The 60,948-nt window shown below is 36.2% G+C and overlaps 3 protein-coding genes across 5 annotated transcripts in view; 2 read left to right on the top strand and 1 right to left on the bottom strand.

Annotated features, from left to right (window-relative positions):
- Positions 1-4,979, top strand: part of LOC147558692 (Spc97 / Spc98 family of spindle pole body (SBP) component) — an 11,830-nt gene extending 6,851 nt beyond the window's left edge. The window contains exons 11-14 of the mRNA XM_086660423.1: positions 776-875; positions 1,968-2,029; positions 2,835-2,994; positions 3,884-4,979. Of these exons, the coding sequence (XP_086516549.1) occupies positions 776-875; positions 1,968-2,029; positions 2,835-2,994; positions 3,884-4,054 (493 nt within the window). The 3' untranslated portion in view covers positions 4,055-4,979. The remainder of the gene's footprint in view (positions 1-775; positions 876-1,967; positions 2,030-2,834; positions 2,995-3,883) is intronic.
- A 1,595-nt stretch (positions 4,980-6,574) lies between these two features.
- LOC147558693 (ankyrin repeat family protein / regulator of chromosome condensation (RCC1) family protein) lies at positions 6,575-14,460 on the top strand. 3 transcript variants are annotated; one of them, XM_086660425.1, is made up of 11 exons: positions 6,575-6,869; positions 7,866-8,483; positions 9,126-9,303; positions 9,395-9,623; positions 10,280-10,419; positions 10,542-10,831; positions 11,043-11,255; positions 11,349-11,834; positions 12,312-12,980; positions 13,350-13,892; positions 13,998-14,460. In XM_086660425.1, exons 2-11 carry the CDS (start codon positions 8,208-8,210, stop codon positions 14,226-14,228), a joined length of 3,255 nt encoding a protein of 1,084 aa, XP_086516551.1. In that variant the 5' UTR covers positions 6,575-6,869; positions 7,866-8,207; the 3' UTR covers positions 14,229-14,460. The 3 variants fall into 3 exon arrangements, with proteins under 3 accessions (XP_086516551.1, XP_086516552.1, XP_086516550.1); XM_086660426.1 differs by having other exon boundaries at positions 6,782-6,856; XM_086660424.1 differs by having other exon boundaries at positions 6,829-7,032.
- A 16,649-nt stretch (positions 14,461-31,109) lies between these two features.
- On the bottom strand, positions 31,110-60,293 carry LOC147558694 (receptor-like protein EIX1). The gene is made up of 2 exons (XM_086659066.1): positions 58,193-60,293; positions 31,110-32,087 (listed from the first exon to the last, which is right to left on the bottom strand). Exons 1-2 carry the CDS (start codon positions 60,291-60,293, stop codon positions 31,990-31,992), a joined length of 2,199 nt encoding a protein of 732 aa, XP_086515192.1. The 3' UTR covers positions 31,110-31,989.
- Positions 60,294-60,948: the final 655 nt, after the last annotated feature.

The raw sequence follows: 60,948 nt of genomic DNA on the forward strand, positions 1-60,948 counted from the left end.
TAAACCTTGGTGTAGAATTTGTCCGTGGTACTACTTAGACTACTCATATGTGCAATTCTAGTAACACTAAATTTTCACTTTCATAAGCTGGTAATGCTGAAAATTTCTAAAATCACAAGAACAAAGTATATTAAACTCCAAACTCTGTGTGCCACTTACATAAACAAGTCATGCTCTGAAAGCAGCTGAAACACACAGAAATGCATCACTACGACCGGTGACAACCAAAATACTCCTGTCTTGTGCAATATGTTTTGAACTCTCAAAGTCAGAGCTCCCCAGAAAGAAATCTTATCGCATGAAGATGAATAAGCACAAGCAAACAAACTTAAGTTCACAAGCACTAGCAAACAAACTTAAGTTCGCGAGCACACCAAACACTGGACAAGAATCACACACTATTGGGTCCATCAACATGGGACATGAAAGTGGTATACAATTTCCCCCAAAGTTTAGAAGCAAGAGATCTCGAGATCACTCCATGGATGCCATAAAAGATAGACCGTTACTCTTGAAAAGTCTCCGAACTACTGATAGTGGAGCAATGTTAAACTAGTTCACTGATGATCAAGAACCACTGGCATATCTCGTTCATTTTTAGCTTATTTTATACTCAATGTGATAGCATGTAATTATGTGTAAATTATTTGGTTAATCTAATATTTGCTGTCTCCGGGTTGCAACTTTGTCATTGCCTCACCACTGACGTCTGAATGTATTTCACTTGTTACTTTAAGTTTAAAATGACTTATTATTCTGTTACTGTTCCTTCCAGATTTCAGGTCAATCACTTTGTGTCTACATTGCAACAGTATGTTCTATCGCAGTTGTCACATGCATCGTGGTCCAGGTTTCTGAACTCCCTTAGACACGAGGTTGCCTTTTTAAACCCACGCTTTGATCAGTTTGCATAATTCGTTCAATGTTAAAAAACATGCTTGATGCTTTCCTTTTTACGAAGGGAAGAATTATATGTTGGACTTTATAAACATTGCCTCCCAATTGAGCATAAAATCTCTATGTGAAACCAAGTATGTCCAATTCTTCTTGCCCAATAAAATACTGATGACAATATTGATGTTTTAATCCCATCAACAGAAATCCTATCACCTTAAAAATGGCCTTACTTTTGCGTTCCAAATACCCCACATCACAGTGTGTGGAATTTGATTCCAAAGTTGTTTCATCTCCTTAGCTATTGGAATTGTCCGCCACGCCTCAAGAAGACCTTTGCCATCTTTTTGAGTTGGGTCACCCATGACACCCCTGCGAATCTGCGATAAAAAACATGTTCAGTATACTTTGCATATAGGAGACATATGGCATCTCATTTGTTTACTAGGATTTGATGATACCTGTTTTGAAGAATAAATTAGACAGTACGAAGAAACTTGTGTATTTATATGGTGGTAACTGAACGGTTCAAACTTCTCTACTGTGCGGACACCGGTATGCAAATTGCAAACAAAGGGGCTTAGTCCCGATCCACATGACTGTTTCAGGTTGAGATTGTGTGTACCCTTTACCAATCATAGGATTACAAATTTGGTAAGAATTTAGATATAGCTTACAACTATGTCAGTTAGATAGCCCAAGGAAGACAGCTTATATTGACTCTCGTGCAACCTACAGAATGCAAGCAGAAAATTAAGCTCTATGAAGGGCGAAATATACCAGTATGACAATAACTTGTAAGGACACTACGTTTACTGAAGGCATTACGGATTGTTTTTTTTATATATCATATTTTAAAGCGATATGTTATTAATTATAAACAGTATTAAACATCAAGCATCGTCCGAGATTATTTGTTCAAAACAGTTTTGGTGATTTGCTCATGTTTCACCCTAGTTTTGTCAATAACTTTGAAAGATAGACTTTACGCACTTGTAATTACTTTAAAAACTAGATTTTCTTTTTAACTTCTTGAAGGTTTCTGCTATTAATAGTGCATTTGCTTTGCACAGGTCAAAGACATGCTTGATATTGAGTCTGCTCATATGGCATACCTTGCTGATTCATTGCATATGTGAGTTCAATTAAAAAGTCTTTGAGATTATATGTATCTGTCTGCTGGGTGTGGGGGGATGGGTGGGTGGACTGAGTCATAAGAATTGTTAAGCTAATGGAGCGTCTGGGCTGTCGTACGTTTTTTTAACGTCAAGTGAGCAAAATATAGTACTACCAGTTCCAAGTGGGAAATGAATCTGTACAGTGGATGTTGCTCGTTAATGCTGCTCATGAAAATGTGTATCCCTGTAACTAGACATTCTCTGGAGTGGTTCTCCAGTTAGAACTGCAGAAAATAAGATGCTTTGCGTCCTACTTTGTAGGTTCACATTTAAAATAAATCACAGAGAAAGAGCTAATGATGTCTATAGCAACCAATGAACTTGTTTAGGGTGGGGCCCTGTAACCCGCTGACAGATTCAAATAAAAAAAAAAGCAACCAATGAACCTATCTGGAGACACTGCCCAGAATGGGAACTCATTAATCTATGTTTTATTAAAAAATTCAGATAACTTCTAAAATTGGATAATGTTTGTCGTCAAGGCAGAAATTATTATTATTACTTCTATGTATTGTCGATATTCCTTGGTTTTAGCATATAAGGTAAATAATAATACTTTCATGTCTGTTTTGATGAAGAAGCACTACTATTAGCTGGTTTTGTCTAAAAACCCTAGAAGCTCATAATTTAGCTGACTTTGGCAGCATTATCGAGGATTATCAGAAAAGAAAATGTTTGAGCGGAGGATTATCAGAATGTTTATTAGAAACTGAATGTTTAGGCTGTGTGATTCTAATTATCTTCTTATGATAACCTTTTCAGATGCTTCCTGTCTGATGGAACACAAGCCGTAGCTAGTGTTATTGAGAACATTCTACAAAGTGCACTAGACTTCCGTTCATGCTTCACCTTGGGTGGTTGTGACGATCGATCAGATCAGAGGGACTCGTCCAGGCTACTTGATCGACTCAACTTTTCCCAGGTAATATATCATGTTTGGGTCCAGCAATTTAGCCGTTTTCATCTTGCCATCATAATCGTTAGATCACTATATATGAAACTTTTTTGAGTCTATCTGTCTTTGTAGTTTAAAAGTTTCAGAAAGACGGACGTGTTTTGGTCGAAGATCCGTCTTCGTAGATCTCGATCTACATCCACGGAAAGCCATGAATGGCTACATCTTTATTTATTTTCCTCACTGTGAGTTTGTGGGATGATTCTTTTCATCCACCACTATGCTATTGAATGAATAAAGCCTAGAACCCAACTCACATTTATAGAGTGAATTAGGCTCTCCTGGTTTCCTAATATTTCTAATCTAGGAAAGTAGACAATTACAAGACATCCTAAAGATAAATGGAAGTAAACTAAGCATGTGGAACATATCTTGTAGATCTTCGTATATCTTGTCTCTTTTCTTGATCGTTGGATCTCGTCTTCTCGATCCGTCACATTAATTACTCACGTAATCTGAATGATGGGATTACAGTCACCAATCCCAAGGCCAAAGTGGTGTACTCTTCTATGCCTGATGCGATGCTTCAATTTTTTTCTGCATCTCTTCATGTTAATGTTTTTTTTTATCTTAAACAGTTGTACCTTCTCAGATTTATTATATCAGTCTTCCCCATTGATTAATGTTTTTGTACTAAATCTCCTAACCGATTGGGTTACTTTTATTTTTAACGTCACTATCATTACCTTAATCCATCCTATATCTGGTCTTTCACTGCTTCATTCCTTTCGTAGTACATCAATGAGACTTTGTAGTTGACTTGATATCTTATTGCAAATATATACGTTTATGATGTGTTAGTGATAATCTTTATGTACTATTACAAAGTAATGTCTTTTGTGTCTCTGATTTGCAGGTTCTCACAATAAAAGATACCTTCGAGAAGAACTTGAAAGAACTCAATCTTTGTTATTTAAAGTCCCCGAAGCACAGGAGATATGGTCTTTGCCATTTTTGGGAGTATCTCAACTACAACGAGTACTACACAAATGTTTTTGGTGATGCAATAAACGTCTATGCTTTCTGAGAGCAAAGTTACTTCAAACGTCCCAAGACTGACTAGAATTTTAGTCTTGAATGAGTAGAACAAGAACAAAGGGAAAAAAGTAGTGGTTGTGTTATTCCATCTTAGTCGAAGATGACATCAGAGGTTTGGAGAATATTAGAGCATTAAGATTTTCGGTATGAGGATCCGGTGGAAAAGGGCGTACACACTACAATAGTGATATATATATATATATATATATAGTTATTTATTGGGGTTATTCGTAGTGGTCGCCAGGTATTGTTTGGGGCGATCCTTATCAGCTCATCTTGGACTCGTTCTTGAAGCTGATCACGAATTCTGCTACCAGCCCAGTCAAGATCCACATAGGAAAAACCCATCTGTTTCTGCTGTAAAAGACACCCCAACACGATTACATTTTTCAAGATTCTCTTCACGAGGGTTGGAATATGCGACAGATCAAGCAGTCTTCCCTCAATAGTAGAAGTTGTGACATATTCTTCGGACTCTAACAGGAAGTTCTAAAGAAGACGGCTTTCTTATGTCAAAACCATTGAACCAAGTTAACCATCAGGTCCATTTCCGATCATCATCCTGATTTGTTAATCTTTGTATTGACATTTGGTAAATTATAACATTCTCCGAGCCGATGTTTCGAAGATGTGGTTTTCGTGGCCTTTCTCCATCCTTCGTCCTAAGTTAAGATAGTCTGAAACAGGTATTCCTCAAATTTTATTAAAATGTTAGTATTGGCAATGACTAGTCAGAAGCACATGTATGATATGTCAACTATGCTTGAATTAGTTATTAGCATAAATATTGGTTTTCTTTCAACAAAACAAAAGCATAAATATTGGTTTTCCTAATTCAGACGTTTTCTACCTGTATAGTTGTATTTGAATGTGAACACCAAGTAGTTGAAAGTTGGAAAATTACTTCATCTTTTTTTTTTTGTTGCAAGACTTCAGCTTTTATATCTAGTTTTGCATATTACTAAATAATTTTAGGTTAAAGGACAAAATCACCCTCACTATTTGTAACTTTGTATTATACGAATAGTTTGCCTTCATTCTTTTTTCTTCGAAAATTTCAATTCGCAATTTGTTTTTGTTGAGAGCTTCGATTCTATCACAGGTGATCCGCTTTGGCTCGAACAAACACTAAAATATAACACATAAGAATAAGGTACTGTTTATTTTATCATTTTAAGTCAGATAAGTGATGTGAATTAGATTTCAAGTTGTTTCTCTTGTCTTTTCAACAAAATAAAAGTTGATTCTTTATCTAGCTTGTTTGGATGACTGGATATGGTTGATTTAGCTCTGTTTGATTCAGAAAATTCAGTTTCAGATGAGCTAGATGAATCAGATTTAGACAACGAAAAAACCCACCAAAGAGAGGTGAAGTAAGTGGAGAAATTGAGATATGAGGAATTTAGGGTTTCTTTATCTGAAAATTACATTATCTAAGTCATCACTACAATATTTCAACAACAAAAAAATCCTCACCACAATAAGTTTACGAGGATATTCGCGTCAAAAAGTATTTCAAATGCGTGACCTCATCATAAACAAGCTTAGTCGATGTTGAGGTGTCTTCATCATCCATAATCTCTACGGTCCATTCAACCGAACCACATTTCAATGAAGAAGACAATCCTATTCTTTCTCCAATTTTTAATTCAGCCACATCTTTATATAGTTAACTACATATATAAAAAATAGTCACAAATTGAAAGTTGTCTATCTGGAAGACTTGGAAACTTTGCCCTTGCCACATATTATTCAGATAGGATAATCGTACATTCCATCAGATTGTCTATATTTTGTGCTTTCTAGCCATTGGTCTTTCAAAGCATTATCGGACTAGGAAAAAATCCAACTACTACAAATCAATTTGAATACAATCTTTTGGTAATTTTATATTTAGTGTAAAATATTTGTCAATTTCTAGCACCCTGTAATGAAGGTTGAAAAAAAAAGTATTATGTGTGTAGTTTTAACAAAAAAGATATATTATATGTCTAACCTGATCATATACAACAAGATGAATCGAAATTATAAAAAGATTTGAGATTGAATTGATTGGTCCATTGTAAGACGACTGCCATTGTAAACCGTTTAAATAGAGATAGATTAGAGGAACTCTTGAAATACAAATAAAAGTATTATGCCCTATGAGTTTTGTTCACTTTGGTTGTTTAGACTTCAACAAGTTGAATCTAACAAACAAAATTTAGTACATTTAGGGCGAATATTGATTAAAACTTAGCTTTTCTTTCCACATAAGCTGGAACTTTTATTTATTATCTAATATTTCTTTAAAATCGAACTGGATATCTTCAGGATTTTGAAGTTTACGTCAACACTATCAATCACTTGGACAACCAACTCCAATTTAATATGATGATTTAATCATTTAATATCCGAACCAAATACGAAAAAGTGTGGATGTACCGTTTTATCGGGCGGATATGCCGTTTTATCATGGGGATATACCTTTTTTTTCTTTTTTCTTTCCAAGATCCGTAAAAACTACTTCACTACAAAAACACTTCCCGAAACCTACTCCGTTTGCAACGTGTGTGCAAGAAAAAAGAAACAACACTAGAAAATTATGACAAGCAATCAAAAGACGTGGCTGACAAGTGAATCAAAGTTTCTGTCATTACTACAAGATTTATGGGTATTTTCGTCATTTTTTAGTACTAGAAAACCAGAATAAGTAGAAAATCTCTTAAATGCCCTTGAGAATTGAATGAATGAATGAATAGTAGTTTTGTTTTGCTTCTTCTTGTGCTCATTGAGGAAGAAATCAAGAAAGGTGTATATAAAGGGTATATTCCAATAACTTGATTCTATTCTCCTTTAACTGAAAATGAAAATCAACAACATAGATCTCTAATAAATAACTCAACCCTAGTTCTCAATTGCCTTTCTTCATAGTTCACCAGAATATTTCAATTGAGTTTGAGTTCTCTCTTTGATTGGGAAAATTAGGTAAGATTTTCTTTCATCATTTTTGGTTTAATGGGTAATCTTCATTTTGGGTTTTTTTATTTCTCAATCTAGGTTTCTAATGTTAGTTGGAATTTTCAATTTAGGGTTGTTGTTTGGTTGTTTTTTGTGAAAAGTTTAATGAAGATTTGTTATTTCTGGTTCCAATCTGTTCTTCAGTTTTGTCATTCTCTTATTTGGATCTGTTTCATGGATCTCTTGTTGTTTCTGATTTAATTTTTTGTTAGAGATTTTGCTCTGTTTAGTTCTAAAATCTAATATTTCATCACCCCAAGCTTAAAGATTGTATTTTTAATAAATTAGGGCACAATTAGGTTTGTACAAATGCAGCTTAGTAGCTTACTACTTGAATTATGGTCTTTTATATGTTCTTGTTATTTGATGTGATTCATGATGGTCTTCTGTATGTTCATTAGGTTTTCAGTTGCTTTAGGTTTAGTTATTAAGTAAAGTTTGGATTCCAATATCTAATTTCATTTATATATAGATAAAAATTAAGAGTCTAGCTTGAGTTCACACAAGCTACTCAAACTACCCTCAGCATTTTTAGTAAATACCAACTTCAATGGGTTTTATGAAATATGATTATTCACACATTTCATGATTGTCTCTATATTTGGGCATTTATGAAGCTCCTATGACCTGACCTAAGTTGCTCTTGTTTGGTGGACACAAGTGTGATGCCCAACATTCGAGTTTCTGGTCCCTTATATACCTAGTCCATTAGATATCCAAGAGATTCCCATTATATTCTTTCGATCTTAATCCGTTTAATGTTTAGTATACTAATGATTTGCAACAAATGTCATTTTCAGATACCTCTTGGGAGAATAGTTTAAAGGAACTATATGGATGTTGCATCTGTTGGATATTGGCTATCTATTTATTCTTCATGAGCTGTAATGCTGGTTGGGAGTCATTTCTAAAGCTCGTTCTTGTTTACAACAATGATTTAGATGATGACTGGGGTCTAGCATTCTAACAATTGCCGTGTTTGATATTTAAAATTATGGCTTCTACATAAGCTTGATAACGAGCATTTACCTTGAAGCTATTAGTTTGCTTTCAAGGAATTCATTGGAGGTCTATCCTTATTAATTTAATTTAAAGCTAACCGGAGTAACTAATTATAGAGTTTGTGCAAATTCAAGGTACTTATGGAGGGTTTAGTGTTGCCTTCCAGCCAGAAGCAAAACCATCAGATGTCAGGGCGTAGAGTTTCTTCAGGAGGGTCACAGAAAGATCTGTGGTTTGTTATTAGGCAAGGTTCCTTGTTAGAAGTAGATTATGCTTTGGCACTTTTGAAAAAGAATGGTGGGAATATTGATTCAAGGAACACTTGTGGTCTTACTCCACTTCACATTGCAACTTGGAGGAATCACATTCCTATCGTGAGAAGGTTACTTGCAGCTGGTGCGGATCCGGATGCAAGGGTATGATGCTCAAATACCTTTAGGTTTCCTTTGATTTATTTTTCCCTCAGGATGTTTGTTTTGCTGATATTTTGTATTAAGGAGACCATTGAGTCCTTTCACTTAAGTTGTTTACTTAGCCATTTAACTTTTTTCTAGTTTCAGAGCCTACTGTAGTTAATGTTAACATATCTTATTAGAACGATCTCCATCTGAATGTTATGGGAAAGAGCATATTACTGTTAAAAAATTAGTATTAAGAAAATTGTAACAGTTTCTCTCGAAAATGAATTAATCGTGAGGTCGGATACAATGCAGGTAATCTAGATAGTTTTACTTTTTCAAGAAGTATTATGATTCTATCGACTTGGTAATAAAATTTGGGTTTCTGAGGCTCCAAACAGATCTCCGTAATAACCTTAATTTTAGGTGGGATATTTGTAAGAAATGTGTCTGATAATCATAATCCAGGGAAGCAGTTTGGGTTCTGAAGAAGAAAATACAACATCGGGGCTGCATTTGGTGAGACTTTTGTGGTGTTGGAAACACTGCCCGTTCTTCGAAAGTTCGAAGCTCCATTAATGTCTTGGAAAATGGCATATGCAACTTTATATTATTGAACTTACATAATCCTTGAATGAGCATACCGCTTTTGTCTTGTAGGATGGGGAATCAGGATGGAGTAGTCTACATAGGGCTCTTCACTTTGGTCATCTTGCTGTGGCGAGTATTCTTCTTCAATTTGGTGCTTCTCTTACACTGGAGGACTCCAAAAGTCGCACACCTGTTGATCTTATCTCTGGTCCTGTTTCCCAGGTTGTTGGAAGTGAGCATAATTCAGGTATACTAAAGGTCTTTAGGTTCATGTGATAATTGAGGCTTCCACGATTTAGTTTTAGGCATCTCCTGAGTGATTGCTTATATTGTTTTAGTTGTTACCGAGGTCTTCAGTTGGGGAAGTGGTGTAAATTACCAACTTGGAACTGGGAATGCACATATACAAAAATTGCCATGCAAGATTGATGCACTCCAGGGATCATATATTAAGATGGTTTCTGCTGCAAAGTTTCATAGTGTAGCAATCAGTGCACGGGGTGAAGTATACACTTGGGGTTTTGGAAGGGGTGGCCGACTTGGACACCCGGACTTTGATATCCACAGGTAAAGTCGCTCAGAGGATATTTTACGCTACAGAGTATAGTTCTTCTAGTGCATACAAATTATGCACGCTGTTTCTTATGTTACTTTTTTGGTAGCTCATAATTTCACAGTGCTAAAAGTTTCTTGATATGCCGAACAAAGTGATTTTGCTTGTTAACATCCTCTTTTAAGCAATCAACAGTTTCACAGGTAATATTGCACGAGAACAGAGTAAACACCCTACAAATATATCTTTTCTCATTTCTGCAAAAAATTGACGATCTTATTGGATATAAGTTCCCTGATAACTGATAATGGTGTCCATCAATTAGGATTTAGATGCATTACATCAAACATGGGTTTCCTTTCTTCTAGCAATCTCTGTTGCCTTCTTGTCGTGCAGGCCTATGGCTGGCAACTAAACACTTCGGGTGGAATGTCAAAATTGTATGTCTCCCATAGAAAATTCTTGACGATCAAGATTGTTTCATCGCTGTTTTGTCGTTTCCTGATCAGTTTTACTACCCTCTAGTTGCAGTTGAAAATGGTCTTCCTTTCTTTAATATGTGTAGTTGTTTCTCGGAAATGGTGTTTCCTTTCTTTAATTCATGTCCACCCTTGAAAGGGGTGAGACCAGTTCAAATAGTAGGGTTTTTAATGTTTTGATTTTATTTCAGTGGTCAAGCTGCAGTTATTACACCTCGCCAAGTTACTTCTGGTTTAGGATCCCGCCGGGTCAAGGCAATTGCAGCAGCAAAGCATCACACCGTAATTGCAACAGAGGCAGGCGAAGTGTTCACTTGGGGTTCCAATAGAGGTATTTCATCTTGGAGTTTGTCTATATACAAACAGAGAGAAACTACTAGAGCTTCTGTTTGGATTTGCTACAATATGTTTATTGATAATTCCTGAACTGAGGCCTGTTGACTATGACCACAGAGGGTCAGCTTGGTTATACTTCTGTTGATACCCAACCAACACCACGTCGTGTAAGTTCTCTAAGGGCGAAAATAGTAGCCATTGCAGCAGCAAACAAACACACTGCGGCGATTTCTGACTCCGGAGAAGTTTTCACGTGGGGTTGTAACAAGGAAGGTCAGCTTGGTTATGGAACATCTAACTCAGCTTCAAATTATACTCCAAGGTTGGTTGAGTATTTGAAAGGGAAGTCTTTTGTTGGAATTACGGCAGCAAAGTATCACACAATTGTATTGGGAGCAGATGGTGAGGTAAATATGTGCAAGGCTTATTGATTTGGTTCTTTATTTTACGTTCGGCTATGTTCTCTCTTGGCTAACGAGGGCCAAATATAGGTTGATCTTGAAGCTCATTTTGCTATACAGTTGAAACTTTCCGTGCACTGGTTTATGGCTTTACATAACTATGTCTGTAGTTATTGTGTGTTTTGTAACTTTGTGCTTTCAATTTTACAATTTCCAGGTTTTCACTTGGGGTCACAGACTCGTTACCCCAAGGCGTGTTGTCATTGCCAGAAATATCAAGAAAAGTGAGACTGCACAGTTAAAGTTTCACCGCATGCAACGACTTCACGTGGTTGCCGTGGCAGCAGGGATGGTACATAGCATGGCACTCACCGAAGACGGAGCACTATTTTATTGGGTTTCATCTGATCCTGATCTTAGATGTCAACAGGTTGCAAATGATAAAGTCTAGCTTATAGTTAATTTCTTTTGCCCTTCATTTCATCTATTGACTCATTTCATTCTGCCTGCTTGCTGAATGTAGCTCTATTCTATGGGTTCAAGAAATATCGTAAGCATTTCAGCAGGAAAGTACTGGACTGCTGCAGTTACAAATACAGGTGATATTTATATGTGGGATGGGAAGAAAGGTAAAGGTGAAACTCCTCTTCCTACCCGGTTGAATGGAGTGAAGCGGGCTACCTCAGTTTCAGTTGGCGAAACACATTTAATGATGGTTTCTGCTCTTTATCAACCAAGTTATTTCCCTGAACCGGTTGAGAACCCTCAAAAGCTAAAAATGGAAAACGTTGATGACTCTGAAGAGTTTGATGAAGATTGTATATTCAACAGTATGGTCAATAATGATGTATATCTGACTGATAATTCTACTAGTAATAGGCCTGTTCCGAGCTTGAAAAGCCTTTGTGAAAAAGTGGTGGCAGAGAAAATGGTGGATGCGAAGAATTCCATCTCACTACTTGAAATTGCAGATTCTCTGGGAGCTGAAGATCTAAGAAAGCATTGTGAGGTAATACTGATATTTGTATCTTTTTTTTCCAACCTTCATCATCTCAATTATTTGCTTAGTTCTCTCGGTTGTGGGAGTAAGACTTAAGATCTCCTTAAATCTAGGTATTACTAAAATCTCCTGAAACATAAATATGACTTCGAGATTTGGTCAATTTGGGGTTGACACACATGGTCTGCTGATACACTGCATAACAAGGAAGTCTCAATTTATTCCACTTCCACAATTGTATTTAACATTTGTTCTTTTTGTTCCTTCAAATATTTTGTTCCTAAATCCTATATATAGTTAAATTTTCTTGTTTGACTGATGGGTCCATCCCTGTGTGAACAAGGAGATATTTCCTAAATCAACATTGAATTTGGTTCCACTTCCTTGAATTGTATTCATTTTGATGTTTGTTCTGCCAGACAAATGAATTTTTTCATGTGACAAATCAAATCCTTAACTTGAAGTCAATGTGCATCATCCATGCAGGACATGGCTATTCGCAACCTGGACTATATATTTACTGTTGCAGCTCAGTCTGTTGCGGGTGCTTCACCAGATATCCTAGCTAATCTGGAGAAAGTATTGGATATGAAGTCCTCTGAGCCGTGGAGTTACCGTCGACTCCCAACTCCAACTGCCACTTTTCCAGCGGTTATTAATAGCGAAGAAGAGGACAATGATAGTGAATATCTTAGGGTTCGCGAAAATAAAACAAAATCTATTTTGAAGAAATATGGAGACAAGAGATTGGACTGCTTTCTTCAACCCAATGACGCAGGTGATGAAGCAATCATCAAACAGATCCGAGCTCTACGAAAGAAGTTGCAGCAGATTGACATGCTGGAAGCCAAGCAGGCAAGTGGTCATCATCTCGATGATCAGCAAGTTGCTAAGCTAGAAACTAGGTCAGCTCTTGAGAATGCACTTGCTGATCTTGGTGCTCCAGTTGAGGGCCAGGGAAAACCTTCTTCTCCATCAGTAGAAGGGAAAACCTCTAGGAAGGTAGAAGGATCAAAAAAGCTGCGGAGAAAGAACAAACAGAAGGCGACTCAGGTGGAAATAACTTCCTCTATGAACTATGATGGTGGTGTGGAAGAACCACGCCCAATAAAGGGGTTCGTGGACATCGAGATCCCACTAGTTTCCGAAGGAAAGGTCAGTTCGTTTTATAACATTTCAATGCTTGATTCTTTTTTTCATTAGCACTACATCAATTCTATACTTTGACGCATTCATTTCATGGAGGCGCGTGTAGTCAATCTCGAAAATTTTGTGATCAACGGTGGCTTGTGGCATTCCTATGGGGGGTCTAGTAGGGAGATAATGTAGCTTTCCCTTTTCCATCTTCATCTTTCAGTAGTGGTAAAAAATTGAATATTATGACTAGAAATAAAACCTGCAACAAATGCAAGGGGTTGCAATCCACTTTTTGGCCCTTTGACTTGGGAGTTACTTATATAAATTTGCCTAAAAACATATTATTAATAATCTTGAATTTGTGAATATGCACATATTATTTTGTAGGAGGTGAGCGAGGATCTCGAAGACACGTCTGCCAACCAGGTCTTTGAGGAGTCGAGCTTCCATAGTCCAAAAAAAACGGCTCCTACTCCCCAGAAGAAGACTCCACCATCAGCTGCTGCATCCAAGAAGAAGAACAAGAAAGGTGGTCTGTCCATGTTTTTGAGTGGTGCCCTTGATGATGCTCCTAAAGAAGTTGCTCCTCCGCCAACACCTAAAAGTGAAGGTCCAGCATGGGGTGGAGCTAAAATTCCTACCGGGGCTACCTCTTCTCTTCGTGAAATTCAAAGCGAGCAGATCAAAAGAATGGAGGGGCAGCTAAGTGGGAAGACAAAGGTCTCGACAGCAGACCGCACCGAGGGGAAAAGTGGACAGATCCGTTTGAGTTCATTTTTGCCAATTGGAGGAGTTTCCAGCCCAACTTCCATTGGTTCAGTCCGAGCCTCTACAGTTTCTGAGGGAGAGAAGGGAACACCTCCTTGGGCTGCTGCAGGGACTTCTCCTATCTTTTGCCGCCCATCTCTTCGGGACATTCAGATGCAGCAGGTATATCTCTAAGAGACATTCAGCCCAACTTTATATGTAGTATATGAGACTATAAATATCCTTCACTCTAACCCTTTTATCTTTCATTTTCTGTTTTGTGAATAGGAAAAGCGGCTTCAACAGAATAGTTCTCACAGCCCAAAGACGAGCACAACTGGGTTCTCGATCTCATCTAGCCAAGGCTCTCCATCTGATTCAAGTGGTGGTGTGAACCGCTGGTTTAAACCGGAGATTAGTTCTCCTTCGCCAATCCGTTCAATCCAGATAGAGGAGAAAGCAATGAAGGACCTTAAACGCTTCTATAGCAGTGTCAAGCTGGTCAAAAACCAAAATTAAGTGGTCGATCTGATCTGATTCGATCATCAGCCAACTCTTGCTAAAGTGTTAGAAGTTATTAGTCAGTTCATTTTAACTCAAAACTCTTCACAGTAAATTTACCTGCACAAATGATATTGCTGTACATTCAGTCAAGTTACTTTCATAGGTTAGACCTCACTTAATTTGTCTCCATTACATTCAATAAACTTGTTCCTTTCATTAAAAAAGTAGAAAAAAAGGTTAAATTTCATTTTCTTGTACTTCATCATTCTTGTGTATCTTGTGAAATCACTTGCCTGAGAGATGTGTAGTTTAGTTGTGTTCCAATATGGCTAGTTAAAACGCCCTAGAGCAATTTCGGGCTGCAATGATCTATTGTCGAGGTGTATGTTGGAAGTGCTTTGAATATGGGTCGATCTATGGATCTTGGGAAACTGTTCTGCTGAATTTTTTTATCCCCTTTTGTTTATGTTTGCTTAAGTGATGGTCACCAATATAAAAGGGATATCCTATGTTTTCTCCATAATTTTGTTCTTATATAGTGAAAATTATGTGTCGTTCGATGTAGAGTAGGTCTTGTTCGATGTAGAGTAGGTCTTGCCAACTGAGACAGTTAAGCTCTTGTCTTCTATGTGATTGTTTTACTAGTCTAGTTTAATGCTAGTTCATCGTCATAACAAACACAAAAGTTCGAGAGACGGATATTTGAATGGAAATACGTACCTGCTGCTAGAGTTAGTTATGCCAACAAGAAAGGAAAGAAGAAAATGATTGTTCAAAATCAATGTGAATTATGAGATACTCCATTTCTTCCTTAGCTTTTCTTTCATTGAATCGAGGTAGGGTTTAATTATTGGTCTCTGGGTCATGAGTGAAAAACTTTTTGAAATGAAAAAAAAAGAAACCAAGAAAAGCAAAAGGTGAAAGCTCCTCTTTGATGTGAGAACTTCATATTCACAATGAAATTAACAGTAGTAGTTAAAGTCTCTCTCTATAGGATGAATTGAGTCATTGAGGTGAGTCAAAAAGTAACCTACTCCTTTTTCTATGTTTTCTTTATTTAAGCCTAAGTTGGGGATTATTTACTTTACCTGCCCACATTATTAGATCTTGTCTCAACTAACTTCACTAATTGTATCTTGGCTCAGTACCCCTCTTATTGTTTGTAGGCTTGTGAAGATTTAAATGCAATATTTAGTCCCATGAAAGATTATTATCATGATGACAGACTAATGATTTCAAAAAAGTATTTCACTAACGAATACAAATCAATCATGACTCTATCAAGTCGATTGTATCCGAGCATAAACCACTACACGCGTCTATAGATTAGGATAAAAATATCACAAAATGCAAGAAACGAATTGGGACGAATATAAATTGAGAAACCCATGGAAGCTTGGTTTGAGTGGTATGTTGTGTTACTTCATGTTGAAGAGGGGGATATGATCTCTTGTAGGTCATATGTAGAAACCATGTTGAGCCTTAAAAAAAGAACAAGTTACACAAGTCAACCAACAACATCCATTAGTAGATGATCTGAATGGACTTGTGCCGTAAGATTAAAAAAAAAACACTACAAAAATGAAGAGTATTTTTGACGGCACGAAATCGCCAAATAAAGTACAAAACTGTAGTCAAACAACAACAAGAAGAAGAGATTACTCGTCTCGGGCCAAGGTTAATGGAGGAGAAGAATCTAGCACAAATTCCTTGAACATGTTGCAGGTGAAAGAGAATTTGAGAGAGAGAGAGAGAACTAGATAGTAATAGAGCGCTTCCGGTCAGAGCAAGAATAGGGAAATATATTGATAATAATACGATTTGCCCCAACTGCACCGACAACGAAACTATTGAACACGCCCTCTTACATTGTGCCATTTTGAAGAACATATGGTTCCACTATAATATAATATCTGAAAACATAAACTCTATCGAGGAATGGATATTCGCTTGGGAAGAAAAACCAGAACTTTGTTATACCGTTGATAATATTCACTTCTCTACCATCCTATGGATCTTATGGAAAATGCGTTGCAATCACTGCTTTCAGCATGAAATCAACGATCTTCCGAAAATAATCAAAATGATAGAAAATTTCCCGAAAATAAACAAAAAACCAGTGACAAAAAAACCAAAAACTGAAGATAAATGGCAACCGCCGGCCAGTGAATTTATTAAGATTAATGTTGATGCGTCCTTTGTTAATTTAACATCCAATGTGGGAATCAGTATGATAGCTCATGGCGTTGAGGCAAAATTCATTGAAGCACAGGTCAAGTCTACTAGAGCCAGAAACAACGAAGAGAGTGAAGCAATGGCAATCCTCCTCGGATTGGAATGGGCAAAGGTCAAGAATATCAGATCAATAATCATAGAAAGCGACAATATCAACCTTATCAAACACCTCCGGAACAATCAACATTCTATTCACTGGCAATCCTTGATGCACATCAGTAAAATCAGAGAAAGATGTAAAGACTTTGAAGCGGTTCAATTTCAATACACTAAGAGAGAAGTAAACTTGCAAGCAGACAAATTAGCTAGATGGGCAAGGAAGCGCAATATAAGCAAAATGTGGCATAGTATTCCTTGTATTTTAGTTGGTATGTATTGTAATAACGCTTTGATCCATTAATCTTATTATCTTTCAACAAAAAAAAAGGGAGAACTAGATAGAGATTGGGTCAATTAGGGCAAGACTATTTTCGATGGTATGGAATCCCGCTTTAAGAATATTTCCCCAATTCCGCTGGAAACTAGTTTCTCGCTATGGGAGAAGAGTATTCTCGACGGTAGAAGAAACTTAAGCCGTCAAAAATAATAATTTTTTTGAAGGGAAGTGCTAAAATCACAAAAGACTTTGACAAAAGAAGTTACACAGCTGATGTGGCGGTTGTGATATTCATCTTTCAACTGATGTGATTTAGTCAACCTTTCAAACCACAACCGCCACATCAGCTGGGTAACTTCTTTTGTCAAAATCTTTTGTAATTTTAGCATTTTCCTTTTCCGAAAGTGTTATTGCAACTATTCCTGCCAACACTTAGTTAGCCGCACATGTATGTTTTCTCGATGCTTCAAGAGGAAATCCATCATTAGTGCATACTATTTTCGACAGAACTTTACTATTCCATCATTAGTGGATATTATTCCGTTGAAAATAATGCTTTTTTTTCGACGACATTTATGTATGTTGTTGAAAAATAGTCCGTCACAAAAAGCCCAAAATTTTGTAGTGAGAAAGATCATTTTTGTAGATTTAATTTTGAGTTTAAAAACAAAAATTTCCTTCAAGGGAACTGGTTTTAAGTGATACATTCTAGGCTTATGGCAAGAACAAATAATAATTTAGGGTTAATTACGATTTTGGTCCCTTGTCTCTGAAAATTTGCTACCATATTTGTCTAACATTCTTATTTAGCTCCCCAAATTATGATCCCGTCAGTCAAATTTAACAGTCCAGATTTTGCTTTTGTCATTATTTTAATTGTTTTTCTCCTTGTTCTTTCCATGTTTACTCTCACCGTAAAAAGTCTCTAGCAGACGACCAACTGATCATCTCCAACAATCAGTCTCTTATTAAAAAGCATATGTTTTGTCTCTGTCGTCTTCCTCCGTTTTCACGAATCACCATTTATCTCTTCTCTCTTTCTCTAGAACCCCATAAAGCTTTAGGAGAAATCCCATTCTGGGATTTCAGAAAAAAAAATCCTAGGTTTAGTTGATTGATTTATGGTCGTAACCATTTTCAACTGAAACTGTGGGGTTTCACTTGGAATTCATTCTTCTAAAACCCTAAGAGAGAGAGAAAGGCGAGAGAGAGAGAGAAGGAGAGAGAGAGAGAGAGAGGAGAGGGGTGGTGAAGGAGAAGGGAAGAAGATAATCTTTTTAGGTTAGAGGTCGCTAGAGGTCTGGTCAGTTGGTCTCTGTTGGCGATTTCTCACTTATTTGGCTAAGGTGTCGTTCGGCAACACTAAAATAAACTACTTCAAATTTAAGCAACTTTACTTCAATATATGCACGAATTTTACTTTCCCAAAAAAAATTTGCTTGTTTATTTCCGTTCCACCACACCTTTGTACCACCACCACCAACCACCCACTATACAGCTCCACCACCACCACACCTCAAACATCCACCACCGTTGTGTCTCCACCACCACCAACCACCACTATACAGCTCCACCACCACCACACCTCAAACCTCCACCACCATTGTATCTCCACCACCACCACCACACCTCCACCACACCTCAACCACCATTGTATCTCCACTTCCACCACCACACTTCCAAAGTTCCACCACCATTGTATCTCCACCACCACCACACCTCCACCACCATTGTATCTCCACCACCACCACACCTTCACCACTATCGTACCTCTACCACCATACCTTCACTTTCACAGGTAACAAACAGACCTAAGTTATGGTCATGGGAGAAAATTTAGAAGGTGGCCAAATTGAAATTAACCCATAATTTTACAGCAAGAATTGGCATATGCTTTCTTGATTAGCGTGTTTATACAGACTATATATTTCTCCAATAAAAAAACATCAAAACCTGATTGGTTAATGACTCCCTCTCTGTTGCAGCTTTTACTTTCTCAGTGTTACCACTTACCATGTTATGTGAGTCTGAAATGGGTCATATCTCTATCCACATAAAATGTGTTTCTTTTCTCTCTCTAGAAGAAATGGGTCACACACACACACTCTCTCTCTCTCCCCATGAAATGAGTCTATATTTAGATGAATGAGTGGAAGTGAGATCATGCTTTGATTTGGGCGGTGAACCTCTTTCTTTTTTTTCACCTTGATAGAGAAATCCTCATAGACAGTAGTTTTTAGCTTTTACTTTTTAATGGGTTTTTTTTTTTTGTAGTGTTTGATAAGCCTCATTACTACTTTAACATATAAAAATGTACCCCATGAGGGGTCTTATGTCCTTTGTCCCCTATGATCCCATGCTTATTCTTGGCTTCTTCTCTTTGGCTCATTGTTATTTTCAGTGCCTACCTCTTCATCCTCCTTTCTTTTCTTTTATTTTCATAGAGGGAGAGCCTGTAAAAGCCTTAATCACTTGTCTCCTCTCACCACCCACAAAAAGAAAAGATAGTCTTAAGAAGAAGACAACTTCCTTTTCACATTTTCTCATCAGCTTTCCATTATTTTATGCACCAATATGACCTGTCCCTCATGTGTGTCTGTGCCTCTCTCTCTCTCTCTCTCTCTCTCTCTCTCTCTCTCTCTCTCTCTCTCTCTCTCTCTCTCTCTTTATTACTAAATAATAGTGCTAGCTCATCCACCCATCATCATTCACCTACTCTCTACCATATAACCTTATTTGAAGAGAGACAATTGACACATATCATCAGTACCCATAGACCTCTTGCAGCCTTGTGAGCTTTGATTGTTGAATCATGAACATAGGGAAGAGAGAGAGAGAGAGAGAGAGAGAGAGAGAGAGAGAGAGAGAGAGAGAGAGAGAGAGAGAGAGAGAGAGAGAGAGAGAGAGAGAGAGAGAGAGAGGTGATTATGATGTTGATGTTGTAGATCAATTAAGAAGGAAAGCAGAGTGTCTAGAATGAAGTTTGAGCCAAGATCCTTCCATATATTCATCCATCTTTTTATCTTTTATGCTTACACACTCATATCTTTCTACTCCATAAATATGAAACATGGGTAGTGTTTTATATGTAATTTTCATGTATGGATCTCGGACCAGGCTTCATTCTTTACACCATGTTTTCTACCAGAAGAAGAAGAAGATCATCCACAACAACCAGGCAAGCTTAGCTACCTATACATATACATATACTTTTCACTACATCCATAGAGTTTATGAAATTAACCTTATAATTGCTAGTACTAGATCCATTTATCCATCTTTCTTATATATATATTGTCTTGTTTAGTTTAGTCATATCTTCCTTCTTCTTATTTGTCTTTACTATGAGAGCTAGCTTTTAGCTCCCCGAAATGAACTATATCTTCATCCCCCAAAAAAGTAGTAGATGCTCACAACCATGCAAAACCCTAATCTAGTTTTGATATCCAAAAGAAAAGTGAGTTGTAAAGTTTTAGGATAAAGAAAAAATTGTCATTAGGTCTTAGATATTAGTCGATAATGATAGGCTTAATCGAGTAATCGTTGTTTTAAGTCAACCGATCATCCAAAGAAATTTGAACCTTTATTTGATCTTATAAATTTAGTTACTTATTTGTTTTATAGATCTGTTGTAGTTTAATTAATTACAGATAAATTTAGCTTCATCAACATATAATTGGTTAATTAATATAGTTTGATTATATGGTTAATTAACATGCATATAAGTTCTTTTTAGCTAGTCAAGATGCTTGAGTTAAGTAGTTAGGAGTGCATATTAGATGAGTTATTAGGGTTTCCATTATTTCTGATTAATGAAATGAGAAAGCTATTGTCGGTGTATTGGATGGTTAGCCTTCTAGGCTTCTGCCATTGCATTGTATTTTCATTAATGATACTATTTTATCTTCTCCGAAAAAAAAATGAGAAAGCGAGGTTACTAGGTTTTCTAGTGTGGTTATATGGTTAATTACCAATGCATTCTATTACTTCTAACGGGTTAGACATACCAAGTTGGTTATACACTCTAGATCCACGGTTTGAGACACGAATAAATATATTACCTTTCAAAATATATATATATATATATATGTAGTTTGGAGAAAAATTTCCACAAATAATGGAGGAATCACAAGCTGACAAGTTAGAGCTTTTCGATCACAATGGGGGAAGTCTTTGGATTCCAAGTGTTCAGACACTCAATATTATAGTTGAAGATAATGAGCTTAAACATATTGTTGATAGGGTACTAATTTTTATAAGCATTAATTTCTGCCTTCATTTCATTAAGCAGCTGATTTATGACATGTTATATGACATATTACTAACATACAATTTTACGAGAGAATATTTTCAAATTGGTAAATGATAGAGTGACTTACAATTTGGTACTTAGAGGATGACATGTTTCCTCTGAGTAACTTTAGCATCTCCCTTTCAAATTTTCATCCTCGATTTGGTTAGTGTTCGTTATTGTTATCAACATTATCTGAATTACTTAGACCTAAGTATACCCATCATTTGACTCATTCATGATTTTTTTTCTCTGTTTAATTTCTTTTGTAGATAAAAGTGGGCTTTTGCCTTGGATTTTCTTTTTTCATCTTGTGTTAAATTCACGATTATGTGATAATCGGAGATATGATAAAAGTAAAGACACAATGTTTAACGTGGTTCGGTCGAATACTTAAGGCCTACATCCACGGAGAAATACTTTCATTATTATAATCACCACATACAATTGTATGTAGGGTTGATCGGTTACAGAACTCAATAACTCGAAACTCTGTAACCCAACTCATATTTATAGAGTGATTAGGGTTATCTAGTTCCCTAAGTTTCCTAACTAAACTTAGGAAAGAATACAATATAAGAGATATCTTGAATATATGAATATTTCTTCTGATCTTCATATATCTTGGTCTCTTCTTTTATCGTCAGATCTCTTCATCTCGATCCGTCTCATATATTTTGTATCTTCCGATATCTTCCATATCTTGTATATTAGTAGTCACCATATCCAGTATATCTTTCATATCTCAATATCTTGATTATTGTACTTTTTCTATTTAAAGTAAACTTCATTAGACAAATGTTGTTGGTGAAGATGAATACTCTTTATTACATGTATTTAATTTCGCAAATGACGACAAGTTAGTGGCATTTGATAAATCTACACAATATTGAAATTAAAAATCTCAAGATGCAATTCAATAGTATTATGATGGGACTCAAACTAGTGATTCTGAAGAGTAAACCATGTTTCATGTTCTAGTTGATAAACAATTCATTGCTTGGAACTTTGATTTACAAACAAATCGAAGTTCTTATAGTCTTCTTTACTGGATCAATTTTACATTTTTCCCAATGAACTTCCATGATCTTGATCCTTTTGAGTTGATCACATGTTGAAACTATTTGTACAGGTCATGTATTAATTTGTTCATTAAACTTTTAATACTATAGATGTCTTAGATCTTAATTTCACTAACTATCAAGTAATCCAAGAAAGAGTTTAAAAGCACAAATTTTTTTTTTTGTGTATAGCATATAGTGTATGATATTTTGTTCACGGTGCCCCCAAATACAATGTTTTTTTCTTGTTGAAAGTTTTTTTTTTGTTGAAAGCCCCCAAATACAATGTAGTTTTATCTTTTTGTAAATTTTATTTTTTCCATCTCCGAATATACCCCAAGCGTTGGGAGAGCAATGTGTGAAAATAATACTAATAATAATAATAATAGCTCCAGCACAAACAAATTGAATCAAAGGTAATTATTGGTTGATTGTTCATGTAGTTATAGCTTTACGAAGGAGGAAATTAGCATAATGGAATAAACAACAATTAGGAAATCTAATCACAAATAAAGGAAACTAATATATTTATTTACAAAGAGGGGTTGATGAATTTGGAAGGAGATATTCCTTGTGCTGGATACGGTTGTTGATGATGGGAGGTGCCATTTGCTATGCGCACCTCCAATATTACTTCATTACCCCCCCGCAAGTTGGAGTTGGGGAAGAAATCTGAGTCAAGCCTAACTTGGAAATTAACCGGTGAAATTGGTCAGAACCAAGGGGCCTCGTAAAAACATCCGCGACCTGATTTGTGGAGCGGACATGAGACAGCTGGATAAGACCACTTTCAAGTTTCTCACAGACAAAGTGGAAATCGAGTTCAATGTGCTTTGTTCGTTCGTGAAAAACTGGATTAGCAGCGATATGCATAGCCGCCTTATTGTCACAGAAAACCTGAAAAGGTTCTGGAATTGAAATCCGAAGGTCCTGAAAAAGGTATTTTAACCATTGGAGCTCGGCTGTAAGGAAGGCAAGAGCACGATATTCTGCCTCAGCAGATGATCGGAAAACAGTCGGTTGTTTCTTGGATTTCCAAGACAACGGACTCGCACCAAGCATTGTGAAGTAGCCGGTGGTGGAACGACGTGTAATGGGGCAGCTGGCCCAATCAGAGTCAGCAAAACCCGAAAGTGTCAAAGAGCTAGAAGATGAAAGGAGGATCCTATGATTTAGAGTCCCCTTCAAATATCTGAGCACTCGAGTCGCAACATCCATATGTGCAGAACGGGGATGCTGCATAAATTGACTTAAATAATTCACCGAAAAAACGATATCGGGTCTTGTTACAGTGACGTAGAGAAGTCGACCATTGAGACGTCGAAATGAAGTGGGATCGTCTAAAGGTGTACCATCTGTAGGTAACAGTTTCAAATGTTGTTCCATAGGAAATAAACTCGGTTTAGCTCCGAGAAGTCCAGAATCACTTATAATGTCTAAAGTGTATTTCCGTTGACAGAGGAAAATACCCTTAGGGGCCCTAGATACTTCTAGGCCTAAAAAGTATTGAAGTCGTCCGAGATTTTTAAGAGAAAATCGTTTCTCGAGACGTTGTCGAAGGGAGTCAATTTTCTTGTTGTCATTGCCTGTAATGATGATGTCATCTACGTAGACAAGAATATAGATAGCAGTCAGACCATTAAAATAACTGAAAAGAGAATGGTCTGACGAAGATTGAGAAAAACCTTCCGCTTTTAAACCGGATGAAAATTTAGCAAACCATTGCCTAGAAGCTTGTTTCAAGTCATATAATGATTTGTTCAAGCGACAAACTCTAGTGTCACCTTTGCTGCTAAAACCTGGAGGAATGGTCATATAGACTTCTTTTTCCAAGTCTCCTTGGAGGAAAGCATTATTGACATATAATTGATGCAATGACCATCCTTGAATAGATGCAAGGGATAAGAGGACTCGAACAGTTACCAATTTGGCAACTGGAGCAAAAGTATCATGATAGTCGACACCTTCAACCTGGGTATACCCTTTGGCGACGAGGCGTGCCTTATAACGTTCGATAGATCCATCCGAACGATATTTAATTTAGTAAACCCACTTACAACCAATGGGTTTCTTTCCAGGTGGCAAGGAAGTTAGAGACCAAGTATTATTAGTCTCGAGGGCTGAAATCTCTTTAGTCATCGCCTCACGCCATTCTGGAGAAGCAGAGGCGATTTTGTAAGATTTGGGTTCTTCCGTGGTGATGACGGAAGTAAGAAAAGCCTTATGAGAAGGACTAAAACGATCGAAACTGATATAGTCGACCAGTGGATAAGGAGTGCGAGAAGATGTCGTTTCGGAACTAAAAAGAATATAGTCAGTCAAATAAGCAGGTGGATTCCTAGCACGAATGGATCGTGTAGGATTATCAGAGTCTTCGGCGAGAGAGTCAAGTGGTGAAGTGTCACTTGTAGTAGAAGGCAGAGAAGAAGCGGAAGCAGGAAAGTCCGGAGAAGATGCAATATCAGAAGCAGTTATATGCACCTCTACAAGAGATGGAGATAATTCCTCGCTGGAACCTGAGTGAGTTAAAGGCTCAACCAAAGTAGGAGGTGATGACTCTATAAAAGGCAAACAATGAGAATCAACCGAAGGCGAGGTCGAGGACTCGACCAAAGGTGGAGGTGGAAAATGTTGGGTCGCGGCGGAGACCGGGAAGTGTGAGGAAAAAACACAGGGTCATCCATAATATTCAAAGGAGTAAAGGTTTGCGAGTCAGAAGAAATGTCAATAATCGACTCAAAAGGAAATTTATTTTAAAAAAAAGTGACATTTCGAGAGTCATAGAGGGTTTTAGTCTCTAGGTCGTAAATAGTGTAACCCTTCTTTCCATAAGGGCAACCCAACAAAGATTCCTGGTTTAGCTCGCATATCAAATTTAGTAGTAGCTTTGACATTATCAGCAAAGCACAAACACCCGAAAACACGGAGGGTCGAGTAGTCTGGTGGAGTGTGGTAGGCCTAAAATAGGTCTATTCCCGCAAGTATACGGGGTCAAGTTATAGTATTTCTAATAAGATCGAGTATCGTCCCAAGGACAAGCTATTTTATCTAAATCTCAAATTAAACCCCCCTTTCATTAATTTTGATTTGTTTTTTTAAGAAACTATTTTAAAAAGAAAGCAATACTAAAAGACTAATAAGAATGAAATCAAGATGAGAAGAAGAATCTAGGGTTTTCGATTTCACCACATAAATGGACTACTTAAAACATGCATTAATTAACAAATCCCTTTTCTCATGTATAACTCAAAATCTAACATAATAAACTATTTAGATTTCGGAATATATTCTTTAATAACACAATTCAAAATCAAGAAAATGTATGATTGACTACCATATAAAACTAATTTCCTACACTATCATTCAAGATCTAAAAGGCATATCTCATCTAATAAATCAATAAAAGCATGAAATATCTAATTATAATACATGAATGATAATAAGGTTATAGAATCAACATGAAATGACAATCAATAGGCATTGAAGCTCAAAATAAGGATTCATTGATTTGTAACATATCTCAAAATAAGCCCAAATATGGGTTTCCTCTACACCCTAGATACAAAATTTAGCTATTCATGGAATCTAAAATAATATTCATTGAATTCATAAAATAAATGGAATTACAAAAGATTAATGGAAAGAAATCACCAAGAATGTTCCCAATCCATATTCCCATGTATTTCCATTTTGATGTCCAATTTAAGCTCCAAGTATCTCAAGAATATTGCTCAAAACTCCAAATAATAGCTTATTAGAAGATAAAAGAAGAGGAATTTAGAAGAGAGATAGAAGAAGAAGAGGTTTTAGAGAAGAAGGTACGAAGAAATTAGAAGCTTAGAAGAAGGTATTAGAAGGAGAAAGAAATTAGAAAGAAAAGATGAAGGTGGTAGAGAAAAGAATGGTGGCTAGGGTTTTTAGTTGAGAAGAGGAGGCTAAGAGAGGATAAGAAGTGGCTTAGAAATTAGGTAAGGAAGCCTTTGAGAGGGTTTGCAAGTCTAAGTTCTAATGGAGGAGAAAGGGATTTATTTATAGGGTTAGGGTTTGAGTTGGGGTTAAAATTGGTAAAAAAATGGAAAGCTGAGGGTCAAAATTGGAATTCTAGGGGTTAAAAGAACAATCTGGTCGGCGGCTAGGGTTTATAATGGGGTTCGGATGCTTTAGTGTAGCCGGGTGCAAGATAATAAGTTGAATCGGCCACAGAAACCGTCGGATTTGGAAGCGCGCGGATCTGGGCTGTTAAGAGCGTGACACGCGTCCAGGAGCACGGAGCTTAAACTGCTTCGGGTGCACGGGATAGTCAATAAAACACGGGACGCACAGGAGCCGTCCGATCTTGATGACGCGGGAGGTTGCGGCCAAGATTATAACGTGGGAGCGGGACTACTGGAGCAAGCTACGACGCGCTACACTGAATCAAGCTTATAAGGGTCACTTCGCTGCTGAGCGCTAGCACGGGATTTAGATGCACCAGCCTTCGTAGCGCGCCACGTGTCCGGTTGTACCTTAATAAAATGCGCCGGAAACACTAGATCGTCCACTTAGGTTGCATTTGGATGCTCAGCGCGAATACGGTAATTGGATGCACCAACCTTCATACCGAGACACGTGTCCCGCAGAATCCCGCGTGCCCGAATTTGCACCGTTTGTATCCCACCTGGTCAACAGAATTTGACCCATCTTTGACTTTGAATATTTCACTCATCCGGACTCCGATTTGACTTCCGTTTTCTCCTACGGACTCGTCTCGACCTCTACTTTTCAACCACGCACTGACCTTGGCCAAATTTCCAGAATGTCCTTGCCTCCAAATGACCAAAATACCCTTCATGCATCTTTTCCTCGTTTTTAACCGTTTTTCGCTCCTAACTCTCCAAAAGACACCTAATCAAGAAAACCAACCATTTTATTATAATAAAGACTCGAAATGAACTAACTCGACTAAATTAAACGACTCTGATGGGACATTTTCATGACCCATCAGAGTGTCATACAAAACCTCATAAGGTGACTTTAGAGATAAAATCAGAGTAGGCATCTGATTAATTAAGTAAGTTGCCATTTTTAAACACTCGCCCCAAAAACTAATGGGTAGGTTAGCTTGAAATCGCAAGGCACGAGCAACATCCAGCAAGTGCCTATGTTTGCGTTCAACGACCCCATTTTGTTGTGGAGTATGAACGCAACTGCGTTGATGGATAATACCATTTGACTGAAACCAAAACTGTAAGTCCTTAGTGAGAAATTCAGCTCCATTATCGGAACGAAAAGTCTAATTGGGCAGGTGGAACTGGTTGTCGAATCAGAAGAAATTGACTTAATAGTCTTTTGATATTGTTTAATTGTGAAATTAAAAAAATATTCTACATATTTCTTAGTCTCAGACTTGGACTGCATAAGGAATGTCCAAGTGTATCTGGAATGGTCATCAACTAAGGTGAGAAAGTATCGCTTATTTGTGAGCGAAAGAACGGGAAAAGGTCCCCAAATGTCATCATGAACTAATTGGAAAGGAAAAGTACTAACGGTGGTACTTTTATGAAAAGACAATTTAGTTTGCTTTGCTATAGGGCAAATTGTACAGTCATGCGTTGAGTCAAAGCGAATGAAATCAAAGCGTTGAGATAAGTGTTTGAGACGATCCAAACTAGGATGTCCCAGTCGTCTATGCCAAGGTCAATCGACTTATGGAAAGTAAGTGCTGAAGATTTATGCCGTAAAATGCATAGATCGCCAACTTCATCAGCCTGACCAATCAGGCGAGTAGTCACGGTGTCCGTAAAAACACATTGAGAAGGTGAGAAAGTCGCAAGACAATGTAGAGATTTACATATCTGTCGTACAAAAATCAAATTAAATTTGAAGTTTGGAATATGATAAACATTGCCGATATGTAGAGATTCGGAAAATACCACTGTACCGATATGTGTAACCAATAATGTGCTTCCATCAGGGAATCTGAACATAAACTGATGGAGGAGCAGGTTCATAAGAACTGAAATGTTGTAAAGAAAAACAGACGTGGTTTGAAGCACGACTGTCGATAATCCACGAAGTAGAGTGGATGGAGAGAATAGTTCCCGAGAAAAGTGTCGTAGTCGTAGGGCTAGGATTACCAATATTTGTGCCAGGGAAAAGAATCGTTCTCAATGAACAAGAAGGTATAGAAATCATGGGTCGGCAAAATTTAGTTGAAAAATTCGAGAGAATAACTTTTAAGAATTTTGTAATGAAGTCAGAACATACTGTAGTAATGTTTCTAAAAAAAGAAGAATCGCGATTGGAAAAATCGGAAATGTAAAAATTGAAAAATAATGAGAACAAAAGTAATGTTGTGTTTATAGTTGACAAGAGAGACATTGTCGAAATGCCAAAAAATTGGATGACGAGTAACAACCACAATGATGATGACATGGTAATTGTCGACAAATGATGCATTGTCGGAAATGTGTCTACAATTGACACAAAAATTAATATCGTAATTGATATCATAAATGTAGCCGACACAAGAATCACTGTGAGGTGGCTGGTGAATAGAAAAGGGTCAGTCAATGGCTTAATAAATGGCATCAAAAAAGACAAAAAGAGTCTTTTTTTTTTTATTTTTTTTTGTTAAGGATAGCCAAAAACAGTCAAAATGATTAAGGTGTGAAAGGAAAACAGTGACAAAAGGAAAACAGTGACAAATGAAAATATGTCACGAATGAGATGTATTCCAGCAAAATGTGACAAATAAAAGTATTTGTCGGTGCCGGAAAAGTCACGTAGGAGGACTAGCAGGCGCCAAGTATCTAGGGATAAACCTAGGTCGAAACTAGTGAGAGAAGTGACTGTGAAGTCGCTACTGTGAAGAAGCTAGTGAAAGAAAGTGTGGCTAGGGATAAACCTAGGTGGAATGGACCAAACGGAAATAAGATCGCTGCCGGAAAGTCACTATGAAGGTAAGTCGGTGGCAGAGGGTGGTGCCGGTGGTAGCCAAAGAACCCTTAGGGTTTGGTTGTAAAGAGTCTCGGGAAGAAGGAGAAAACAAAAAATGGCTCAACAGTAGCCGAATCCGATTTTGAATAGTCTGATTTTGATAAAAGAAAAGACGAAAACGAAGGAAATGAGGAAAATAATGATAAGATGGAAGAGATTATACTGACCTTTGAGTGCTAGGAGAGAGATAAGTTATAATGAACGACGAGAAATCCCAAACATCGAAGAAAAAAAATCCTTGTGCTCATGATACCATGTGAAAATAATAATAATAATAATAACTCCAACACAAACAAATTGAATCAAAGGTAATTATTGATTGATTGTTCATGTAATTATAGCTTTACAAAGGAGGAAATCAGCATAATGGAATAAACAACAATTAGGAAATCTAATCACAGATAAAGGAAACTAATATATTTATTTACAAAGAGGGGTTGATGAATTTGGAAGGAGATATTCCTTGTGCTGGATACGGTTGTTGATGATGGGAGGTGCCATTTGCTATGCGCATCTCCGAATATACCCCAAGCGTTGGGAGAGCAATGCCACCCCTCTACGAATATTTCTCTTTAGTTTTATCTCTCCTATGTTAAGAGGACTGAGGGGTCATCTGAGGGATAGACGGAATAGAAAAGAGATATGGAAACTAGGAGAGGGAGAGAGAATGCCATCCTAACTTGTCGTCTCTACTATTAATGCGAAGGGAGGGAGGGAGCTAGGAGTATGTACTGAAGAGTTTTTTGTGTCGAACTAGTGAAGAAGGGGAATGTCGAGCAATCTAAGGCCGTAGAATAGCTAGATTCTGCGAGAATAGTCCCACCCACATGGGGGAAAAGTAATCTAGTAACCAAGAATGTAACGTCTAGGTTCTTTTCACTTATGGTTGATTGGTTTTGAGGTGGATGCCCACAAATTTACCAAACGCATCATCACAAGTATTTGCAGAGGGAAGTGAAGATGAGTCCGAGCATTCAAAAGAGCGAAGAACGGTTGTCATTGAACAACTAACGCTTCAGTTGAGGATTTTCAGGGTTAACTTCAGGAAGTTCTTTGAGTACGGAAGTATTAAGTTTATACACAAAGAAGTATAGAACATGTAAACCTTGGTCCTTGGCAAATACTACAATCAAGAGAACCAGGAAGATAGAGAAATTAAACACAAACATGGGTATCAAATTCACACGTAATGAACCCAAAATCAAAGGTGAGTTTTTGTTGGTGGTCAGACTGTTTCTCTTTCAGTGAGAGTTGATCATCTAGTCAAGACTTCGACCGAGTGGCATAGTAGGTTTACTCTGTTAGATGTGGCCCAATTGGTGGTTGCCCCGTTTATTGGTTTTAATATATTGATCGTATAAAAATGCAATTTTTTCCTTAAAATTTACGTTGAGCGGAGATATATAGTTGATAAAAGAACTTGTCAATTATGAATATCAGGTGCGGATGGATGATGAATTTGAAGTTTAATAGCATCTCCAGTGCGAAACTATAAAACACTCTAATTGTCCCATGTGTCGAGTTTCAATTGGGAGTCTCTTTACTATATGACACAACCGAAATTTTCAATTTAAAAGAAATCTGAAATGCAACACTCCGAAAACATAAAATTTACTTAATTTTCTAGGTGGGTAATTTTCTTTGTAATATTGAGTGGAAAATTGAGGTCCTCAAGAGGCCAGAACCCCAAATATTGAGTTTCTTTTTGGAGCATCTTATAATTAAATGTTGACACATGCTAACTTATAACATTTCAGTTGCTATGTTCCGGATGAGCCGGTTACAGACAAGTCATCAAACCCCAACAAATGAAATTACAGAAAAAAATAAGGAAACCTATGACAACCTGAAGAACGAAAATCTCACTCTAATTAAGATTGCTCTGTTATTTGCATCGTTCTTACTGGTTACCATATCGATACATATTTGCAAACTACCATGTGCAAAATTTAAAGAGGTTTTGTATCATAGAAGTAATGAACCCAAAATAAGCATGTCTCCAAGATTGCTTCCATAATAACACCCCGCAGAAACCCCAAAAACCTGTTACAAATCCCAGTCCTGCACTTATACAAAACCACTTCGTCTCAAGCCAATCATCCTCCTCATCTTGTTTTCGTCCACCATATCCGGGCAGCTGAGCTTGTTCATCGCCTTTGCAGTTCTCGAGTGGAATACCACAGAGTTCAGGGTTGCCAACATAACTCAGTTCAGTAAAGCTTTGTAATTGGGTACTAGAAGGAATCTTCCCTGACAAGTTATTATATGACAAGTTCAAGTGATTCAGAGAATTCAAATTTGTAATGCTTTGAGGAATTACACCCGAAAGTTTGTTGCTTGAGAAATCAAGAGATTCCAATGTGCTCATCTTCCCTATTTTGGTTGGAATCTTTCCTGTAAAATGATTCTGAGATAAGTTCAAAAATCGTAACTCGTGAAGTGTTGTTAGATCTTGAGGAATCTCTCCGAATAAGTTGTTTCCAGATAGATCCATGGTTGTAACAAGCCCAAGAGTGTTTCTATACGCATATTCCTTTCCATTTGTTACAAGTGAAACAGTTTCTTCTTTTCCCCCAATGTTGATGCTAAAATAGTCCCTAGGTTTTTGCTTCAAAGTCATGGCACTTAAATTGCTGAAACATCTTGGAATTGATCCGGATAAGTTGTTATGAGCGATATCCAGAATTCGTAGTGAAGTCAGGTCACAAAGTGCTTCTGGAATACCACCACTGAACTTATTTAGACGCAACCTAAGAAGTATAAGCCCTGCAAAGTCAGCTCCCAGCCATGTTGATATGCTTCCACTGAATTTATTTTCACCAAGATCAATCGTTATTAACTTGGTACAGTTTCGCAATGACTGAGGTAGTTCACCGGATAGATAGTTATTACCCAAATGCAAGGATAGTAATCTAAATAAAGAACCAATAGAGCTTGGAATTTTTCCTGATAAGTTGTTATGAGAGATATCCAGTATTTGTAGTGAGGTGAGGTTACAAAGTGCTTCTGGAATTGATCCTGATAAGTTGTTATCAGCGATATCCAACGACTTCAAACTACTGGTGATACATCCAGATGAATTTACCAAAAATCCAGATATATCTCCAAGAAGTTTGTTTGCTCTCAAGTCTAATTCCTGCAAGTGGCATAGATTTCCTAAGGTATTTGGTATCTCCCCTTCAAAGTTGTTATTGGTTAAATCAAGGCTCTTGATTGAAGTCAAATAACCAATATCTTTCGAAATAGTTCCGTATAATTTATTATCACTTAGATAAAGTTCTTCAAGTCTAGTAAGATTATATAACCATGCAGGTAATAATGAAGAATCCATGTAATTAACAGAAAGATCGAGAATGGAAAGAGATGTAAAGTTTATGTGTGGAAGAGTTGGTACTATGGATGAATCTAGATTACAATAAAAAAGACGTAACTCGACTAAAGATGGGAGCATGTTAATCACATGTAGCCACTTATGACTTACCCTACTCAGGTTCACAAAACTCATGTCAAGATATTGGAGAGAAGAAAGATGAGAGAGCCATTGAAGATCACCAACATGTAGCAGGTTATTTCTACTATCATATTCGGTACTAATATCAAGAAAATGAAGATTGGATAAGTTTCCAAGTTCCTGAGGAACTATTCCACCAAAACCTGCTCTATGAAGATCGAGATATCTCAAATTATGGAGGGAGCCCAAGAAAGAAGGTATACTAATATCCTCAAATTCATTAAAACTTAAGTTTAAATAATATAAATGTTTTAATTCAAGCAGAGAAGAATTTAACTTACCACCTAGTGATAAGTCTTGAAGATGAAGTTCAACAACATTTCCCGTTTTTGGATTGCAAACCACTCTTGTCCAATTGCAACATTCTTTACCATCCCAAGTAGATAATATATTCTCCGCATAATAATAATTTTCATAATTTTCATCATAATATGAAGTATTTAGATGTTTTAAATCTGCTCCGAAGGCCAACAAAGCTTGTCTCTCCCTTTCCTTACAAACAAAACCAAAACTGAACTTGTTGTAATCTGGTCTGAATAAGCAAAATGCAGCAAGAAAGATCATTAGAGAAATAGATCTAGACTCCATTATTAAGTACTGAAATCAAAACCAGAAACTAACTCTGTTTTCAAATTAAATTGTCAATATATATATATATATATATATATATATATATATATATAAACACACACAAAATCTAAAGACCTTCTCTCGGTAATCAGTCTCAAGACTCGGCTTTTTTGTACAACCACTCAATTCATCGTGGGGCGTAGATATTAAGATGTCATGACCACAAAGAGAGTAATAAATAAGTATGGGTCCATCGAAACTTGCAAAGATTGGGACAATAAAATTAGTCGGAGACTTTTCTCATGTCTTCAGACTTTTCTACGTTGTTAAGTTTGATTATTAATCGGCCCTCTCGATGGGTTTGATTTGCCAACAACTGCTAGCTCAGTGTGTATCGCATTTACTCCAGAATTCCAAAGATTCTACGCTCGATTCACAATAGAGGGGGAATATATGATTTATTGGACTTGGGGTATTAAGGATATAAACAATGAAATATAGGGTAACATGTACGGCCCTTAGGGGGTATGAATGTGACCGAAACTATGACATTGTAAGGTATGACAATGACGGAAGTTTTTTCTTTCTGTTTGATAGTACTTCTTATGTCTTCTTTACGTAGAAATGTCAATGCTAGTCATAAAGACTCACCAATATTAGTTGTGTTTTCTTTCGTTCGTGTTATCTTAATAGAGGCATATTAGTACACCATTAGGCCGGGCGTGTTCAAACGGGCTTGACCTGTGTAGGTTTCCCCTCGATTTTTTGTTGTCGTGTCTTCTGTATGTAGAAATGTCAACTTTTTTTTTTGTTCAAAGCCCTCCGACAGTTTTTTTTTTGTTAAGGAAAGCCCTCGGACAACTTAAAAGAGTTAACTTGATAAAAAAAAAAAGGTGAAAGTTTTAACTTTTCAGGAAAAAAATGTGATGTAGTATGTTAAGTATCAAATATCACATGCTTGCAAGTTCATCCCTCTGCCTCTAATTTCTTTTCTTACGTTCGTATCAATGTATCATTATTACCCTTATGAATTTCGGAATCAATACTCGTGGTCGTAGTCTCTACCTTTAAGTTATTTTTTTTGGAAAAGTTACTCCTAGGTGTACATTTAGGTAGATTCTAATTCTTTTCAGTGAATGAGTCTTTCCAGATAAAAAAAATTTCAAAATGTTTCAGTAGTCCACCTATCTGATTGAGACTTACATGTATTGTGAGAGTACGATTGATTGAAGACTCTTTAAAATCTGTAGAATTTGCTGGCCCATTAAATTAAATTATGTTATTCAACCCTTTCAATGGGTTCTATTGAACTCATTATTTTCTCATTCTAATTTTTTAGTTGTTTATTGAAGTCTTATAGACTATTCCCAATAAACGTTTTAAGATTTTATCTTGTGTCTTCTTGTTTATATAGAAATTTCAATGCTAGCTAGTCCCCAAGACTTCTACTGATATTTATTGTAAAGTTATGAATGAGGCCAAACAGATTAAATTATTTGGATGCAAATTGACTTAGTTTGAATGAGTCCTTTCCACCATGGATAACTAAGTGCACTACCAGCTAATATCTTTTTTTGTGGTTTGATTTTCTTCCCTGCATTATCTTAAAAGAGAGTACAGACTAAATAGTACATAACACAAGTGATGAAGAGCGTGTTTGAAGGGGCACTATACGTGAAATATGCTTCGTGAACAACGATGGGTCCTCCAACAGGTGGGGAGAGAAGAAAAATGTGTGTAGTTACTAAAAACACGTATGTCGCTATAAGTTCATATCCCGATAAACTAGACCAGTGTCCCTATACCAACGTAGCGAGATAAAAGATAATCACAATTTGTCCAGATCCGGACGAGGTCTGGTCGCCAGACCTCTTGAAGGTCTGGAAAACCAGACCCTCCGGCGAAGAGGAACTTCCCTTCGCCGGGGATAGATAGAAATAGAGAGAGAGTATAGAGAGAGAGAAGAAAGAAGAGAGAGAAAAGAAAGGAGAGAAGAAGAAGAGAGTAGAGAGAGAATTTTTTTTTTTTTTAGGTTGAAGGTCGCCGGAAATATTTGCCGGTCGGCGACCTTCATCGGAGAAGATGATGAGGTGTCCGGTTTCGATGATGTGGATGAGAGAGAGGGAATGATGAGGTATCTTAAGTGTTTTTAGATTGAATTCTATTTTGGCCCCTTAATTTTGTCAAAATGATTGATTTTTTTTAATTGACCCACATCAAAAGGGGGCCAAATCTGAATTTCCAAAATCTTTTTTATGATAAGGGCAATAATGGAAACAAAAGAGTTAACCACTAAAATTAACTGACGATGTTAACAAAAGGGGGTCATATTTGAATTTACAAAAAAAGGGGGCCAAATAGGAAGCTGGTCACAAAGTAGGGGGCCAAATAGGAATTAACTCTTATTTTTATTTTACTTTTTACTTTTAAATTATCTTTTGTTTAACAAAAAAAAACCAACCTTTCAAACTTACATTAATGGCCACATGATCAAAATTTATTTATTAGACTAATCTTTTTTAACTTCATTTTATTTTATTTACTTAAAACTATCGTTTTTAATGACAATAAGTTTGTTTGGTAATTGTATTTATTCGCTTCTTTTCCAAATAAAACTTTATTATTATAATTGTTGTCGTATTTGGAACTTTTTCTTATTAAGGATGAAAAGTACTTTGTTCTGATATATCTAATGCAAATACGAGTTTAAGTAAGTTTGAGTCTATAAAATTTGAGTTAATTCCTATATGACCCCCTACTTTTAGACCAGCTTCTTTTATGGCCCCCAAATTTCTGTAAATTTAAATATGGCCCTCTATTTTCATTGAAATGTCATAACTACCCTTCCCATTAATATATTTTCAAAATAAAATTAAAAACAAAAACCTAAATTCCACCTCACTTCCTTCTCCACCACTCATCTCTCTCCACGTCACCTCTCTCTCTAACTCACCTCTCTCTCTCTCTCTCCAAGTCAGCACTCTCTTCTCCGATGAGTTTTTTTTTCTTTAAGTTTGAAGGTCGCCGACCGGAAAATTTTCCGGCCGGCAACCTTCATCGGAGAAGTGAGTGCTGACTTGGAGAGAGAGAGAGAGGTGAGTTGGAGAGAGAGGTGACGTGGAGAGAGATGAGTGGTGGGGAAGGAAGTGAGGTGGAATTTAGGTTTTTGTTTTTTATTTTATTTTGAAAATATATTAATGGCAAGGGTAGTTATGACATTTCAATGAAAATAGGGGGTCATATTTGAATTTACAGAAATTTGGGGGCCATAAAGGAAGCTGGTCACAAAGTAGGGGGCCATATAGGAATTAATCATAAAATTTAAGTAAATTATAATTTTTTTGGAAACACTTTAGCTATAGATTTTTGGTAGTGCAACTCATTTCTGCCGGATAAACTACTAGTTTATCATTTATATATGATTTTAATTTAAATTATATTTTGAAAATATTCTTTACATAGATCAGAATTTTTAGAGAGAGAGATGAGTTTTTTTTTTTTTTTTAAGGTTGAAGGTCGCCGGCCCGAAAATTTTCCGGCCGACAACCTTCATCGGAGAAGAGAGTGCTGACTTGGAGAGAGAGAGAGGTGAGTTGGAGAGAGAGGTGACGTGGAGAGAGATGAGTGGTGGGGAAGGATGTGAGGTGGAATTTAGGTTTTTGTTTTTTATTTTATTTTGAAAATATATTAATGGCAAGGGTAGTTATGACATTTCAATGAAAATAGGGGGTGGAATTTAGTTATTTTATTTTGAAGAACAGACCAGATTCCGGCGAAGGGAAACTCCCTTCGCCGGAATTTTTAGAGAGAGAGATGAGTTTTTTTTTTCTTTAAGTTTGAAGGTCGCCGGCCGGAAAATTTTTCGGCCGGCAACCTTCATCGGAGAAGAGAGTGCTGACTTGGAGAGAGAGAGAGGTGAGTCGGAGAGAGAGGTGACGTGGAGAGAGATGAGTGGTGGGGAAGGAAGTGAGGTGGAATTTAGGTTTTTGTTTTTTATTTTATTTTATATTAATGGCAAGGGTAGTTATGACATTTCAATGACAATAGGGGGTCATATTTGAATTTACAGAAATTTGGGGGTCATAAAGGAAGCTGGTCACAAAGTAGGGGGCCATATAGGAATTAACTCACGAAATTTAAGTAAATTATAATTTTTTTGGAAACACTTTAGCTATAGATTTTTGGTAGTGCAACTCATTTCTGCCGGATAAACTACTAGTTTATCATTTATATATGATTTTAATTTAAATTATTTTTTGAAAGTTTTCTTTACATAGATCAGAATTTTGTCGAATAAGTTTCTTTAGTTTTAGCCACCCATGTAACTAATTTCTGATTCCGCCACTGCCACCCATACAAGTTTTGCAATAAAAACTCTTGTAAATACTCTTTGTCCTTTGCCAAATTCATGACCACATTAATTTGCCAAAAATCAAAATAAATGAACAACTAGAACTGACCTCATCCAAATTGTACTTAATTGAATAATGAGCCCTAAAAAGTTCAACTAATTATACTATTATTATAAAAACTTTAAACTATTATTATAAAAATGAGGTTGTTAGTGACGTATTAATTTCATCGATTTTCACGTTGGTATTATTGATATCGAATGGAATATAGAGAAGTCGTTGACAGTAGTAAAAAATCTTTACAGTACAATACAAAATCTGTTGGTAAAACATGTCGCATTCGGACGCCTTTGTAATTATTATTTAGGATATTTACATCGAATGTAAAAGATTTCGGAGGGCAAAACTTTCTTACATAACACTTTTGTTAATTCGTTTTCCACTCTCAATTTGTGACGTGGTTTTCGGAGTGCAAACCTTCGTAAGTGTTGGTCAATTTGTTTTGGCCCCAAAAAATATCACATATCTTCAGTTCCTCTGATATATGATACATTTTGTGTGAGCACTAACAAAAATTTCATGACAAGTAATCTAAAAAATTTATAAATTCTAGCCATTCAACTTTTATTAGGAGCGTAAATATCCCCTCTTATTTCAGAAAAATAGTTCTATAAAATTAAATCCAACTATAATAGATTGGAATGTTGGAGGAAACTGGATGAAAAATCGTTGTGTTATTAAAATTGTTTCAAATGTTTCTTCGCGAGTAAGTCGTGAAACAGTAGGAGAAGATTAAACCTTAGATAAACTTATTGGTCTCTCTTGAAAACATCTCCACATCTAGGGATCAAACACGCGACTTTCAGATTTTCAGTATTACGCTCTCCCAACTGAGCTATCCCGGCCAGGGTCGTGGATGGGCCATGCCCTCTTTAAATTTCAAATCTCCGTGTATATACCTATGATGTTTCGGTATAAAACATATAGGCCATGTTTGGCGCGCGGGAATGAAATGTCATTCCAGGGAATCACATTCCCGTAATGCGATTCCCAGGAATCAGATTATTTTGGTTTAATGTTTGGTTCGACCAGGATTAGGAATTCCATTCCCGATGGATTCCTCACTTGTTGTTTGGTTTGTGTAGGAATAGCAATGTAATTTTTTATGAAGGCCAGCGCTTTGGGGAAAGCTAAATAGTTTCCGGGATGTGAAATTTTAAAGGGAATATGTAAAATTTTGAAAATTTTCTGGGGAAATTTTCCACCTCACCTCTCTCTCTTCTCCGACAAGGTCGCCGGTCGGAAAAAAATTCCGGCCGGCGACTTTTAAACCTAAAAAAAAAAACTTTTTGTTCTCTCCTCTCACTTTCTCTAAATTTTTTTTTTCTCCTCTCTTTTTAGATCTAGAGAGAGAGAGAGAGATGAACAGACCTTGAACAGAGCTGTTCAGGGTCCCGGTCGAACCTTGAACAGACTTCCTCTCTCTCTCTCCTTAGATCTAGAGAGAGAGAAGAAGAAAAAAAAAAGAGTTCTTGAGTGAGAGAGGAGAGAGATTTTTTTTTTTAAGGTTGAAGGTTGCTGGCCGGAATTTTTCCGCCCGGCGAATTTTGCCGGAGAAGACAATGAGGTGGCGAGAAGGTGAGGTGGCAGAGAGAGTGAGGTGGTGAGAGAAAGGTGAGGCGGCGAGAGGTGAGGTGGAGAGAGAGTGAGGTGAGGTGGAGGGAAGTGAGGTGGAGGTTTTTATTTCCCTCTAACAACTTACAAAATAAAATTGTCAAACAAAGTTGACCAATTTTTTACCAAATCTTCACACCCCGGAAACTATTTTGCTTTCCCCAAAGCGCTGGCCTTTATGAAAGTCCTGTTATATCCTTTTACTTAAACTACATAAATTATACGTCAACTTTGTTATATATATTTTAATTAATATTGTTTATTCAAATTTATAGATATGAAATAGTAACGTAATACACTAATTTAAGTTGTATTTAAAGATTTATTTAAAATAATTGAGATCTCGACTGATTTTTTTTGAAACGTTATGAAATCGATTTTTAATGAACAAAGAACAAGAGAGAAGAAAAAAAACTAGAGATATGGAGAGAGAGACAGAGAGAGAGAGTAGAAGAATTACGTTCGAACGAGAGAGAAGATGGGAGAGAGAGAAAGAGTGTGTTGCTATCAGTGGCGGATCCACGTAGGAGCGAGGGTAGGCTATACCCTCCTCGCACCCCTATGCAGACCCTAGATGGCATAGAGTTCAAAAATATTAAACCAAAATTTATATATTACCAGGTATGTTGAAAGGTTTACGTCAGAGATTCTTGGCCTAGTGGTTTGCTGTTGAATTGTAGCACTTGAAGTGCACAGGTTCGAATCCCATGGACTCCATAACCTTTCTTTTTAGGTTTATAGTCCAAAAAACGGGTCCTAATAATAGATATAATCCTCTCTAATCCTATAAAGGGTTTTAAAACCAAAAAAATAATATAAATGGATATCTAGTCCATTTGGTCTCATCTAGAGAGAAAACACAAATCTCTAGAATAAATATTATTTCATAATCCCTAATCTAACCTTTTCATATTTTATAACTAATTTATATTCGAAATCTATGCATATCTTTTTCCATATTTATGTCCCATATTTCTCTCCAATCATGTTTCTATTCAAAGTAAGGATATCTTCATTATCATCTCCCATATTTCTCTCCAATCATGTTTCTATTCAAAGTAAGGATATCTTCATTATTTTCAGTAACGGAAACTCTTTATTTGATCTCTCTAAAACCTATTTAGTTGACAAACCTCCATTAAACTCAGAAAATCTTCTTCTTCTACATTATATTGTTGTCCAAATTCATCATTATCAGGTTTAATACTTTCGAAATCTTTATAAACACCATTGTTAATATCTAATATTTCTTCTTATAACTAAACCCTAATTATTTCGCTCTATTATAAAACGTATCAGATTTATGCTACATATATATAGATCTGTTTACTAATTCATTAATTTCGAATGTATGATGTTTATTTTCTCTCTCTAAAATTTTCATAACTGTTTAAGATCTTTATGTTTATTCCTAACTGTTTAATCATTCCTTCAAAGTTAGTATGTTATGTTTGCATCCAGTGATAATATCATATTTCTTTAGATCTATGTTTAATCTTCTGTTATTTCTGATATTTCGTGAGATCAGATTATCAATTATCAATCGAATGTTTGATGTTTATTTTCTTTCTCTCTCTTAAAATTTCATTTATGTTTTTGATCTTAATGTTTAATCCTTCAACTATTGTTTGACATTATTGCAATCAATCATCATAGCAGATATCTTTAGACTTGTAGTTTAAGCTTAATGATATTCTCATTTTTTTTGTTCAGATCTGGTTTTTCAATCCATACGGATTTATGAAACATTTGTTCTTTCGTACGGTTACTCATAACAGAATTTACAGTACATGTACTGTATCGTAAATTACCACAATCTATAGTAAATTATGGGTAATTTACAGAACATTACCCGTGCTTTAACACCAAAACAATACTCATTTCATTAGTAAAAATACTTCGCTTTACTATCAAATCTCGTGTACTTTGCAGTAAAGTATATATAATTTGCGTATATCTTCATGTTCTTACCATTATGTATATAATTTACGTATAAGTGCTCATAAATTATGTATTATTTATTTACCGTTACGTGTACTTTTCACCAAAAACATTAGCCTTGATAAGTTTACCAAACTACTCAAAACCTTCAAATGTTGCCAAAATTTGACAAACATTATATATAATTTACGAAATTGTACATGTAGTTTATAATACAATATATGATTTTTTTTTCTTTAATGTATGTGTATTTATGTGTGTAGATTTGATATACCAGATGAAATTTCAAAGAGAATCATCAAATCAAAGTGAGTCAACGAAACTAATGGAGAGTACATGGACGGGCACCATTTTTGAACCAAAGAAGATTTTGTACTTTTTTTTGTAACAGAATGTAAAGGAATTATATGTAATGTAAAAGAAATTATGTGTAATTTATTGAACAAGACCCACATACATTTGATAATTATGTTGTATATTTGACAAATGATGGTTTCCTCATCATAAATAATACATAATTTACGTATTTGTTTCATAATTTGTATTCTATGTGTATTTATGTATGAGTAAAAACGAAAACATATGTTGCTTTAATGTTTTCAGAAAAATATACTATTTCCAAAACTGAAAGTTAAGTGAGAGAAAATGATATTTATATGTTTTGTATATTAACCCCCAAATCACGCTAAATTGATCCTAGAAAATATACTATTTCCAAATCTGAAAGTTAAGTGAGAGAAAATTGATTTGAATCGAAAAAAATTTACATAGTAAGAGAGAGAAAATTGATTTGGTTTCCAAATCTGTAAAGAGAGAGAAAATTGATTTGGTTACGATTTTTGTTTTGAATTGATTTTGGAAATAGATTTGCTTTCCAAAACGGTTAGGAGATAGATAAAAATCAATTTCGGATTTATAGTTAGTTGCTTTAAATCCCCTAAATCACGCCCACATTAGAAACATTCCAAATTCACCCTGGAAAATTAAAAATCCCGTGATTTTTGTAGGAGGGACATGGACGGTAGTTTTCTCATAAAGAATGGGTTATTATGTCCATAATGTAAAAGGACTAAATATCCATGTTTTGGGAAGATTGGATCATAAACCTTTTTTGAATATTATTTTGGTCTATATACCCACGGACCCTTTTATTTTTATTTTACTCTTTACTTTGTACTTTTAAATTATCTTTTTGTTTCAACAAAAAAACCAACCTTTCAAACTTACATTAATGGCAACATGGTCAAAATTTATTTATTAGACTGATCTTTTTAACTTCTTTTCATTTTATTTACTCTAAACTATCGTTTTTAGTGACAATAATTTTGTTTGGTAATTGTATTTATTCGCTTCTTCTCCAAATAAAACTTTATTGTTATAATTGTTGTTCTTTTTTGCAAAATATAATTGTTGTTGTATTTGGGACTTTTTTCTTATTAAGGATGAAAAGTACTTTATTCTGATATATCTAATGCAAATACAAGTTTAAGTATGTTTGAGTCTATAAAATTTTAAGTAAATTATAATTTTTTTTGAAACACTTTAGCTATAGATTTTTGGTAGTGCAACTCATTTCTGCCGAATAAACTACTAGTTTATCATTTATATGTGATTTTAATTTAAATTATTTTTTGAAAATTTTCTTTACATGGATCAGAATTTTGTCGAAAAAGTTTCTTTAATTTTAGCCACCCCTGCAACTAATTTTGAATCCGTCACTAATTGTACGTTACATTCTTAAGAATGTTAGAACATCATCGATTGTGCCTTCATATATTTTCTTAAACAAAAATGATATCTATTTATCTGAATCATATAATGTTAGCAACATGGCCAACATTTTGTCACCATTTTGTCAGCATTTTGTCAACAAAAGTGAATATTGCCATCACTTGCCAACAACCCTTGGCTCAAGTGGTAAGAGGTAAGTCTTCCAACTTAGAGGTCAAGGGTTCGAGGCACACGCTTACCAATTCAAAAAAAAAAAATAAAATATTGCCATCACTTTTGTAAACATTCTCAAGAATGTCTCTAACATTATCTACTGTGTTTTCATATTTTGTTTCCTTTGTCAGACAAACTATTTGTTGTCTATGCATCTCATATTTGTTGAAGAAGAGAAAAATATATTAAACAAATTTTCTCCATATTGTTTACACATCAAGATCCCAGAGCGAATCAATGTCACTACTTAACATCACAAAATAATTTACCACTTCATTTTTGCCTTTACATTCCCAAAAAATGTTGTTTCTTCTACCACACTTTCAATCAAGGTTCAACCTCTAGTATAGCGTATTTTTCTCCAATATCATGTGGGTTAGCTCTGCCCTCTTCCTTTGGGCCAATATTTCCAATCTTCTTCTTCTGTTTCTTTTTTCTGGCCGACTCTCTGACAGTTTGCCACCACTTCTTCGATTTTCAAAATAACAAACAGACCTCCGGGATGTTGAAGACATAAAGAAAATGTTACCGACATAATAAAGAGTTCTTCAACATTCTCATCAATGTTATCAACATAATAAGAAATGCCACAATATTATGAGGAATGTTTTACGACATTGTCAAAAAGATGACAACATAAACACTGATATTTCGACATTATGAGAAATGATCACATAATAAATATTGATGTTCTCACATTGAACATAACATAAAAAGTTAAAACACTTACTTTTCACCTTGTGAAGGGTATGTCGACGCCCCATAAATTCTGCCGTACTTTCTATTGCTACCAAACATTGTAAACCCTGTCTCTTCCATGACATTTTCAACGTAAGCTGAAAATTCTTTTGCATTTACTTGGCAAGTCTTTGCCATCTTCATATAAAAAAAACATGGAATTATAATGCGTCCAACTGTGTAGAAATACATCATAAATCATTAGAGTCCAATGTGCCCCTCTTGAGCTGTCTCCCGTCATTGGGTGACACTGTAAGACTTATGCAAACAATTTGTAAAATTCCATACCACCACCACTAATGTACAAATATATTCTGAAATGGATGAAGATTAGGTAACTTGCATGCTACATTATACATAATGCTTGAGGAACAATTTCTGCAATTCTTAAACATTCTTGTAAATATGGCAACATTATCAATAACGCTTTAACATTGTTCGAATTGTTTGAGAAGCAATTGCTGTTATTACCTTGCACACCTAAACATTATTTAAAATGCTAGAACACTGTTAATGATGCGAGATCATTTTCTAAAATGTGTACCAAAAAAATCTGATGCCACTGGTTTCCATAACTTTACACAGAACCCTAGGAATAATGCCACTGTTATCCCCAAATTTTAACTTTTTGCACAGACCCTTATGTCATTTCATGTGCATTCCTAAACATTATGAAAAATGTTAGACAATTAGATAAAATGCCGAACACTATGCAAAATGTTTGAGAAACATCTTATGTCATTTCATATGCAGTCCTAAACATTCTTCAAAATGCCCAAACACATACATTAATGCAGGAACATTCATGAAACATACTCCAAAATGTTTTGAAATTATGTAAAATGCTTAAACATTGTTTGAAATGTTTTGAGAATATCTTACCTTGGTCTGTGATTCAGTCACCTTTAATATTTTTTTACCTTTTTTACTAGGCCCTGCAGTTGTTGTCTCTTCACTAGCCCTCTTTCTAGGGCTAGCTCTTTGTACAACCTGTTGTCTTGCTGCTGCTTCTCCTTTTTTTTGTTGTTGTTACTTTCACAATCTTTTTAATTGTTCTGCACAAAATGATATGTTTGTAAGAGACCCCAACATGTTGATAACAAAACCAAAATGTTTCTACACAACCCAAAATGTCTACAACATATCAATTTTTACTCGGTAAAAACCACAAAATCCATCAACACCCCAATAATGTTAAAACATAAACCAAAATGTCTGCACCATTGACCAAGAACATCACTGTAATAATCAAGTAAAACCCCCAAAAATCATAAACCAAGTACTAAATGTCTCAACACAACCCTAATTTTTGGCATACAACCCAAAATTTTAAATCAAACCATTCATTTCATCAACAAACCAAACCCAAAAACTGGACTTACAAACACAAACCCCCAAATGTTAATATATAAACCAAAATGTCTGCAACATTGACCAAGAACATCACTGTAATAATCAAGTAAAACCCAAAAAAATCATAAACAAAGTACTAAATTTCTCAACATAACCCTAATTTTTGAACACAACCCAAAATGTTAAAACAAACCCGAATTTCATCAACAAACCAAACCTAAAAACTTGACGAAGAACCATAAACCCCAAAATTAGCTATTGTAAAGATGCATGCTTCAGAATCTCAAAAACAAAATCCATAAATGTTAAATCATAAACCAAAATGTCGTCAACATTAACGAAGAACATCAAGTTAAGAGCAAGTTAAACCCCCAAAAATCATAAACAAAGTCCTAAATGTTTGAAACGAAACCCTAATTTCTTCAACACAACCCAAAATGTTAAAACAAACCCGTAATTTCATCAACAAACCAAACCTAAAACTTGACGAAGAACAGAGAGACGAAGAAGATGTTGAGGAAAAACAGAGAGAGACGAAGAAGACGTTGAGGACGAACCTGTGTGTAAAACACTTTCGAACAGAAAATTAAGGTTTGGTGATGCTCGAAGAAGAGATAGAAGCAGCCGATTTGTTGAAACAATTCCGAACAGAAAATGAGAAGATTAAGATACTTTTGAAGGATTAAGAGAGAGAGAGAGAGAGAGTAGCCGGAAAACTTTTTGATTCAGAGAGTGATTAGCTGAAAAACGTCTCGATTGAGAGAGATAGAGATAGAGAGAGAGAGATAGAGTAGCCGAAAAACGTTTAGATTGGAGAGAGAGAGAGAGAGAGAGAGAGAGTTTTTGAGGGTGGTTTTTGTGTCTAATCAATTCAGAGAGAGAGAGAAAGAGATGTTGAGATAGACATGTGGGGCGCTAACGTAATGACAACCAAAAGCAGTTTTGGGCGGGAAATGGGTGAGGGACATAAGGGGTATGTATTTGTTTTAAGAGGATAATAAGGTAACTACACGTTTTGGGTTTTTTTAGATATTATTCCGGGTTGGGTTTTGTTTAGTATTTTGGGCCCAATTTTGGGCTTTGGAATTTTCCTCTCTTTTCCTTTCAAGCTCTCTCTCTCCCTCTCTAACGAATCTTCATCCTCTCTCTAATTCCAAATCTGTTATTTCCTTTGATTCTTCCTCTGATATCACACTTTCTCTCACTACTGTTTATTTAGAGATAGATAGAAATGAGAGAATGAGAGAAAGATCCATTGAAGAAAGTATAATATGGTGGATTGAGCCAATTAGTTGTTTCCAATAGGGTTTTGGTTTCCCAAAAAAAATCCACGTGAGATTTCGAAGTTTGATTGGAGAAACGTGCGATTCAATGAAGCAAAGGTTACCGATTTAAAGTGCGTCTCCATAAACATGACTGTCGGATGGAAGCTGACCAGCGTGTACATCTCTGATCTTCCCATTTTACTTTTTATCCTGCATCGCATCACATGGAATCAGAATCTTGAATAGTTTCTGGTAGCACCCGCTTGGGACCACCAGAGTACCGAAAACTTTTCTATCGCATCAGCCGCCATGTGTCAGTGAAAGCCTTCAGTTAACCTGATTTTTACCAAAACTTTGACCTGCTATAATTTTCTCATCAGACCTCCGATTTGACTTCCGCTTTCACCGTTAGGTTTGTCTTGGGCTCTTCTTCTCATCAGAATATCAACATTAGATTCTGACCAGAGTCTCCAAATGACCAAAATGCCCTTTTGTGTGTCTTTCTTCCGTTCTTATCTATTTTTTGCGCTCATTTCCGTAGAAGACACCTACACAAGAGAAACAAGTAATTAATCAGAGTAACTGTTTGAAATGGACTAACTAACCAAGTTAAGAGATCCAGATGGGACATTTTCATGTCTCATCAAACAACTAACATTGAGAGTTTTTATCACCCACATTAGTTAGTTTTCTCTTTCTTAACCCTAAATCCCCTTAAAACTCAAATCCCTAAGTACTCATCTTCTTCTCACTGAAATCTCCTTGTCCCGACAAGAAGGAAATTTCAAAATGTTGGGAAAATGCCAAAGGACTATAAAAAAAAATCTAATTTCTGGAAACATCCGCTAACGCATTTGATGAATTATTTTTGGTTGTACGAAGAAAAAAATTGTGGAGCGCCAAAGGTGATCTTGTCTGGTTCAAGCAAATTGATGTGTAAATTTCAATCAAACAAGACTGCACTTGCCAAAGAAAATTCAGCTCAACTGCACCGACTCAAAATTTCCCAGATTTCATGTGCTACTGGAGTTGAAAACCGTTAAGATGAGTTGTTATTCTATAACACAATTCAATTGGCTCGTGTCGAATTTCACTTACAAGTTCAACATGGGCGTATGGAATTGAACTACACTAAACTAGTTTTTGGAGTTGAATTCGGTGTTATCAAGTCAAATTTGAGTAAGGTCATCGAGACGAGCCTAGAAAATTCGCCCCTAAATCTTAAAAGAGACATAAAACATAAATTTGGCATGACCACGTTGAAGTATCGTTCAACTTTCGGCCTCCTTCGACCTAATGTAAACTTTAAAACCAAGAAACATAGGAGGGAAGGTAAATATGATATTATAGAGGGAGAGAGAGAAATATATATATATCTATTATATAAAACACAATGGTGTTTTTTGAGGTGGACCGTAGATTTATGTTTTGGATATTCACGTCCGTCCGATATTCATCAAGAATTATCTAATCTAACGACTAAAATTGAATTTCAAACCCACCAAATCAGAGGCTCCTTAATTCTCTCCCACTTTTTTGATAACCAACCACAAAAAACCACTATATCCCACGTTTTTTTCACTGCTAAATAATAACCACTTACCCATATTCTCTCCCTTAACATCCTATAATCTCTCCATGTTCACAAAATTAGTTACAAACCACCCACTAAATTCTCTTCCTTCCCACTTCCTACTTATTTTCACAAGAAATTATGCCGTGGCAGAGGCACGGGCTATACCCTAGTATATATATATATATATATATATATATATATACATAGAATTCATCTCGACGCCTCAAATCCGCAAGCGTCTTCTCTTTATTTAGATTGGCCAGCTCAAAGATGTTATGTTTGGGGGTCTAGAATGATAGCTTATCTTTCTGCGTCTGGCCAAGAAGACCATCATCTTTCTCTTTATACGCCTCGAGTTGTTTCCACATAATAGACATGCGAGAATTCAGTTGCTCAGTCTGCAGCTCCAAACTAGATTTCAGTTGTTCATCCTGAGGTTCCAAAAGTCTCTATCAGTAACAACGATCTTCAAATCAGAGGCCAAAACTTCAGCCTCATCCTTGCAAGATTGAGCGTCTAGTTCGAATTGCTGCTATCTTTTTCCAGGTCTTCGATTTGGAGTGGACTACTTGTCACATGGTTTTTACTTTTCATATTGAGGAGGTTTCCACGATAAAATCATTGTCTTATTTACTTTCATTTCTTCGTTTATTGCTACCATTATTCTTCATATTTTTCTCATAACTAAGACAAAGGGGAAAACTTATAACCATGCAGGTAATGAAGAATTCATCATGTTGTCAGAAAGATCAAGAATTGAAAAATGTAAAGTCTATGGGTGGAAGTGTTGTTACAATGGATCAATATTTTTTTTACTAAATTTATACTTGGTTCTGTGTACTTAAAACTTTCAAGTTATTTTTACTAAATTTTTCTAGGATTTTCTCAACGTAATGAGATTGAGATAAAGTCATCCCACTCAGAGTTCTAGAAATTTTAATCCCAAGAATGACTTCGGCTTTACCTAAGTCTTTTCTTATCGAAATTTTAGAGAACATCCTTTTTGTAGCTTTAATGATATCCAAATTATTTCCCATACTTTAACATATCATCGACATATAAACATAGGATTACACATCCTTTGTTAGTGGTCTTAGTGTAAACATATTTGTCACATTCATTTATTTTGAAACCGTTTGATATTAGTGTATTGTCGAATTTCAAGTGCCACTGCTTAGGAGTTTGTTTTGGCCCATAGAGTCACTTTACAAGCTTGTATACTTTTCTTTCTTGACCGGGTACAACAAACCCTTCAAGTTGGATCATATAGATTTCTTCCTCTAAATGTCCATTCAAGAAGGTTGTGTTTACATCCATCTGGTGTATTTCCAGATTATATATAGAGGTTATGGCTAGTAATAACAGAACCAATGTAATTCGAGTGACAGGAGAGTAAGTGTCGAAATAATCAAACCCTTCTCGTTATCTAACTCCCTTTGCAACCAGTCTAGCCTTGTACTTATATATCGAGTCACTCGTTTTCATTTTCTTTTTGAAAATCCATTTGCAACCTAGAGGTTTGCATCCTGGTGAGAATTCCACTAATTCCCAAACGTGATTAGCTAAAATAGACTCGACTTCACTATTCACGGATTCTTTCCAGAATGTAGCTTCTGGAGTAGCCATGGCTTCTGAGTAAGTCTATGGATCATTTTCTAACACATAAGTAAGAAAATCAGGTCCAAAGTCTTTAGACACTCGTGTTCTTTTTCCTCTTCGAGGTTCTTTCAACTTCTTGCATGTTTGTCTTTAATAGACTTTTCCAAAGACTTGCCTTTTTCATTTTCATCACGTTTTCTCTTTAGTGATTGTTCATCCACGGTTGGTTTATATGGAAAAATTAATTCAAAGAATTCGGCATCCCTTGACTCTAAAATAGTATTTACCTGAATATTTATTATTTCAAATTTATACAGCAAAAACCTATATGCGTTGTTGTTTATTACATGGCCAATAAAAACACACTCTGCTGTTTTTGGTCCAACCTTAATCCGTTTGTGAAGTGGTACCATAACCTTGGCCCGACACCCCACTTTTATGAATTTAAAAGAAGGTTTTCTGCCCTTCTAAGATTCATATGGTATATTTCTTGTTTTCTTGTGGGAAGTTTTGTTTAGTAATAATTTGCAGAAAGAATAGCTTCCCCCCAAAACTTTTGGGGTAAACCAGAACTTATTAATAGAACATTCATCATTTCCTTTAAGGTTAGGTTTTTCCGCTTTTCTATACCATTTTGTTGTGGTGTGTAAGGTGCTGTTGTTTGATGAATTATACAATTTTTGGCGCAAATTTCAGCAAATGGAGATTCGTATCCTCCACCTCTATCACCTCTCAACATTTTTATTTTCTTATGGCCGCGGCTTTGGGGAATAAAGAAAAATCTCCGGGGCATAAAAATTTTGGTCAACAAAAATTGATCTAGGGGACATATTTGTATTTGGTCCAAAATTTGAATTTTTTGTTTTTTACTCCCTAATCTCTCGCTCTCTCTCTCTCGTGAATAACTCTATCAACAATTAGATTCAATTCAATCTTCACTTCTACATGATAGAGTTAACACCTAGCAGTAAGAAAATGGGAAGAAGAAACGAGAATCCTCCTTAATCGAAGTATACCTATTAAATTTTAGTGGTCAGGTAAGTCTTCCCTTCCTAAATCTTTAGCTTTCCCTTGCTAAATCTTCTTATCTCTCTTCCCCTCTGTCCCTTAATCAACGAAGCCATAAACATAAAGAAACCATTGAAATCTTCTTCTCTCTCTTCCCCTCTATCACTTAATCAATAAAGCCATAAACATAAAGAAACCATTGAAACCATAGATTAGGTTACTGATAAACCCCAAAAACCTAGAAATTTTCAGACCAAAGCAAAACAAAATCTTAGACAGTCACACAAAACCCTTCTTAATAGACAACACGTAATCAAGAAAACGATGAAAAATCGAGAAGCCGGCCACCAACTTTAATGACGTAAAGAAGCATTAGAATTTAGAGGCACTGTTTTTTTGTGAAAGCCCTAAGGTTGGATAATTCCTATTCGAAACTCATAAAAACCCTAGAGTGAGAAACCAATAATACCACAAACAAGGTGACAAATCGAATCAAAGTATATACAAAAGAATTCGAATCAAAGGTTTCAACTAAGCAAAAAGTCGGTCCTTTATGATTGATGAACAAACATTTTGTTAGAGTTTCTATTCCCGCTGGAATTTCTTTTGCGGATCATCTGTTCTCGCAGTGGAAGTCGAGATCGATTGTTGTTTGAAGAAATGAAAGATCTTCTTGCGACTTATCTGAGTTGAAGAAAAAGAAGAAAAAAATGGTGGTGGTGGTGGTGGTGGTGGAAAGTTGTGGGGTGGAGGTGAGGTATAGATGAAGATTAAGTGCTAAACCATAATCATATTTATTTTTAGTCTAAAAATAAATATGTCTCCTAAGTCAATTTTGATTGACTAAGTCTTTATTCCCCGGAGAATTTTCTTTATGCCCCAAAGCCGCGACCTTTCTTATTTAGTTGAGTTTCCACTTCATCTTTGTATACTTCAAATTTTTCCACTGCTTCGTCCTTGCTTTTTATTAAGTGGACGTAACAGTATCTAGTGCTATCGACAATGAAAGTAGAGAAGTATTTCTTTCCTCCTCTTGTGTGAACCATTGTTACGTCACAAATATAAGTGTGAATTAAATCTAATGGTTTTATTGTCCTTTCTATTAATTTGAATGGAATTTTAGATAACTTAGACTTGACACATGTTTAACATTTTAAGTTAAAGTCTATCTCGGATTTAGGAATCAAACCCCAATTCATCAATTTTCTTAGGGAGTCAAAATTGACGTGTCCCAATTGTTCATGCCAAATACAAGATGAATCAACAATATAAGCAAAAGAAGTAATTTTATTGATATTCTGTTGCATTAGTGTTACTACATTTAATTTAAAGAACCCACCGCTCATATATCCCTTTCCCACATACATTCCATGTTTAGACAGTACAAAATTATCAGATTCGAAAACCATCTTAAAACCATTCTTGCTAAGTGATGTGACACGAAAATGTCACATTTGGAGAGCCTAACTTAGACTAACTAGTGTTTTTCGAGTGTTATCAATAATATTTTATGTGTTTTTCTTTCTAGGTACCTATTTTGGAGTCAAGCGTGTGATTCAGAATAAAAGGAGTGAATTATCACTATCATTTCATGTGCCCAAAACAAGAGAAAATGACTTCAAGCAAATCAAATTACAAGTGGAGGTAATGATGAGTCTGACGGTGAAAATGAAAATCAATTTGAAGTTCGGACGGGAAAGTTGTGAATGAAAGAAGTCGAAGTCTTGTCTTGAAGTTAGATGGTAAAGAAGAAGCTAGAGGCACCCTCTTGGTTTATAAATCAAAGCCCAAAACCAAGTACAAGCCCAAGAAATACTAAGAGAAGAAGAAATGTGTAGAGATCTTAAGGGCACCCATTTGTAGTCTAAAGACTTAGTCAAGTTTGACTAAGTCTAGGGTTTTAATCAAGTTAGGGGGTCAAAGAACTATTCATCTTCTTCCCCAAGCAAGAGAGAGAAAAGGAGGCAAGAAGGAAACTAGGGTTTTGAGTGTTCTTCACCAAGAGAAAGGTTTCTAGGGTTTGAAAAGTTGAGAGAGCAAGAGAGAAGGAGGAGTGCCGGCCAACTTTGGCCGGCACACCAAGGTCGCGGGAGCAGCCGAGCTGCTGCTCGGGAAGCTTCCCGAGCTCGAACACCAGCTCGGTCTGAAGCTTCCAGCAGGAACAACAGCATGCACGGGAACAGCAGCACGCACGGGACAGAGACGCGGGAACAACAGCTTCCTCTCGGCCGGACGTTTCTAGGCTGCTCGGGACATCACGGGACGTGCTCGGATCTACTCGGAATGCTTCTATCTTGCACGGGACGGCTCGGGTATAGCACGGGACGACCTAGGGACAGTAGCTCTTGGCCCGGATCTAGCCATTTTTGGTCGGAACTTCATCATTTGGCCGGATTTGTTCTCAACTTGGCCGGACTTTTTATGACTTTTCCGGTAACCTTTTTGATCCGAAACCTCAGGGCTTTTGTTCCCCTCATCCTTGGCTTGCTTCCCATGTAGTTTGATTTGATTTTGGTTGAAGATTGCTAGAGAGAGAAAACTAGGGTTTAGCTTTAATGGAGGTTGTGTTCTAAATGGAGAAGATGATGGTGGTCGTTATGGGGAACCCAAAATTTGCTAAGGGGAGATCGGCTGCACCCTAAAGACTCATATTTTCCGACGACCTTAGCCTCCAACCACATCGAAAAAGGGGGATTCTCTCATCATTTTCTTTTCCATTTATTGTTCATTCAATATTTTAGCTAACTCTTGTATTCGAATACTTGTGAAGCCTGATTTGATTTATGATGAATTACTTATTATTTCTTAAATGCGAGTTCAATAAACTTCGTCTAATTTTATGAATTAGAGGCCTCGATCTTAATCGTCTATTGACACGTAATTAGATAGTGCGTACATAGCTAGATAGTCGATGCATAGTAACTTGTGATCGATTATACTTATTGTGACGCATTATACTGTGGAATGTCATATTAGTTCATTGATACGTAATTAGATAGTGCGTACATAGCTAGATAGTCGATGCATAGTAACTTGTTATCGATTATACTTATTGTGACGCATTATACTTTGGAGTGTTAATGTATGTGGGTGAAGTTAATTAACTTTCCATTCTAGTAGATAATTAGTAGTAATCGTTATCAATCTTGTGAACCAAAGTATCTCTCTCACTTGACTTTCACCCGAATCTTATCCGACTTCTTGCGACTCTTCTCCTAAATCTCTCTCACCTCTCACTTAGATAGTTTATTTAGTTTTATTTGTTTTCTTATTTCTTACAAATCAATCACCAAATTTATGAAGTGTGGTGTGTGTGTGTTTTAGTCTAAGTAGCTATTGACATCTTGATTATTGGGTTAAACTTGCCTTCAATATCTGAAGTTGCCTACCTATCCCTTGGGACGGTTTCCCGATTTACTAACATACTATAACTTGACCCCGTATATTCGCGGGAATAGACCTATTTTGGACCTATCACTAAGCATGGATCCAAAGGCTAAGTTCTTCTTTATGTCTAGAGTATGAAAGACTTCATTCAGAGTTACCTCCTTTCCAGAGGTAAACTTAAGAATAATCCCCCCTTTGCCCTCAACCATCGAAGTTGAAGAGTTTCCCATAAACAGAGATTCGCCATCTTCAACCTTCTGATAGGTAGAGAACATGTTCCCGTCTGCACAAACGTGGAGGCTAGCCCCAGTGTCAACCCACCATTCATTTGGGTTGGCAACTAGGATAACTTCAGAGTTGACAGAACAAATGTTCATATTTTGCATCTCTTCAGTCACTTATTGAACTCCTGTCATCATAGCACACAAATTTTGGAGTTCTTTGTCTTTTACTAACGAGGTTTGCTGCTTCAACTTTTTCTTTTTATTTACCTTGCCATTTTTTGAGCGACAGTCCTTGGCAAGGTGTATTTTTTACCGCAGTTAAAATAGTCACCTTTGAATTTTGATTTCGCCGCCTTACCTGTTTCTTGGTTTGAGCGTTTTTACTTCTATTTTGGTTCACCTTCAATTAACTTAACTTTGGCCTCCTAGGAAGGTTTCTCTGTTTTCTTCTCTTCAAGTCTACTGTCCTCCTCAACTCGGAGTTTCAGTATTAATTCTTCGAGACTCGTATCTTTGTTTTTGTGTCTCAGGTAATTTTTGAAGTCTTTCTAAGCAGGGGGCAATTTTTCAATCATTGATCTTACTTGGAAGGCTTCATTGGTCCCTATATTTTCAGCCTTCACCTCTTGTAGTATAATCTGGAATTCTTGAACTTGCACCACGACTGGTTTTGAATCAGTCATCTTGAAGTCCAAAAATCGATCTACAATAAAAAGTTTCTTACCTGCAGTCTCGACTTTATACTTGTTGGATGATGTCTCCCACAATTCTTTTGATGTCTCAAAAACACAATACACATTGTAGAGACTATCATCTAAACCATTCAGTATATAATTCTTACAAAGAAAGTCATTGTTCTTCCATGCATCTATTGGAGACAAACGTTGAACATCTCTGTTCTCGTTTAGAACTGGCTTCAGGTCTGATATATATTTGACAAGTCCTAATGTTGTTAAATAAAACAACATCTTCTGTTGCCAACGTTTGAAATCATTCCCCTTGAATTTTTCTTGTTTCTCTCCGTGGGTGGATGAACCAAAAGTGACACGGATGAAATCATTGTTTGATGTCATTACTTTCTGATCAAAGAAAATACACACAAATCAGTAACCTAAACTGAGGAAGTATTGTCTTAGGATCATTATTATCGGTATACTGATCATAAAAAGTCAGAGTTCTGACTATTACTCGTATTGTTCTGAATTTCAGAACAATGATAAACTTATCTAACAAATTAAATTAACAGATGATATAAATTAATGAAGGACATAGGCGAGTTGGTCACTCTTTCCTTAAGACAATAGTCGCACCGTATTTTGAACCAATAGTAATGCGATTTGCCTCCCAGGATACAACTGTTCTACCTTTCTGATCCGAAATCGGGCGAACTCTTGCAAGCAATATGAACTTTTACTTAATTCCTTCTCTGGATATTTTTTACTTCGAAGTGATTTATTTTCAGTTTGAGTTTATAAGTCTTTTATAGACTAAGAACAGTCACCGTGGACGTTGGGTCAACAGTCATAATGACTGTTGAGTCTAACCGACTTTGGCCAGACAACAAGACTGTCCTGATCCGTTAGATGGTGATCCGTGTGATCACTACCAGAAAAGTTCTCGCCTGTTGGATTACATCTAATGTACCTAAAAAGAAAAAGGCTCCCACGCTTCTAGCGACGATGCACAGTGTGTGCGGGCGCCTCTAAATGCCAATGCGTGTGCGCTGTTTGCGTGGTGCAAACCACGTGAAACACTATATCACATCTCACGTATTACACAAGTATGAGTGAGTAATTGCTTATAAGTCTTAACGATTTTCTTTTAGTACTAGATGTGGGACTAACTATAATTAGCTCCCAGCTCCCATGTTATAACTCCGACTTCAAATATTAATATCTTATTCTTATGGAATCTGTTTGATGTAAATCTTTAGTCGAAATTCAAGCTCTCAGCGACACGAATGCAACGATACCTACTCTGAGCTATTTAGACGAGTGGACCCCACTCAAATATGCAAAAAAGCGTCCTCTGCGTTTTTGGGTCAGATTCCAACAAGCAATAAGTTAACATGAAAAATCCCAAGCTCTATTGGTTCTTCAATTTATTTGGATACCTTGCATTTGGGTAATAATTTCCTATCGAGTGAACTACCTCAGTCATTGCGAAATTGTACCAAGTAAATAACGGTTGATCTTGGTGAGAATAAATTCAGCTGGAGCATAGCAACATGGCTAGAAGCAAACCTTATAGTTCTTAAGTTGCATCTAAATAAGTTCAATAGTGGTATTCCAGAAGCATTTTGTAGCATTATTACACTACAAATACTCGATATCGCTCATAGCAGCTCACTAGGATCAATTCTAAGATGTTTTTTTTAGCAATTAAGTGCAGCAATTTAAGTGCCACGACTTTGAAGCAAAAATCCGATGGACTATTTTAGCATCTCCATTCATGGAACCTATAACGAAACTGCTTTGCTGGAGACAAATGGAAGACAACATGAGTAATAGTAACACTCTTTTACTTGTTACAACGATGGATCTCTCTCTCTCTCTCTCTCAATATCCACCTCTCCCTCTCACTATCCACCTCTCCCTCTCAATGTCTCTCCCCCCCACACACACACACACAAACAAAATTCATAATCAATTTTTTTTTCTTTCTCCAATAAGCTTTCAAATTTCTTAGACTCAATTCTAGTTACTTGATTAGAGGGGATGGGAAGTAAAAAAAAAAAAAAACCTAAAAACTAGAACCCAGAAAGGTTTTGTCCTGCTTCAATTTATCAGCATTTGTATCACTATCAATAGCGGCTCCATGAGGATGTTGGGGAGAAGCTTCTTGATTATCATTTAAATTAGCCTCTGTATTCAATTCATCATTATCTTTACCATCTGCTGTATGAACTAATTCTCCTTGTTCATCACCAGATGAATCTTTTCCCACCATTACCCCATTATCCTCCTTCAGCTACTAGCTCATCTTAACCCTCTTCTGTCCTGAATAACTAATTACACCCTAAAAAACAAAAGAAAATCACTACTAAAAGCCAGAACCAAAAGACCATAACCGAATACTAAACCAGAATTTGCATCAACAGTTCCAAAAAAACAAACAAGGTAAAAAAAGTCACTAAATCAGATTGGTCTGTTATTTAGAATAGGTATTATTACCTCATCAATACATATTTCAAAACTACCATGCACAAAACTTGAAGAGCTTTTGTGTCATAGAAGTAATGAACCCAAAATAAGCATGTCTCCAAGATTGCTTCCATAATAACACCCCACAGAAACCCCAAAAACCTGTTACAAATCCCAATCCTGCACTAATATAAAACCACTTCATCTCAAGCCAATCATCCTCATCATCTTGTTTTCCTTCACGATTTCCGGACGGCTGAGTGTGTTCATTGCCATTGCAGTTCTTGACTGGAAAACCACAGAGTTCAGGGTTGCCAAGATAACTCAGTTCCGTAAAGCTTTGCAATTGGTTACCCGAAGGAATTTCACCTGACAAGTTATTGTACGACAAGTTCAAGTGATTCATAGAATACAACTCTATAATGCTTTGAGGAATTACACCTGAAAGTTTGTTGCTTGACAAATCAAGAGATTCCAGTATGCTTATCTTGCCTATTTCATATGGGATCTTTCCTGTAAGCTGATTTTCTGATAAGTTCAAAAATCGTAACTCATGAAGTGTCGTTAGATCTTGAGGAATTTCCCCGGATAAGTTGTTTCTAGAAAGATCCATGGTTGTAACAAGTGATAGTATAAGAAAGTTTCTATACTCATATCGTCTTCCATTTGTCACCAGCGAAGTGCTTTCGTCAGTGGCTAAATTGTCGGTGCTTAGTTCTTGCTTCAAAGCCATGGCACTTAAATTGCTGAAACATCTTGGAATTGATCCTGATAATCTATTATAGGCAATATCCAGTATTCGTAGTAAATTAAGGTTACAAAGTGCTTCTGGAATACTACCACTGAACTTATTTAGACGCAACCTAAGAAGTATAAGATCTGCAAAGTCTGCTCCCAGCCATGTTGATATGCTTCCACTGAATTTATTCTCGCCAAGATCAATCACTATTAACATGGTACAGTTTCGCAATGACTGAGGTACTTCACCGGATAAAGAATTATTACCCAAATGCAAGGATTGTAATTGAACTAAAGAACCAATAGAGTTTGGAATTTTTCCGGTTAACTTATTACTTTCTAACTTTAGGAACTCCAAAGATAATGAGTGAAACCAACATTCTGGAATCTCTCCTAACAGGGCATTGTTTGAGAGATCAAGATATCGTAATGTACACATTTCGCCCAACTCTGGATGACATCGGAAAGAGGAAATAGGACCAGATAAGAAGTTGTGAGAAAGATCTAGCATTGAAACATTGGATACACTAGGTAGTGGGCCGTTAAAATAGTTGGAAGTCAAGTTAACTAATGCATGAGTAGAACTAAATTTCAATAACTTTGGTAATTCTCCAGTGAGACTATTGTGGCCTAGATTCAAGTAATTCATTTGAGAAGACATGTTCCAAAACCAAGTAGGAACTGTACCTGAAATTCTTGTTTTGGATAAATCAATATACTCTAATTTTGTTTGTGTTTTTAACCATTGGGGAAATCCAGATCCTATGTGACAATTTTCAAATGATAACCGTACGAGTTGAAATGGAGGTTTCCAAGCAGATCTCAACTTCAAATCAACTGAATCAATAAACAACAGTTTTAGTCTTCGGAGATTGGCGAAGTTAGCTTCAGTTACAACGCCCTGTAATTCATTTCCATCAAGGAATAAACCCCTTAATAATGATAATCTTCCTAACGACGAGGGAATTGAACCAGAAAATGAGTTATGGGCGAGATAGAGGTATTCGAGATTCTGTAATTTCCCCAATTGCTCAGGCAAAGGGCCAGAAAGTTTGTTAGCTGATAAACCCAACCATTTCAAACTACTGGTTATACATCTAGATGAATTTACTAAAAATCCAGATATATCTCCATGAAGTTTATTTAAATCCAAGAGTAATACCTGCAGGTTGCATAGATTTCCCAAGGTATTTGGTATCTCCCCTTCAAGCTCATAATTAAAGCTTAAATCGATGTTCTTGATTGAAGTCAAATAACCAATGTCTTCTGAAATCGGTCCGTGGAAATAATTCCAACTTAGATCAAGTTCTTCAAGTCTAGTAAGATTATATAACCATGCAGGTAATAATGAAGAACTCATGTTGTTATAAGAAACATCGAGAATTGAAAGAGATGTAATGTTTATGTGTGGAAGAGTTGGTACTATGGATGAATCTAGACCACAAAAAGCAAGACGTAACTCGACTAAAGATGGGAGCATGTTAATCACATGTACCCACTTATGACTTACCCTATTGAGGTTCAGGTGACTCATGTCAAGATGTTGGAGAGAAGAAAGATGAGAGAGCCATTGAAGATCACTAACATCTAGCTTGGGGTTGTAACTAATATCAAGAAAATGAAGATCGGATAAGTTTCCAAGTTCCGGAGGAATAATTCCACCAAAATTTGTTCCTCGTAGATTGAGATACCTCAAATTATGGAGGGACCCCAAGAAAGAAGGTAACTTACTACCCTCAAAATTATTAAAGCTCAAGTTCAAATGACTTAAATATTTTAGTTCAAGCAGAGAAGAATTTAATTTACCATCTAGTGATAATTTTTGAAGATGAAGTTCAACAACATTTCCCGTTTTCCAATTGCAGAAAACTCCTGTCCAATTGCAACATTCTTTACCATCCCAAGTAGATAATATATTCTCTGCATAATAATAATAATTTTCATAATATTCATCATAATATGAAGTATTTAGATGTTTTAAATCTGCTCCGAAGGCCAACAAAGCTTGTCTCTCCCTTTCCTTACAAACAAAACCAAAACTGAACTTGTTGTAATCTGGTATGAATAAGCAAAATGCAGCAAGAAAGATCATTAGAGAAATAGATCTAGACTCCATTATTAAGTACTAAATCAAAACCAGAAACTAACTCTGTTTTCAAATTAAATTGTCAATATATATATATACAAACACACACAAAATCTAAAGACCTTCTCTCGGTAATCAGTCTCAAGACTCGGCTTTCTGTACAACCACTCAATTCATCATGGGGGCGTAAGATCTTAAGATGTTATGGCCACAAAGAGAGTAACAAATAAGTATGGGTCCATTGAAACTTCCAAAGATTGGGACAATAAAATTAGTCGTAGACTTTTCTCAAGTCTTCGGACTTTTCTACCTTGTTAAGTTTGATTATCCATCGGCCCTCTCAATGGGTTTGATTTGCCAACAACTGCTACTTAGTGTGTATCGCATTTACTCCAAAATCCCAAAGATTCGAAGCTCGATTCACAAGAGAGGGGGAATATATGATTTATTGGACTTGGGGTATGACGGATATAAATAATGAACTATAGGGTAACTTGTACGGCCCTTAGGGGGTATGACTGTGACTAAAACTTTTTTCTTTGTTCAAAGCCCTCGAACAGCTTAAAAGAGTTAACTTGATAAAAAAATGTGGAAGTTTTAACTTTTTATGAAAAAAATGTGATGTAGTATGTTAAGTATCAAAATTTCGGAATCAATAGTCGTCGTCGTCTCTACCTTTAAGTTA

This window comes from Eschscholzia californica, unplaced genomic scaffold (assembly GCF_041429995.1).
Source record: "Eschscholzia californica isolate CP2 unplaced genomic scaffold, dmEscCali1.0.p SCAF_2, whole genome shotgun sequence".
NCBI classification, from domain to species: domain Eukaryota; kingdom Viridiplantae; phylum Streptophyta; class Magnoliopsida; order Ranunculales; family Papaveraceae; genus Eschscholzia; species Eschscholzia californica.

What these genes read in the sequence shown, in the direction of transcription:
- LOC147558693 (XM_086660425.1), top strand. Translation starts at nt 8,208, where the DNA reads ATGGAGGGTTTAGTGTTGCCTTCCAGCCAGAAGCAAAACCATCAGATG. An exon ending in CCGGACTTTGATATCCACAG is followed by an intron (nt 9,624 to 10,279) that starts GTAAAGTCGCTC and finishes ATTTTATTTCAG; the next exon opens with TGGTCAAGCTGCAGTTATTA. An exon ending in TATTGGGAGCAGATGGTGAG is followed by an intron (nt 10,832 to 11,042) that starts GTAAATATGTGC and finishes TACAATTTCCAG; the next exon opens with GTTTTCACTTGGGGTCACAG.
- LOC147558694 (XM_086659066.1), bottom strand. Translation starts at nt 60,293, where the DNA reads ATGGAGTCTAGATCTATTTCTCTAATGATCTTTCTTGCTGCATTTTGC. An exon ending in ATCAGGATCAATTCCAAGAT is followed by an intron (nt 32,088 to 58,192) that starts GTTTCAGCAATT and finishes AAAAATTCCAAG; the next exon opens with CTCTATTGGTTCTTTATTTA.